The following is a 72,089-nucleotide window of genomic DNA, read 5'->3' on the forward strand; positions in this document are numbered from 1 at the left end:
TTTCTTTATGTTTCACTGTGGAGAGTTTAATTACAACGTGTTGTGGTGAGGATCTCTTTTGGTCATGTGTATTAGGGGTTCTGTGAGCTTCCTGTACTAGGATGTCTCTGTCCTTCTCCAAACCTGGGAAATTTTCTGCTAATATCTCACTAAAAAGGCCTTCTAATCCTTTCTCTCTCTCCATGCCTTCAGGAACTCCTAGAACCCGAATGTTGGGTTTTTTAATAGTATCCTGAAGATTCCCGACAATATGTTTTAGATTTCTAATTTCCTCTTCTTTTCTTTGGTCTGACTGTATCCTTTCCTGTTCTCTATCTTCTAAGTCCGATATTCTCTCTTCTGCTTCACCCATTCTGTTTGTAAGGCTCTCTAATGTGTTTTTCATTTGATCTATTGAATTCTTCACTTCAGTCACTATCACAGTTTCCTGTTGTACTAGTTGTTTCGTTTCATTTTGATTCCTCCTTAATATTTCATTTTCACGAGAGAGATTTTCTATCTTGTCCATTAAGGATTTCTGTAGTTCAAGAATTTGTTTTTGAGAACTTCTTAATGTTCTTATCAGTTTTTTGAGATCTGCTTCTTGCATTTCTTCTATGTCATCATCTTCATAATCTTGAATTGGGGTGTCTTTTTCATTTGAGGGTGTCATGGTGACTTCCTTGTTTTTATTACCTCGGTTTTTGCATTTGTTATTTGGCATATTGGAGATATTTGGTTTCTTCACTGTGGTGCTTTTTCTTGTTGTACTATGACTCTAGATTAAGTGGACTGTTTTTGATGGAGCCTTAGGGCTTGAGATGGGTGTGGCCTGAGAGCTCTGTTTGGTGTGCCAAAGGTGACACTCCCAGGTTAGGCTTGGTAAACCTCTCTCTCTCTCTCTCTTTCTTTTTTTTGATTCAAAAGGGAAGTAATTCTGCACAGCTGAACGAAGTTGGAGGTAGTTAGCAGGCAAATGGTATACCCACAGGAGCCAGAGATCGGAAGCTCTTTCCCAAGGACCACACAGGGAATCTGTTCTCCCCTCAGAGTGGGCTCAAATTCTCCTTCAGTCTCCCACTGGGTTGCCAAAGTTACGGAATTGTAGCGTCTCTGGAGAGTGCTCACGTGAATTCCGTGAGTTCTCTCCCCCACCGTCTCTTTTTTCACAGTCTCAGTTCAGTAGCACCACAAATTTACTAGGTCCTAATCTCCTGTTAATTTGCCCCGCCCAGAGTCAGGTTTTTCTGCTAGGCTCAGGGCCGGTGCAGACCTGAGGTTGCTCTGCTTATGACGTTAAAAGACACCAATTGACTGATTGGGTTAAGGAACAAAACCCATCTATTTGCTGCTTACAAGAAACACATCTTTCCAACAAAGATCCATACAGACTGAAAGTGAAAGGCTGGAAAAAGATATACCATGCCAACAGAAATGAAAAAAGAGCAGGCGTAGCCATCTTAATATCAGACAACATAAACTTTACCACAAAAACCGTTAAGAGAGACAAAGAGGGACACTACATAATGATTAAGGGATCAATTCAACAGGAAGATATAACAATTATCAATGTATATGCACGTATCTACAGGGCACCGGTTTATCTAAAAGATTTGTTAAGGGACTTAAAGGGAGACTTAGACCCCAATACAATAGTACTGGGGGACTTCAATACTCCACTCTCAGAAATAGACAGATCAATAGGACAGAAGATCAACAAGGATACAGTAGATTTAAACGACACTATAGCCCAAATGGATCTAACAGATATATACAGAACTTTCAACCCTACATCTACAGACTTCACATTCTTCTCTGCAGTACATGGAACCTTCTCTAGGATTGACCACATACTAGGCCATAAAGCAAGTCTCAGCAAATTCAAAAGAATTAGAATCATACCATGCAGCTTCTCAGACCATAAAGGGATGAAGTTGGAAATTAGCAACTCAGGAATCCCTAGAGCATATGCAAACACATGGAGATTGAACAACATGCTCCTGAATGAACAATGGGTCATAGAAGAAATCAAAAGAGAAATCAAAAACTTTCTGGAAGTAAATGAGGATAACAGCACAACATACCAAAACTTATGGGATGCAGCAAAAGCAGTGTTAAGAGGAAAGTTTATATCAATAGGTGCCTACATCAAGAAATTGGAAAGGCACCAAATAGATGAGCTTTCTATTTGTCGCTCCCCCTCTTCGTGGAGGAACGACACAGGACCCTGCGCTGTTCTTTTGTCGGCTCGGCCCTCCCCGGGTTTGCTGCTGGTTCTTCCCGGGTTGGCTACTATCCCTTCCACCTCCGTGGAAGGGCAGTTCTCCCTGGCCACATTCCCCACTTCCGCAGGGGAGCGGCACACCGCCGGCCGGCTTCCTCGGGGGCTGCACAGGTGTTCCTTCAGCTAGATGTTCCCCTTAGATGTTCCTGGTGCATGCCGTCTCTCTCCTCCTTTATAGTCCTCCTCCACAAATCCCAACTCGGCTGCCCACACGCCGAGTACGCTGCTCTCCTCCAATCAGTAGCAAGTCCTACAGTTTATTGGTTGAACTGGAGGCAGCTGTGTGGAAGCTGTTTACTTCTCTCCCAGCGCCATATTGTGGGAGAGCAGATGCACAGAATAAGTCCTAATTCCAGTAACTTAGTCCAGTCCAGATTGCTCCCCACACTATTCACCTCAAGGATCTAGAAAACCTACAGCAAACCAGACCCAAATCTAGTAGGAGAAGAGAAATAATTAAAATCAGAGAAGAAATCAACAGGATTGAATCAAGAAAAACATTCCAAAAAATCAGCCAAACGAGGAGCTGGTTTTTTGAAAAAATAAACAAAATTGACACCCCTTTGGCCCAACTAACTAAAAAAAGAAGAGAAAAGACCCAAATCAATAAAATCAGAGATGAAAAAGGAAATGTAACAACAGACACCACAGAAATAAAAAGAATCATCAGAAATTACTACAAGGACTTGTATGCCAGCAAACAGGGAAATCTATCAGAAATGGATAGATTGCTGGACACATACAACCTACCTAAATTGAACCAGGAAGACATCAAAAACCTAAACAGACCCATAACTGAGACAGAAATTGAAACAGTAATAAAGGCCCTCCCAACAAAGAAAAGCCCAGGACCAGATGGATTCACTGCTCAATTCTACCAGACATTTAAAGAACTAACTCCAATTCTTCTCAAACTATTCAGAACAATCGAAGAAGAGGGAATCCTCCCAAATTCTTTCTATGAAGCCAGCATCACCTTAATTCCTAAGCCAGAAAAAGATGCAGCACTGAAAGAGAATTACAGACCAATATCCCTGATGAACATAGATGCAAAAATCCTCAATAAAATTCTGGCCAATAGAATGCAACAACACATCAGAAAGATCATCCACCCAGACCAAGTGGGATTTATCCCTGGTATGCAGAGATGGTTTAATGTGCGCAAGACAATCAATGTGATACACCACATTAACAGACTGCAGAAGAAAAACCATATGATTATCTCAATAGATGCCGAGAAAGCATTTGATAAAATACAACACCCGTTCATGATGAAAACTCTAAGCAAACTGGGTTTGGAAGGAACATTCCTCAATACAATCAAAGCAATCTATGAAAAACCCACAGCCAACATCCTATTGAATGGGGAAAAGTTGGAAGCATTTCCACTGAGATCTGGTACCAGAAAGGGATGCCCACTCTCACCACTGCTATTCAATATAGTTCTGGAAGTTCTAGCCAGAGCTATTAGGCAAGAAAAAGAAATTAAAGGGATACAAATTGGGAAGGAAGAACTCAAACTATCCCTCTTTGCAGATGACATGATTCTTTATTTAGGGGACCCAAAGAACTCTACTAAGAGACTATTGGAACTCATAGAAGATTTTGGCAAAGTAGCAGGGTATAAAATCAATGCACAAAAATCAACAGCCTTTGTATACACAGACAATGCCATGGCTGAGGAAGAACTTCTAAGATCAATCCCATTCACAATAGCTACAAAAACAATCAAATACCTTGGAATAAACTTAACGAAGGATGTTAAAGATCTCTACGATGAAAATTACAAAACCTTAAAGAAAGAAATAGAAGAGGACACCAAGAAATGGAAAAATCTTCCATGCTCATGGATTGGAAGAATCAATATCATCAAAATGTCCATTCTCCCAAAAGCAATTTATAAATTCAATGCAATACCAATCAAGATACCGAAGACATTCTTCTCAGACCTGGAAAAAATGGTGCTGAAATTTATATGAAGGCACATGAGACCTCGAATAGCTAAAGCAATCTTGTACAACAAAAACAAAGCCGGAGGCATCACAATACCAGATTTCAGGACATACTACAGGGCAGTTGTAATCAAAACAGCATGGTACTGGTACAGAAACAGATGGATAGACCAATGGAACAGAATTGAAACACCAGAAAACAACCCAAACATCTACAGCCAACTTATATTTGATCAAGGATCTAAAACCAATTCCTGGAGCAAGGACAGTCTATTCAATAAATGGTGCTGGGAAAATTGGATTTCCACATGCAGAATCATGAAGCAAGACCCCTACCTTTCACCTTACACAAAAATCCACTCAACATGGATTAAAGACCTAAATCTACGACCTGACACCATCAAGTTACTAGAGAACATTGGAGAAACCCTTCAAGATATTGGCACAGGCAAAGAATTTCTGGAAAAGACCCGGGAGGCACAGGCAGTCAAAGCTAAAATCAACTATTGGGATTGCATCAAATTGAGAAGTTTCTGTACTGCAAAAGAAACAGTCAGGAGAGTGAAGAGACAATCGACAGAATGGGAAAAAATATTTGCAAACTATGCAACAGATAAAGGGTTAATAACCAGAATCTACAAAGAGATCAAGAAACTCCACAAAAACAAAACCAACAACCCACTTAAGAGATGGGCCAAGGACCTCAATAGACATTTTTCAAAAGAGGAAATCCAAATGGCCAACAGGCACATGAAAAAATGTTCAAGGTCATTAGCAATCAGGGAAATGCAAATCAAAACCACAATGAGGTTTCACCTCACCCCAGTTAGAATGGCTCACATGCAGAAATCTACCAACAACAGATGCTGGAGAGGATGTGGGGTAAAAGGGACACTAACCCACTGTTGGTGGGAATGCAAACTGGTCAAGCCACTATGGAAGTCAGTCTGGAGATTCCTCAGAAACCTGAAGATAACCCTACCGTTTGACCCAGCCATCCCACTCCTTGGAATTTACCCAAAGGAATTTAAATTGGCAAACAAAAAAGAGGTCTGCACCCTAATGTTTATTGCAGCTCAATTCACAATAGCTAAGACCTGGAACCAACCTAAATGCCCATCAACGGTAGACTGGATAAAGAAATTATGGGTTATGTACTCCTTAGAATACTATAGCGCAGTAAGAAACAACGAAATCCAGTCATTTGCAACAAAATGGAGGAATCTGGAACACATCATGCTGAGTGAAATAAGCCAGTCACAAAGGGACAAATACCATATGTTCTCCCTGATCGGTGACAACTGACTGAACACCAAAAAGGAAACCTGTTGAAGTGAAATGGACACTATGGGAAACGGTGACTTGATCAGCATAGCCCTGACTGTTAATGAACAACTTAATACATTATCCCTCTTAGTAGTTTTTTTGTCTGTTTTACTTAATATGACTGGTTTAATTCTGTAATTAATACACAGTTATTCTTAAGTGTTGAAAATTAACTGAAATGTGATCCCTGTTAAACATAAGAGTGGGAATAAGAGAGGGAAGAGATGTATAATTTGGGACATGCTCAAGCTGACTTGCCCCAAATGGTAGAGTTAGAAACATACCAGGGGATTCCAATTCAATCCCATCAAGGTGGCATGTACCAATGCCATCTCACTATTCCAAGTGATCAATTTCAGTTCACAATTGATCATAATGAAAGGACTGAGAGTCAAAGGGAGCACATAAACATGTCTAGTACCTGCTAACACTAACCGATAGAATAAATAAAGGGGAGAGTGATCCAACATGGGAAGCGAGATACTCAGCAGACTCATAGAATGGCGGATGTCCTAAACAGCACTCTGGCCTCAGAATCAGCCCTAAAGGCATTTGGATCTGGCTGAAAAGCCCATGAGAGTATTTCAGGCATGGAAAGCCAAGACACTCTGGCAAAAAGATCTCTGTGAGTGAGATCCCAGTGGAAAGAACAGGTCTTCAAAGAAGGAGGTACCTTTCTCTGAAGGGAGGAGAGAACCTCCACTTTGACTATGACCTTGTCTAAACAAGATAAGAGTCGGAGAACTCAGAGGGCTTCCATAGCCTTGGAAACTCATGACTGGAGCATAGGGAGATTACTGATGCCATAGACAGGAGTGTCAATTGGTAAAGTCAACAACAGGAGTCACTGTGCACTTACTCCTCATGTAGGATCTCTGTCCTTAATGTGCTGTGCATTGAGATTTAATGCTATAACGAGTACTCAAACAATATATTTCACTTTGTGTTTCTATGGGGGTGCAAACTGTTGAAATCTTTACTTAATGCATACTAAACTGATCCTCTGTTAAAAAAAAGAAAAAAGAAAAGAAAAAAGAAATTATCAACTCCCAACTTGACTCTCACTGGGATTAAACATGACAATAGGTCTGATCTGATTTCATCATCATTTAAAAAAAATCATTTATTATTTTTCACTTTATGTTTCTGTGTGGGAGCAAACTGTTGAAATCCTTACTTAATGTATACTAAGCTGATCTTCTGTATATTAAGATAATTGAAAATGAATCTTGATGTGAATGGAAGGGGAGAGGGAGTGGGAAAGGGGAGGGTTGTGGGTGGGAGGGACGGTATGGGGGGAAGCCATTGTAATCCATAAATCGTACTTTGGAAATTTATATTCATTAAATAAAAGTTAAAAAAATAATAATAATATTTACTATTCTAGATGGTAGACCAAAAAAAAGAGTTAATAGAAATGAATATTATGAAAAATCCCCATGAATTTCAAAATATTTTACATCAAAATAACGTTATCTTTTATTTCCATTTTTCCGTGAATATTTTGAAGTTATGCCATATAAGTATGTTGACAATGCCTTTACATAAAGTGGTGCTTCTATAATCATCAATTTGCCCATGAAATACTTGCTGTACAGATTAGAGTTTGTTTAAGGTAAAATATGAAGGGACTTCAAGAAATTCAAGATATATAAATACTATATTTTAACTTGATTTTCCCATGCAATTTTTGAAATTCCTTCATAATGAATAGGATATGGGCACCGTTAGAGGCATTATTCTGGGTATCACAACTTCTGAAGGTAAAACAAGAAGTACTGGTGACTGATTAGGAAAGGGGAGAGAGGCAACAGGAAATAGAGGGCAATCCCAGGATTACCAGCGTTTAAAATGCTATACAACTCTCTATGGACAAAAGGCCATGCTGAGCCAGAATAAGAAACACCTAATTGTGTGTGAAAAGTGTGTATTTTTATAGGAGAAATGAACGTCTTCTGAGTCTGGAAGGGTGACTGGAAGCTTACCAGGCAGAGAAATATAAGGAAGTTTCCTGAGAAACCAACCTGGTAATGCTAAGGGACATGATGCACGGTTTTACATTCCCATGAAATTTTAACCTTCTATTTCTCTAGTTTTTCCTGAGCTATTTTAAAATGGGGTTCAGCTGGATCTTGAATTCAAACCCGAAGCAAATAGTGAGCTATCCCAGGGACTGAGAGACCAACATTACACATTCCATATGCTCAACTTCACTACAAACGAGCAGCTTTATGATCTGACTCCCTTGAGAGTCTTCAAACAGAAATTTAATTAGAAAACATTAGAGAAACCCATCCTGGATTAACAAAGGCAGTAGTAACAGTAGGAAGACATTACCCCATTGAGAACATGGTGGATTCACTGTAGGCACTATTAAGTAAATGTGCATGTGCAGAGGTTCCCTCTGACAGCAGCATTTTGCATCATCACAAGAGGTACTGGAACATGCAGACTTGCTATAGAATGACAAATGTTTCAAAAATTAGTTTTATTCATTAAAACTTAGTGTTTGTTAGTTTCTACATTATCTCTGAAAATACATCAGATAGGGGCTGATGCTGTGGCATAGCAGATAAAGCCACCACCTGCAGTGCTGGCATCCCATGTGGGTGCCTGTTTGAGTCCCAGCTGCTGCAGTTCTGATCCAGCTCTCTGCTATGACCTGGGAAAGCAGTAAAAGATGTCCCAAGCCCTTAGGGCTCTGCACCCTTGTGGGAGAGCTGGAATAAACTCCTGGCTCTTGGCTTCGGATCGGCCCAGCTCTGGTCATTGCAGCCATCTGGGGAGTGAACCAGTGGATGGAAGACCTCTCTCTCTCTCTCTGCCTCTGCCTCTCTGTAACTGTGCCTTTCAAATGAATAAATAAATTTTTAAAAAAATAACTATAATTAAAAAAAGAAAAAAAGTTTAAAATTAAAGAAACTACATCAGATAGATTGTAAGAAATGTAGTAAAAAAGTTTTCTGGAAATCACTACTCTTCAATAATTATGGGTACTTCATCATAATTTAAATCTTGAATTATATTGTCAGTGTTCAGAGCAAATATTTATAAAGGTGACCTAAGATTTTTTTTTTTTCATTTTTAGGGGGCTGGTACAGCAATTGATAATTTGATTTACTCTTAACACTATTGATCTAATTTTCGAAGTAATATGATCTCTTCAGAGCCAAGGGTTCATTGTGCAAACACTTCTAAAATACATATACGCATGAAGGTATACTTACTATATCACAAAATGGCAATGATTTTTGTCTAACAGGAAAAAAGATAATTTGTTTGAATCATTTATGCTCATTTCTATGCTGAATTGTGGGGAGCAACTCGGACTAGACTAAGTTACTGGAATTAAGACTTATTCTATGCATCTGCTCTCCCACAATATGGCGCTGAGAAGGGAAACAGCTTCTACACAGCTGCCTCCAGTTCAACCAATAAACTGTAGGACCTGCTCCTGATTGGAGGAGAGCAGCGTACTCGGCATGTGGGTAGCAGAGTTGGGATTGGTGGAAAAGGACTATAAAGGAGGAGAGAGACAACATGCACCAGGAACATCTAAGGGGAACATCTAGCTGAAGGAACACCTGTGCAGCCCCCGAAAGAGCCGGCCGGCGGTGTGCCGCTCCCCCGCGGAAGTGGGGAAAGTGGCCAGGGGGAACCGCCCTTCCACGGAGGTGTAAGGGACGGTAGCCAACCCGGGAAGAACCAGCAGCAAACCCGGGGAGGGCCGAGCCGACAAAAGAACAGCACAGGGTCCTGTGTCGTTCCTCCACGAAGAGGGGGAGCGACACTGAATCTTTTTTTTTGTAGGTTATACTGTTGTTTGACCCTAGTCCTGAGTAGCTATTTCCAGGAGTTTTTATTTCCTAGTCATGTTTTTGTGCAGGTCTAACATGTATTTGAAGTAAAAATGTTTCTTATTCACTGGTCCATTCATGAAAACTAGGGTGTAGTGGAGAGTTAATGGAGTACTTTGTAAGACTTAGGGTAGGGGAAATGGTTCTTAAGATGAGTGATCAGAATGAAAGTAAAGAAAAAAGGAGGATGGTGTGAAGAGCAGAGGTCTCACACACACACACACACATCCTGCACATACACACACACACACCTGCACACACACACAGATACCCTGCACATACACACACACACCCCTGCACATGCACACACATACCCTGCACATGCACACACATACATCCTGCATACACACACACATACACATCTGCACATACACACACATGCACACACACCTGCACATGCACACACACATACTCTGTACATGCACACACATACACACCCTGCACATACACACACACGCACACACATCCTGCACATATACACACATGCACACAAACCCTGCACATACACACATACATACACACACCTGTACACACACGCACACACACCCTACACATACATACACACCCTGCACATACACAGACACATGCACACACATCCTGCACACACACACACACACCCTGCACATACAAACCCTGTACATACATACAAAACCTATTACTACTTAGCAGTTATAAATGACCTGTCATATTATGCAAGTATAACAGGAAGAAATTAGTATTGTGATGAAAGTACACAGGATAAGTGTTTCTCACAGATACTGAGTATAGAGTAGCAATGGTCACGGAAATTGTGAAAAGAGGACCTACAAGCAAAAACATGCAATAGAGAGAGCAGTCCATGGGAATGTCTGAGAAAGAGCTTCTAGGCAGAGAGAAGTGCAGATATGTTGTGATCCAGAAAGCACGGGAAAGTTAGAGTGCCGGTGTAGAGTGAGTGAGTACAAGAACAGTGACACAACTTGTGGGAGGCCACAAGAGCCTTGATTGTACTGAGGACTTTCGACTTACTGTGTGGTACTGGCCAACTACATATTTTGAGCACTTGAAATGTGACTAGTGTGATTGGATTTTTAATTTCACAGGTTAAATTAATTACAATTTGCATTTACATTTTATTCTTGGTTCAGTTATTGGGAAACTTTCAGGTATGCCTCAAACAACTTGGGAATGTAACTATAGATTTCAAATGTAAATTTAATCAAATCTGAACACCAATCAAGTATTCCCAATGAAGCTCAGTGTCTCAAAGTGGCAGATGTATAAAATACACACTGGATATCAAAGAGCTAGCACCAAAAGAAAAATTCCTGAAATTATCTCATTTTTATGTTAATTAAATATTGAAATGACAACATATGTAACCCAATGTTCAGCCACCAAAAAAGGAAAAAAGAGTGTTATTCAATGTGTGAGAAATGAATACCAATACACTTCTTATTGGGGTTATATATTAGAACACTTTTGGAAAGACATTTTTGTGACTACATACCAAAAAAAAAAAAAAAAAAACTAAAACATAACCTTACTTATATATCAACCAAGTGTATATGTAGAATTATATTATATTATCATACAGAAACAGATATCAAAAAAAGCATTCATGCCATATCACAACTTATCTGAAGTAAAATCAAGCAAAATATCCTCAGAGACATTAAATTAATCATGGTTTGTGCCAGGGTTGTGGCACAGTCTATTACGCCACTGCCTGCAATGCCAGCATCCTAAATGAGCACTAATTTGAGTCTCAGCTGTTCCATTTCTGATCCAGCTTCCTGCTAATGTGTCTGGGAAAGTGGCAGAAGATGCCCCTACGTACTTGCGCCCCTGTCACCCACCTGGGAGACCGTGATGGAGTTCCGGGCTCCTGGCTTCACCTTGGGCCAGCCCTGGATGTTGTTGGCCATTTTGGGAATGAAGCAGGATATGGAAGAACTCTCTTGTTCTATGTCTCTGTTTCTCTCTCTTTCTCTCTCCCCCTCTGCCTTTTAAATAAATCTTTTTAAAAATGGTATATTCATATGATGAAATGCTAGGAAATCATTACAATTATAAATGTGGGTATGTCATTATATGAGAGTAGTCAAGAATCATTATCAAATAGAGTGAACATACATGATACTATAAAAGTTTATCACATATAAGTGATAAATATAAATAGTTTCAAAGAAATGCTTATCTAGCTCAATTTCTATCTTCCTGAAAGATAGGGATTAAAGTTTTACAATGGTTCATTATGGATTATAATAATACAGGTAATTTTTTCCTACAATTCCTTACATTTTCAAATTACATACATGTTTGCAATATAAAGATTTTAAGACTGCTGCAATAATCAGTAATGTGAAAAATGAGTGTTTATTCTTATTTTTGTTGAGGGATTTTTAGGGGTATGGTTTGAGAAAAATGTATACTGAATATGTTTCAAATCATAGATCACTGTTGAAGTTTAATGGCCTCCTTTCCGTCTGGGAAATGAAATTTTAATAGGTGCCATCACTGCTAATGCTTCCATTTTTAATACTTGAGCAGGTTTTAAAACACATTTTGTTAAATAACTTTTGGATTTACATCAAGGAAGTATTAAGGACACATTTCTAGAACAATAAAACATGAGTAACTCCATGATAATGTCATATAGGTTACATTAAAAAGAAATAAAAATAACAGAAAACAAATCACAGAGTTTCACAAGAATCCCATGGTGTCATGGGTTGAACCTTAAGTGAATATAAGTTCTGTCAAGCATGAATAGATTTCATTTTATTTATGGTCCATTTTGTTAGCTATAGCTGACTGCACTAACTCCAATTTTTAGATGAATTAAATATCATTATGATTTTTTAGTAGAAAATGTAAAGGAAAATCCATTCAATGTGTGGAAAATATTATTGATATTACAAGAGGCAGAAATGAAGAGAACAGAAAAAGGACAGTAATGAGCCCTGCCTGATAATTTAGAGAGAACAAATCAATGCAGGTAGACTGGAAACAGCTGAAGGAGATTATTGAGGCCCTTACAAAAACCTACAAGGCTCCAGCACACAAAAAACTCATAACCTCTTGGGCAGAATTTTGGGGACTGAAATGATGTCTACTGGAGATGCTACAATGATTAAGACCCACTGACCCCTTTTAGAACTTGAAGTCTACATTTCTTTAGCACCATATGTGCACATGCTCATTTCCTACTCAACTTTACAGACCAAGCAATTTTACAATAGTGTAAGCCAGGTAGTAAATAAAATGCCATTTTTTATTTGCACCAAATTTCTTTTATTGTGCTGGTGATATAGGTCAAGGATCACAGATGCAATGATGACCTTCCTATAAAAGAAATACATATTTTGTATACACAAAGCTTATGCAGTGACCTCCAGCTTAACCCAAACAATGAGACAGTGATATTACTTATATTATAATGCAGCTTTCTATTTTTGTAAGCAAACAGCAATGTCCATCTTTTTTGGGAAAATCCTTTGAATTTTACTTTAGTCCTCTTAATCCCCTTTACTTTAGTGATCTTGTAATAAAAGTCACTCCTTTGAATTTCACTCCAGTGAATTATAGAAACCACACTTACAGTGAAGGACCAAATACAAAATGTTTGAATCACACTGGGGTCACGTCTTAATCTCTCACTTTACTGAATTATTTTGTAGGTTAACACATATGATAGCATGGATTACAATTGAACAAGCAAGAATGTTTCTTCTACAAAAGTAAGTAGTTCAAATTTTAGTCTTATTCTATCGTGTGTTTCTGTATATTTTTTCTATGCTGTTGAGAAGAGAGAGAGAGAAAGAAGAAAATGAGAAAGAAAACTATTCAATATCAAACATGTTTATGACATTTGGATGGAAAATGTAGAATAACTGTGGTTTAAAAAATAAATCATAGTATCGGCTGCAGTTCTGTTATGACACAATGAGATATTACAATAAACGATTGTCCCCAAAGACTGAATGAGTCATAGCACTATCTTCACAAAAGAAAGCACAATAACTTGTCCAAATGATCAAAGATTTGGGCAGCACAGACCACGAAAAGACAAGTTAGAGTCTTCTGAAAGACCAAGGAGACACTTCTGCTTTAAGCAACTAATATTAAAAATTACCACTGTCCTTGCAAGCTTCAAAATGTTGTGGATCCAATTCTGTAGCAGAACAACCTTGTTAGCTGCTTGAGGGAGTCAGGTCAGAATTCTCATCCAATCCACTATTAACTTTTGCCATCACCATGACAACTTAGTGCTGGTTAAAAGGGCTCAAAAGACCTGTTAGCAGAAAATTAAGTTAATTAGTTCTTCATTTTCCGTGTTGAAGTAGTTCCTAATCAGTTCTTTCAACTATGACCACTCAATCATAATACAGTTTTAAATAGATTGGCTGTCTCACTCAGTAGCAAATGGGAGTTCAAATGAACTCTATTCCTGTTCAGACCATTAATAACAATAAATCCACTACAATGCCAGAGACTTGATATAGATCCTTCTTGTTGAAAAGCAAAATGCATTTCACATTAATTTAAAACATATCAGAAAAATGTTTGCTCAAAAGTAGCTAAGAAGCCAATGCTATCAACACTGTATTGCTTATGCACGCACACACACACACACAGAATGTTCAGAAAGTTCAGGGAAAATGTTGTATGAAAAAACTGGACATATGTTTCTTTTTGTTTATACTTACTTGAGAGGCATAGACACAGAGAGGCAGAACAAGAGAGAGAGTTCCTATTGGCTTGTTCACTCCCCAAAATGCCTGCAATGGCCAGGGTTTGGTCAGGGTCAGAATCAGGAGCAGGGAACATCACCCACACCATCCATGTGGTTGTCAGAGACTCAATTACTTGAACAATCATTGCTACTTCCCAGGGTCTTCATACGCAGGAAGTTGGAGTTCAGTTATTGGAGCTAGGAATTGAATTCCAGTATTCCAATGTGGAACATGGATATCCTAAATCTCAGGCTAAAGTCCTGCTCCCTATGCAAGGATTTCAAAAGGTTTTTGCATAAAAATAATCAACTTGGGGCCAGAGTTATGAGATAGTTGGTTAAGCTGCAGCCTGCAACACCAGCATCTCATAAGATTACCATTTGGATCACTGGTTGCTCTACTGCAGATCAAGATGTCTGATATTGTGCCTGGGAAAGCAGTAGAAGATGGCCTGAGATCTTCGACCCCCTCCACCCTCATGGGAGGCCTAGGGAGTTCCAGTCTCCTGACTTCAGCCTGGCCCAGCCCCAGATATGTGGCCTTTTGGGTAGTAAACCAACAGATAGACGATGTCTTTTTGGGTCTCTTGCCTCTCTCTGTGTCATTCTGCCTTTCAATCACTAAATAAATCTTTAGAAAATAAACATTTAGTTACAATTTTATTTTCCATGAATTTTCGACGTACTCTTATGCATCCTCTCATTAGATTAGTTGTTTCATTTTTTAAGCATGCCAAATATATCCTCAATATCAATTTTACTGAATAATTTCACCTGGAAATAAGTAGGTTATTTTGTTCTTCCTCACTTCCTGAGAATTTCTGATATAGCCCATAAGAGAACTATCTCTTGGGGCCAGCGCCGTAGCTCACTTGGTTAATCCTCTGCCTGCGGCACTGGCATTCCATAAGGGCGCGGGGTTCTAGTCCTGCTTGCTCCTTTTCCAGTGCAGCTCTCTGCTGTGGCCAGGGAAGGCAGTGGAGGATGGCTCAAGTGCTTGGGCCCCTGCACCCGCATGGGAGACCGGGAAGAAGCACCTGGATCCTGGCTTTGGATCAGCGCAGTACAGGCCGTGGTGGCCATTTGGAGGGGGTGAACCAACGGAAGGAAGACCTTTCTCTCTGTCTCTCTCTCTCACTGTCTATAACTCTACCTGTCAAATAAATAAAAAAAAATAAGAGAACTATCTCTTACACATGAATTACTCTTCTAGATTTACCATCTCCGTTCTTTCTTTCTAAGGCAACTTTTTTAAGACAGCCAAAATCATCAGCAATCTCTTTAAAATAAAATTTTCATTCTGATCTTTCAGCACACCTTGGTACATTCTCCTCCCACTAAATTCAGTACTATTTCTCATTTCCTGCACCTCAAGAGTTTTGATCCTGAGAATAATTCTTTCCAATCGGATGGTAGCAAGAGGGTTGTACTCTGCAATGACAGCATGGTTCCACTGTCCTGGAAAGCTAATTTGTGCCCTCCACAGTTCTTTTGTGATTGGACCAAGACACAAACCCACTTAGAATATTTCAGTGAGGGGTAGGCACTGTGGCCTAGGTGATAAAGCCACCACCTGCAGTGCTGGCATCCTATATGGATGCAATTTCAAGTCCCAGCTGTTCTACTTTAATCCAGCTCTCTGCAATAGTCTGGGAAAGCAGTAGAAGATGGCCCAAGACCTTGGGCCCCTGCACTCACATGGGAGACCCAGAAGAAGCTCCTGGCTCCTGCTTGACCCACTCCAGCGGCTGCTGGCCATTTGGGGAGTGAACCAGTGGATGGAAGACCTCTCCCCCCCCCCCTCTCTCTTTCTGTATGTGTGTGTGTGTGTGTGTGCCATGTAATTTCTTCCCTGCCTCACTCTTATAGGAATATTGGTCAATACATTTAGGGCTCTACTGGGAAATGCTGAGAAATCTCTCCATCCCATTATTCTTAACCATATGTGCAAAGATCCTCCTTTGTCATATATAGGTGCAGAGATTTAGATGTGAATATTTTTAATAAGGAGTACATTTTCCAGCTTGCCACAGAGATGTATGTTATTCATGCTGTTCTCTCTATTCCATGTGGAACCACAGGTCCTCGGGTTCTGTAATAGAATCTCAGTTTTTTTATTTCTTATTTGACCCTTCTGTCCTCCACAGCTATTTCTATTCCCTCTAGTGTAAAGATGAAAGGTATAGTGGGACTACCTGAGAGTTTTTCTCTGTTTAAGGGCAAATAAGAGTGACGGACAGTCACATAGCTGATAGGTAACCAACCGCATTCCTCACTTCAGGAATCCCTGCTTGTGTCTAGAGACGCTGCATCTGGTCCAGACAGTGAATCATGGCTTGTCTAAGACCCAGTGGTGGGGAACGTGTGGCCCACCTACAGGGCCAGCAAAATCATTCGGTCTGGTCCTGCCAAGGCAACCACAGACAGGGCTTAAAATTCAATACATCTACAGCACGCTAATTTCTAACTTGGTAATTTGTATGGCCACAGATGATGTTATAAATATACAAATAGCCCTAGCCAGAGAAAAGGTCCCCACCCCGAACCCTGCCCATTTCCCATACCTTGTGCAGGTGCATTTGGTCAGCACTGCAATGATTTCCCCTGATGGCCACTGCAGGAAAGAGATGTGCTTTTTTGATAACACCCTCAAGCTCAGAATGTGAGCATGGGGAGAGGGGACACAAGAGGTCCACATAGGTGGAAGGATCTGAACTTGAGTCCTTTGGACTTGCATTGCTTTGCGTTGAGTCTCATTTTGGAAGTTTTTGGCATATGATCAAGTGACAGCAAATGAATTTCTCCTCTTTTCCTAATTAATATTAGTTTTATCAGGCATTTGAATTGAAAGATGCTATGATTTCCACTTTACATCTCCACATTTGCCAGGATATTCTGTTTCAATTTTTTTATTTTTTTTTTATTTGAGATCTTTTTTTTTTAACTTTTATTTAATGAATATAAATTTCCAAAGTACAGCTTATAGATTACAATGGCTTCCCCCCCATAACGTCCCTCCTACCCACAGCCCTCCCCTTTCCCACTCTCTCTCCCCTTCCATTCACATCAAGATTCATTTTTGATTCTCTTTATATACAGAAGATCAGTTTAGCATACATTAAGTAAAGATTTCAACAGTTTGCTCCCACACAGAAACATAAAGTGAAAAATACTGTTTGAGTACTACTTATAGCATTAAATCTCAATGTACAGCACACTAAGGACAAAGATCCTACATGAGGAGTAAGTGCACAGTGACTCCTGTTGTTGACTTAACACATTGACACTCTTGTTTATGGCGTCAGTAATCACCCTAGGCTCTTGTCATGAGCTGCCAAGGCTATGGAAGCCCCCTGAGTTCACTGACTCTGATCTTATTTAGACAAGGCCATGGTCAAAGTGGAAGTTCTCTCCTCCCTTCAGAGAAAGGTACCTCCTTCTTTGATGACCCATTCTTTCCACTGGGATCTCACTCGTGGAGATCTTTCGTTTAGGTGGTTTTTTTTTTTTTTTTTTTTTTTTTTTTTTTTTGCCAGAGTGTCTTGGCTTTCCATGCCTGAAATACTCTCATGGGCTTTTCAGCCAGATCCACATGCCTTAAGGGTTGATTCTGAGGCCAGAGTGCTGCTTAGGACATCTGCCATTCTATGGGTCTGCTGTGTATCTCACTATCTATCAGCTAGTATTTTCAGACACTATTCTTGTTTATGTGACCCCTTTGGTTCTTAGTACTATCATTATGATCAATTGTGAGCAGAAATTGATCACTGGGACTAGTGAGATGGCATTGGTACATGCCACCTTGATGGGATTGAATTGGAATCCCCTGGTATGTTTCTAACTCTACCGTTTGAGGTAAGTCAGCTTGAGCATGTCCCGAATTGCACATCTCTTCCCTCTCTTATTCCCACTCTTATATTTAACAGTGATCACTTTTCAGTTAAGTTTCAGCACTGAAGAAGAATTGTGTATTGATTACAGTATTCAACCAAAAGTATTAAGTAGAACAAACAAACAAATAAAAATACTAAGAGGGATAACATATTAAGCTGCTCATCAACAGTCAGGGTGAGGGCTGATCAAGTCACTGTTTCTCATAGTGTTCATTTCACTTTAACAGGTTTTCTTTTTGGTGCTCAGTTAGTTGTCACCTATCAGGGAGAACAAGTGGTATTTGTCACTTTGGGATTGGCTTATTTCACTCAGCATAATGTTTTCCAAATTCCTAACAGGGATCAGTTTTCAGTTAAAATTTAAACACCTAAGAATAATTGTGTGTTAATTACAGAGTTCAACCAATGGTACTAGAACAAAAAAAAATACTAAAATGGATAAAGTATTACATTGTACATCAACCTTCAGTACAAGAGCTGATCAAGTCACTGTTTCTCATAGTGTCCTTTTCACTTCAACAAGTTTCCCCTTTGGTGCTCAGTTAGTTGTCGCAGATCAGGGAGAACATATGATATTTGTCCCTTTGGGACTGGCTTAATTCACTCAGCATGATGTTTTCCAAATTCCTCCATCTTGTTGCAAATGACCGGGTTTCGTTGTTTTTGACTGTTTCAATTTTAAATAATGCATTTGCTGCTTTAAGATTAAGAGCAAACAATTATTTTTAAAAAGTGTACTGTGTGGTTCTTTATTTCACCAGTTTTAGAAATACAATATAATATAGCTTATACGAACACATGTAATTGTGATCTATGATAAAAGAGACAAAGAAATTCAGTGTTGGCACTCAAGGAATTCTAAGTTTTAACTTTTATAAACCTTATTAAAAATTAAAAGGCACTGTTCAAAAAATTGAGTACTGCCTAAACAGAAAGCTGAATTTTTAAATATTTGTATGAGGTTTGAATATTCACAAATAAATGTGGTCTTCATTGTTGTTTTCAGAAATAAAATCAAACATTCATAAAAGAAAACACAAAGTTAAATGCTACAAAGAAAACACAAAGTTAAATGCTACAAAGGAGCAAGATGAGGAGGTTCTAAAGGCTGTAACCACATCCACTCTCTTTCCCAATGTCCTCCCTAAATGGGGTCAAAAAACTCCAACTACAATGTATCATCTATTACAGAACAGGAGAATCTTATTAGTGACCTACATTGTGGCTGTGGAAATGTAAGAGCTCTTGTTTGTATAAGGCTGCAGAATCATGTCTAATCAAACATGCCTGCTTTAGTCTCTGTTGCCATTAAAACAACAAAAACCAACAACAGTCCTGTCCCTAATGGCAAAACATCAAATGGTGCTGACAAAGCAAAACTGAAAAGACTGAGGAAGCTCAGAAATTGCAAGTGAAATTCAGAAGGATTTGCATTTGCTGTGTAAGTTGGCTGATGTAGCAAATCACGTTTAATGCTGACAACTGTTAAAAATAATGATAAATGGAGACCAAAAATAAGCAGGTAAATGAAGCAAGCAAGCCAGAGTTGCTGAGATCCTAATAGATGACAAAAAGCTCTAACATGAGTTGAAATTGTTGAATGGTAGGGATTCAGATGGATGTAGGTCGACTCACAGGACTCTAAAATCTCTTGTGTTTGGATCCTCAGTGTAGATATTGTTTCCACACTTATATTTAATCTAGCTGCTTCTGCCTGAGGTTGTGACTGAGGTGGAATTAAATAAAAATAATACATTTTTGAGATAAAGAATATTTGAATTTATAAATTCATAGCCAAATCTAGTTTGAAAGGGAAATTGTTCAGTCATATTTTCAAAACAAGTTTTATAGTAAAGTTTCAAAAATAATTGACAGTTGGTAACCTTGTTTCCAACTTCACACCTGAAAATGTTTAATGTTGAGAATATGCTGAAGTTACCAGTCTTCTCATAAAGTCTTGAGAATAAAAGAGCATCCCAAGCCGTTCATACTTAACTGATTCCTGTACCCAGTGTGACCATTGACTCAAATATATATGGCATATGATGTATTCTAAGGGGGTCAAATAAATCTTTTTATGAGTAAATTCAGTATTACAAAAAGAATAGGCTATCATTTTTTGATCAGTTCTAAGTAGTCTGTGTTGCTAGGGCACTGCATAAATGATGCTTATAGAAGGGCTGACATTATGTGCAGTGGGTTAAGCTGGCAGAATATATTGAATGCCAGGTCAAATTCCAGTAATTCTGCTTCTGATCCAGCTTCCTGCTAATGCACATGGGAAGGTAGCAGAGGATGGCCCAAGTTCATGTGCCCCAGCTGTCACAGAGTCCATGGCTCCTGGCTTCAGTCTGGCCCAGCCCTGGCTATTGTGTATATTTGAGGAGTGAATCACAGGATAAAGGTGCACTCTTTCACTCTCTCTCTCCTCTGTTCGAGATTACACCTGGCTTGATCATGATACTTGATCTTATTTTCTGCAACTCTTAGATTTTTTTGGCTTCAGATTTTACTACAGAGCTCATAAATAAGCTGAAGTACTCTATTTTTAGCTTACATATATCATCCTTTTCTGTTTTCAAATTTTACAATCTATCTCACATACTGTGTAGAGTGGTGTTTACTCTCTTTTCCATGCTCCATAAGGTTACATAATATTAATTATTGGAATTTCACAAGTCTGCTACAGGTCATGTACACATACAATTTTAGTGTGTGCTTCTTACATAAATAAAAGATGACAAGCTTTCCAGTTGTTACATGTGAGTTTCTACATACGTCCATTCATTTTAACACTTAACACTTAAACATCAGTTTATTCACTAATTTGTGCTTTGTTTTAAAGTTGATTCTTGGTAGACCTTTGATAATTAATTTAGCAGCTTGTGTTTGCAGTTTTATAATATTCACTGAATATCCTTTGCTTTTCTTTGACCCATTCAAGTTTAGAATTTTAGATCTGGTGAGTCAAACATTTCATCGTTACGTGTTTTATATCTTACACAGTCAGTTAGGCTACATGTTTGAGTATTTAGTGACTCAGAAATCCAGATTGTTCCAGGATGGTAGCCACATCTTCTTAATAGATGACTTCATCATCATTCCTTAAGGATGCAAGTCAGGGGAACAGGAAGGCAATGGGTTTACAACATGGAGGGTACTCACGTCATCTCTTCTTGTATTTTATAGCCAGAATACATCACCTGGCCTTAGAAGGTCCACTATAGGGGGCCAGCGCTGCAGCGTAGCAGGTAGGGCCATTGCCTCCAGTGCCAGCATCCCATATGGGTGCTGGTTCATGTGCTGGCTACTCCGCTTCCGATCCAGCTCTCAGCTATGGCCTGTGAGAGAGTGGAAGATGGCCAAGGTTCTTGGGCCCCTACACCCGCATAAGAGACCTAGAGAAAGCTCCTGGCTCCTGGTTTCAGATGGGTGCAGCTCCAGCTATTGCAGCCAGTTGGGGAGTGAACCAATGGATGGAAGACCTCTCTCTCTCTCTTCTCTCTCTCTCCTCTCTCTCTCTATGTGTGTAACTCTTTCAAATAAATAAATAAAATATTTTGAAAAAAGAAGGTCCACTATAGCACTTCATCTGAGTAATTCTCTCTGGACAAGGCAGAGGGAACTCCATCTCTGAGCCTCCATTATGAAGGCATAAAAAGGAAAAGCTGACAAATTGTATACTATTAAAGCTCTCATCTGGACATAACACATCACAATTTTTTGGCCCAAGGAATTCACATGCTCATGCTGGCTTAACTTCAAATGGAGTGAGGCATGAGATAGACATGTCCTGTCCTTGGAAACAAAAAACTCAGAATACTCAGGGAGCATCACTATTGATTAGCACATTAATTAATAAGTAATGATTACCTAAACTGAGGAAATGGCAAGGATGAACATCAGTGAATTGTAATGTATTTGAATACACAAGCAGAACTCCCTGAATGATTCGGTAATGAAATAAATGACTCTGAAAAACCAACTGAGTTAGTGAGACTGTCAATTATACTTTGGAGGATAAGTGAGGAAAAACAGGCCTTATTCTCACTGAGGAAGGGGAGAGAATCAACTTTTTTCTTTAAACACAGAAAATAAAATTGAAATAATATGGCATATAACTCTGTAAGTATTTTTTATCCTTATTCTCACCGAAGCAAAGGGAGATCACATTTATCTTTAATTATGAAAAGTAAGGCCAAGATAATGGATTATAGGGCTTCAGACATGTTTTCAGTTCATTGCATCTGTTTTTACTAGTTTAGATATCCAAAACTCTCTCAGAACCCATAAATAAAAGGAAAAATCCAATTTCCTCAAGTACACACACAAGGAAGGAGATGTGCAAAAATGAGAAACTTTGATCCTTATGTCCAGAGCCAAACCAGTGTCTGCTGGTTGCCTAACTGGTTCAAAGTCCACTTCTCCTATGAGTCTTTTAGGAGGCTCTTGTTACTTTAAATTTTTTAACTGTCAGGTGCAATGGTGACATGTTTCATCTGGTTGTGTCAAGCACATCATTTTCTTCCTGTTCGTGATAAGGTATCAGAAAGTCTTGCTTTGGGGAAAGACTCCAAATGAAATAAAAAACAAACTTACCTTTTTTTTTTAGATTTATTTATTTATTTGAAAGGCAGAGTTACAGAGAGGCAGAGGCAGAATTATAGAGAGAGTCTTCCATCCTCTGGTTCACTCCACAAACAGCCACAACAGCCAGAGCAGGGCCAATCCGAAGCCAGGAGCCAAGAGCTTCTTCCGGGTCTCCCTCATGGGTGTAGGGGCCCAAGGACCCTCACCATCCTCCGCTGCTTTCCTAGGCCATAGCGGAGAGCTGGATTGGAAGTGAAGCAGCCAGGAGCCCATAAGGGATGCCAACACTTCAGGTGGTGGCTTTATCAGCTATGCCACAGTGCAGGCCCCTTTCTTGTTTTTTTGTTTGTTTGTTTGTTTGTTTTTTCAAACTTATCTTTTAAAAAGATTCAAATTAAGTTTGACAGGAAGTATGGTATCCTGGAACATTCAAATTGTCATTAATTTTGACAATGTTCAATTATCTCTTTTGTTGTGATTACGCAGGGACTATGGCATAGTAAACATTGCAGGATGCTAACAATTCCAAATTTATATTTCCTTTATCTCCAAACATAGAGGTGTAGAATATGTTATTTGTCATAAAATCTTAGTCCCTCACATAAATATCATAGATGTTTTCACAGTGTGAAAATTAAAACTTTTATAAATTCAAATTATTAAATCTTTATCTCAAATCTTCCTTCCTAACCTATGTCTCTCAAACAACCCTGGAGCAGACATGTGAACTTTAGAGTTCCAATTCATCACTGTGTACTTACTCCTCATGTAGGATCTCTGTCCTTAATGTGTTGTTCAATGTGAATTAATGCTATAACTAGTATTCAAATAGTATTTGGCACTTTGTGTTCTGTGTGGGGGCAAACTGATGAAATCTTTACTTAATATATACTAAATTGATCTTCTGTATATAAAGATAATTGAAAATGAATCTTGAAGTGAATGGAATGGGAGAGGGAGTGGGAGATGGGAGGGTTGCAGATGGGAAGGAAGTTATGAGAGGGAAAAAGCCATTGTAATCCATAAACTGTACTTTGGAAATTTATATTTACTAAATAAAAGTTTCTATTTCTCCATAATATTTTCTTAGCAATTTTTATCTTCTACGGGACTTTTGGACATTTTTTAACGATATTATTTTTTATTTATTTGAGAGAGAGAGAGAGAGTCGCAGATAGTGAGAGGAAGAGACAGAGAGAAAGGTCCTCCTTTTGTTGGTTCACCCTCCAAATGGCTGCAACAGCTGGAGCTGTGCCGATCCAAGGCCAGGAGCCAGGAGCTTCTTCCCAGTCTCCCACACGGGTGCTGGGGTCCAAATACTTGGGCCATCTTCTACTGCCTTCCCAGGTTATAGCAGAGAGCTGGATTGGAAGAGGAACAGCCGAGACTTGAACTGGTTCCCAAATGGGATGTGGTGCTGCAGGCGGAGAATTAACCTACTATGCCACAGTGCTGGCCCTTGGATATTTATAACACCATTTGTCAGCCATGCAAAATTATCAGCTTAAAAATTAGCCTGTTACTTATTTACTGAATTTTGAACGCTGCCTATGCTTGCCTTGGCAGGGTCTAATATTCCTCACCCCCGCTGGGGTATTCTGATAAAGTTAGTGCCACTCAGGACAGCACATAGCATAGCATCCCACAGAGCTCAGCCTCCCCCAATTGCTCCTTTAGGAAAGAATATAAATCGTATACCCAAGAAACATCTTTTTTAGCTGATTTTACCCATATTGGGCCATTGAAAACAGATTTGACTCCATCCAATTAAAGTCACTATTGAGAACAGAGAGTAGGGGTGAGTAACAAGATCCACACTAACATGGTAACTGAGAGGGCCGGCACTGTGCAACAGCGGGTTAAAGCCCTGGCCTCAAGCATCGGCATCCCAGATGGGCGCTGGTTCTAGTCTCGGCTGCTCCTCTTCTGATCCAGCTCTCTGCTGTGACCTGGGAAGGCAGTGGAAGATGGACCAAGTGCTTGGGCCCCTGCACCTGTGTGGGAGACCTGGAAGAGGCTCCTGGCCCCTGACTTCAGATCGGCGGAGCCCTGGCCATTGTGGCCATTTGGGGTGTGAACCAGCGGATGGAAGACCTCTCTCTCTATCTCTACTTCTCTCTGTAACTCTGTCCTTCAAATAAATAAAATAAATCTTAAAAAAATAGAAACAAATAAAACATGGTAACTGAGGACTGGGACAGGACTTTCACACATGCAAGTACAGGAGGTGTGTATTGGTCACTTCTGTATCTAACTACTATTTTAGATATTTAACAAAGACTTGAAGTGTGAAAGAACTGTGTCCCTTCATATTTTGCTCTGTACAGATAGGTTTAAATTACACAAAGGAAGGTCAATGGATAAAAACCATAATTACTGAGAGTATATTGGTAAACAAAACTGAAAGCTTGTCTGTCATTTTTCTATTTTTTTTTTTCTGAATGACCCTCTCTCCATTTTACTGTTGGTTGCTTTCTCCATAGCTCCCTTATTTCCATTAAAGTTTTCTTTCAGGCACAAAATAACTGTTGGCTAGTAAGGTGGTTTCAGTGAGCTAGAAAAAAATTTCATTTCAGCAAGGGTAACCTAGCCCCACTGTAAATCATTCTGGGGAATGTGGCTTGGTAACCTGAGCAAGTGCCAGGTTTCAGCTACACTGTCTCCCTTCCAGGATCCATCTGCAATGAACACTCTATGCAACCATCTAGTTTAGGAAGTGTGATTGGCTCTAAAATTCTTAGTGTCTTTTCATGAGATAATATTTACATTTTGCAAGAGAAGTTAATGTCAGATCAATGTGCAGAATATGTTTATATACATATACATATACAAATATATGCACACATATATACATATATATAATAATCCTTGATCTCTTTCAAAATGTAAATATAACACATATTACATATATTAATATACACATATATATCATACAAATGGAAATCAAACAGATAAATGCCTACATTTGCAGACAATAATATTTAATAGATGGAATATAAAATGGTTCTTCCATTAAAATTCAGAAATTATAAATATTTAACAAGTTTACAGAACATAAGGTCAACAAACAAAAGTCAGTTGAAACTATTTTTTCTATTTATGAATGTATTTAGGTAAATACACTATGCATATTTGATGCATGAAATTGGTTGAGTCTGGGCATATAATACACCAAACACCAGTGAAACTATCACCAAAATATCCCTAATAGACACATCTATCACCTCCAAAAGTTTCCTTGTGTCCTTTTGTTTGCTTTGTTTATGCAGAAAGCACACTTAGCATAACATTTACCCTTTTAACAATGTTTAAGTGTGTAAATACAGAGATCTTCCATTGACCAATTCACTCTCTAATGCCCATAATAGCCAAGACTGGGCTAATACAAAGCCAGAAGCCCAGAATCCTACCCATGTCTCCCAAGTGGGTGGCAGAGGCCTAAGCATTTGAGCTATCACCTGCTGCCTCCCAGAATAAATTATCAGGAACCTGGATGGGAAGCGTGGTATTCGGGGCTCACATTCCAATATGGAATGCAGGAGTCCCAAGTAGCAGCTTAACTCACTGTACAAAATGCCTATCCCAGTTCATATTTTTACTTAATTATCAAGAATACATACAATTCACAGGGTTGGCATTGTGGCATAGCAGGTAAAGTCATCACTTGCAAAATTTGGTATCCTATATGGGTGTCATTTGTCCCTGTTGTTACACTTCCAATCCAGCTCTCTGTTAATGGCCTGGGAAAAGCAGTAGAGGATGTTCCAAGTGTTTGGGTTGCTTTCACCCATATAGGTGATCCAGATGAAGTTTCTGGCTGCTGGCTTTGGCCTGGTCCAACACTGGCTGTTGCAGCCATCAGGGGGGTGAACCAATGGATGGAATACCTCTCTTTGTCTCTTTCTCAGTCTCTCTGTGTAATTCTGACTTTCAAAATAAGAGAATAAATATTTTTAAAAAGACAATATACAGTTCAGTATATTTTTATGAATTATATGCTATTTTATTAATTATTTAACATGAGACATACAGAAAAATAGAAATTAGAGAGGAAGAAACTATATTAAAGTGCATTTCATTAATTATGTAAAAGATATTTTCTCATAGAAACTGATGGAAATGATTTGCTTATTTATACAATTATAAAACATTTTATAAACTATATTAAAATTTTATTTCTAAGTTTGCTTCTTATATTATTGGTTTTTTCTTACCAAACAAATATTCTATTTAATTAGTACAAATTTCATAACTACAACTTTAGGAAAATAGTGATTCCTTCTCCCATACCCACCATCCCACTCCCACTCTCACCTCACCTCCTTTTCCCTCTCCCATTCCTCTTCCCATTCTCCATAAAGATTCATTTTCAATTAAATTTATACACAGAAGGTCAACTCTATACAAAATAAAGATTTCAAAAGTTTGCACACACACAAACAAAATATAAAAAAAATTGAGAACAAATTTTACACATAGTTTTCTTAGTACAACTCATTAAGGACAGAGGTCCCTCATGGCAAGTTAGTGCACATGGACTGCTGTTGTTAATTTAACAATTAACACTCTTATGTATGATGCCAATGATCACCCTAGGCTCTTGACTTGAGTTACCATGGCTATGGGAGCCTTTTGAGTCCACAATCTCCATCAGTATTTAGACAAAGCCATAAGCAAAGTGAAGTTATCTCCTCCCTTCAGAGAAAAGTACATCTTTCTTTGATGGCCCATTCTTTCCACTAGAGTCTCACTCACAAAGATGCTTCATGTAGGACAATTTTTTGCCATAGTGTCTTGGCTTTCTATGTCTGAAATGCTCTCATGAGCTTTTCAGCCAGACCAGAATGACTTACGGGCTGATTCTGAGATCAGAATGCTATTTAGAGTGATTGGCATTCCATGAGTCTGCTGTTTGGACTGCTTTCAATGTTGGAACATTCTCTCCTTTTTAATTCTATCTATTGTTATTACCAAACATTTGTACATTTGTTCTTATTTATGTGATCCCTTTAACACATAACCCCATCTATATGATCTATTTAACACTTAATATGATCACTTTAACACTTAGGATGGCATTATTACTACCCAGCTTAATGGGATTTGGAGTCCCGTTGTAAGTTTTTAGCTGTATCCTTAGAAATAAATCCCTAGGAATGTATGCAGAACTATACAGCTCCTCTTTTCATATTTCCACTCTTATTTTTCACTGGGACCTATATTCAACTGGCTTTATAGACAACTCTATTTTAAGTAAAGAGTTCATCAATGGTATTAAGAAGGAAAAAACAATTGTTCCTCAATAGTCAAGAAAAGGGCTGTTCAAATCACTGCTTCCCAAAGTGTCAATTTCACATCTACAGGTTTTCTTTTAGATGCTCTGTTAGTTATCACAGATCGTGGAGAACAAATAGTATTTGACTCTTTGGGACTGGCTTATTTCATTAAGTATGATGTTTTCCAGATTCATCCACTTTGTTGCAAATGATGAGATTTCATTTTTTACCACTGTGTAGAATTCCATAGAGTACATATCCCATTATTTCTTTATCCAGTCTTCCATTGATGAGCATTTAGGTTGATTCATGTCTTAGCTATTGTGAATTGAGCTGCAATAAACATGGGGGTGCAGATAACTTTTTATTTACTGACTTTATTTCCCTTGGGTAAATTTCCATGAGTGGGGTGGCTGGGTTGTATGGTAGGACTATATTCAGATTTCTGAGGTATCTCCAAACTGTATTCCATAGTGGTTTTACCAGTTTACATTCCCACCAACAGTGGAATAGTGTACCTTTTCCCTACATCCTCACCACATTTGTTGTTTGTTGATTTCTGTATGAAAGCCATTCTAATTGGGGTGAAGTGGAAACTCATTTTAGTTTTGATTTGCATTTCTCTGATGACTAGTGACCTTGAGCAGTAGAAGATGCTGCCTTCTAATAATTTTAACATGTAGATTAAACAACTATGGAAACTTCATATAGAAAGGTTTTAAATGCATTAGAAAATGTTGTTTTTAAATTTGAAAATATGAGTGTTTTTATAGGTAACTTACACTTGTTTTCAGCAACAAAATCACATAGTGGAAACATTTCTAAGAAGCCATATCAAAAACTTACACTCTGTGGCACAAGTATCTTACAAAAGCTCAGTAAATTGACCACACGCCGCTAAAATGCTAAATTATATTTTGAAGGGTAAGATTTTTTCTTTAATATTTGCTGGAACGTATGAAAAAATTTTTCACATAGAATTACAGTTTTTCTCTAAACTAAACTGAGTAGTTCATATTTCTAAGTTCAATTCTTAATGATTCCACTACAGAGTAACCAGCACATATCTGAGTAATAATATGCTCTTCAAGGTCGCACATCTTATTACAAGGCATTACACACTTTGTTTATGAATATTTTTTTAAAATTTTAGATTAATTCAACTAACAAACTAAAATATTTTGTGCACCACTGGCTTTTTCTTCCTAGCTATGATACTGTGTCTAAAAAATAATGCAATAAATTCAGTCCATGTATGATGTTACTTCCTCAGCTTTACTCTCCATTTTTTAAAATGCTGTCAAGGCAAACCATTCCACTCTAGTGACATTTACATGCATTTTGTTAAAAGCTTTTTAAAAATTAAATGAATAACTGCTGGAATTGTATTCAGTACAGCTCTTTGAGTGTTCATAGGAAACTAACTTATTTCATCATCTATCAAATTTCCTAAGGTAAGAATTTTTAGAAACATGTACTTCCACCTACCTGTATAGAAAATTCCCACAATAAGTAATTTGATTTATTAGTTGCTTTTTCAAATACTCAGCCATATTTTCTATGTATCCTTTTTTAATAACAGTATTTGTTGATAAAAACAGTTTGGGGTTCATGAGCATATTGTTTTTTGTGCATTACTTCAGCAAGTTTTATTGTGGAAGGAATAGCAAATGTTTCCTTGATGATACGGGATTGTTCTCTTTTAATACTGGGATTCTCAAAATGGCTACATTTAAGTTCAATGATATTTTACACAGTCATGTACTGAGCATTGCTTTTTTTAAAATCACTGAAATTATTGTGGCTATTTCTGAACCAGGTATTGGATGCTTAGTTATAAAATGTAATTTTTTATTCAAGAAAGCTTCATATGAAAGTTATTATTAGCTTCACATGATACTTAATATCTAAAAGTAAAATATTTACATAAGGTTTTGGTCATTTTAAGAACTAAAAATGCAAATCCACATGACAAACATTATCATTAAATGTGAATATTTATGAAAAACTACTTGCCAGATTAGATTACTTTATCATTGTTTTAATCTTATACACGGTAGCAGCTGAAATGTCAGGCCTGTCATTTCCTTGTTGGATTATATTTGTATTATTATTACTCTTCAATTCAAAGTCTCTTGCAAGAATATTTTACATCATTTTTCTATTCTGTGATGATAAATTTAGGTTGTACAACACAATGTCATCTGCCTTCCTGAGCGCTGGCAGCTGAGCCTATGAATCCTTTCGTATAGCAGGCAACAGACCTTTCACTCGTATCACCATAGATAAAGTACACCTGTGACAATGTGCCAGCAAGGCTGAGGACACTGATGCAACTCTGTATGTCAAATATTAACATCAGAGCATTTCTAAAACTTTCTGTACTCCAGTGAGTACAGAATGGACTAGATGCTCCTTTGTAGAGAATAGACAAGCTAAAAATTACTTTTTTCTCAGAATATTCTTTCTTGTTAAATTTAAAAATTTTTAATTTATATGAAGGGAACAAATTTCTTTTTTTCTTTTTTTTTTTTGCTTTCAAACTTTTATTTAATGAATATAAATTTCCAAAGTACAGCTTATGGATTACAATGGCTTCCCCCCATAACGTCCCTCCCACCCGCAACCCTCCCCTTTCCCACTCCCTCTCCCCTTCCATTCACATCAAGATTCATTTTCGTTTCTCTTAATATACAGAAGATCAGTTTAGCATACATTAAGTAAAGATTTCAACAGTTTGCTCCCACACAGAAACATAAAGTGAAAAATACTGTTTGAGTACTACTTATAGCATTAAATCTCAATGTACAGCACACTAAGGACAAAGATCCTACATGAGGAGTAAGTGCACAGTGACTCCTGTTGTTGACTTAACAAATTGACAATCTTGTTTATGGCGTCAGTAATCACCCTAGGCTCTTGTCATGAGCTGCCAAGGCTATGGAAGCCCCCTGAGTTCACTGACTCTGATAATTTTAGACAAGGCCATGGTCAAAGTGGAAGTTCTCTCCTCCCTTCAGAGAAAGGTACCTCCTTCTTTGATGACCCATTCTTTCCACTGGGATCTCACTCGTGGAGATCTTTAATTTAGGGTTTTTTTTTTTCCCCAGAGTGTCTTGGCTTTCCATGCCTGTAATACTCTCATGGGCTTTTCAGCCAGATCCACATGCCTTAAGGGCTGATTCTGAGGCCAGAGTGTTGTTTAGGACATCTGCCATTCTATGGGTCTGCTGTGTATCTCACTTCCCATGTTGGATCATTCTCTCCCTTTTTTATTCTATCAGCTAGTATTTGCAGACACTATTCTTGTTTCTGTGACCCCTTTGGTTCTTAGTCCTATCATTATGATCAATTGTGAACAGAAATTGATCACTGGGACTACTGAGATGGCATTGGTACATGCCACCTTGATGGGATTGAATTGGAATCCCCTGGTATGTTTCTAGATCTACCGTTTGAGGTAAGTCAGCTTGAGCATGTCCCGAATAGCACATCTCTTCCCTCTTTTATTCCCACTCTTACATTTAACAAATTTCACATAAACAGTTTTAAAAATATAATGATACTTTCCAAAGTATACTCCCTTCCTCTAACTCTCCTTCCTCTTTTTTTCTTATTTTTCTTCTACTTTTTTCAATGACATACCTTCAATTTACTTTATTATCACAGGCTTCACCCTCCATTAATGAATTCAACAAGTAAAAAGAAAAAAAATCCTCAAGTATAGACAAGGACTATAAGCAATAACCAAATCTCAGGACATCAATTTTACTCATATACATTACATTTTTTTGCACTCTGTATATTAGTTACCATAAATCGGGAAAAACATAATCTATCTTTTTGGGTCTGACTTATTTCATGAAGTAAAATGGTCTCCGTTTGCACCCAATTTTTAAAGTTTTTTACAAAAGACAGGATTTCATTCTTTTTGTGTCTGACTAGTATTCCACCATGTATGAAAATCACAACTTTTTATCTAGTCATCAGTTGATGGATATCTGGGTTTATTCCATATCTTAGCTATTGTGAGTTAAGCTGCTATAAACATGGGATACAGATAATTCTTTCATATGCTGATTTCATTTTGTTTGGATGAATTTCCAGGAATGGAATGGCTGGGTCATATGTTAGATCTGTTTTCAGATCTCTGAGGAATTTTCCAAACTGTCTTTCACAGTAACTGTACCAGTTTACATTCCCAACAATGGTAGATTAGAGTACTTTTATCACCACATTCTCACCAATATTTGTTAATTTTTGATTTTTGAATGATAGCCATTCTAACCAGTGTGAGGTGAATCATCGTGATTTTCATTTGCATTTCCATGATGGTTAGTGATCCTGAGCATTTTTCCGAGTGTCTGTTGACCATTTTTATTTCATCCTTAGGAAAATGCCTGTTCATTTCTTAACTGGATTGTTTGTTTTGTTGTTTAGGTTCTTGAGACCTTATATATTCTGGATATTAACCTTTGTAATATATATAGTTTGTAAATATTTTCTACCATTCTGTTGATTGCTTCTTTGTTGAGTGTTTCCTCTGCAGTGAAGAAACTTCTTAGCTTTATGTCATCCTATTTGTCTATTTTGCCATTATTGCCAGTGATTCTGGGGTCCTATCCAAGAAGTTCTTGCCTATTCCAATGTCTTGAAATGTTTTCCATATGCTATAATCTATTAACTTGATGTTTTCAGGTGTTAGGTTTTGATACTTGATTTACTGTCAGTTGATTGTTTATAGGTTAGGGGTTTTTTTTTTTATACTTCTGCATGCAGAGGTCCAATTTTCCAATTTTCCCAGCACCATTTCTTGAAGAGACAGTCCATTCTCCAGGAAGTGATTTTAGTTCATTTGTCAAAGATTAGTTAGTTGTAGGTACATGGATCTTTTTCTTTTTGGAAGTTTGACTATAATGTGTTATGGTGAAGATATTTTTTGCTCATGTCTATGAGTTCTATGTGCATCCAATATCTTTCTCCAGAGTAGGGAAATTTTCTGCTATTATTTCACTGAATATGTCTTCTAATCTATTCTGCCATCCCATATGTTCAGGAACACCTAAAAGATACATGTTTGGTTGTTTTATGATATCTCATAAATCTCTAATACTATTTTAAATTTTTCTGATTTCTCCTCCTCCTCTTCCTCCTCCTTCACTTCCTCCTCCTCTAAGATATTTCCAAAGATCTGTTTTCTAGCTCATATATTCTTTCTCCTACCTCATGGAACATATTGTTAAGGTTTTCTATTATATTTTTATTTGACATATTGAATTCTTCATTTTTAATATTTCAAAGTTTTATGTTTTCTTCAATAGCTCTATACCCTAGCAGAGTTTCTCATCCATGTCATGTATGAATTTCTTTAACTCATGTATTTGCTTCTCTGTGTTTTTGAGTGAACTTATGATCATAATTTGAATTTTTTCATGCATTTCATTAATCTCTTCATCTTCACATTCTAATATTGAAGTATTGTGTTCCTTTTGGGGAGTCATACCAATCTTCATTCCTGATTCCTGTATTTCTACCTTTATATTTAGGCATCTGTGGAAACACTTGCTGGTTTTCACCCCTGAGTGATTTTATCTTTGAAACATGCCTCCAAGGCTTACTGGAGTATCTGTTCCTTCAGCAGAAATCCAGAAGTGTGTGCTGTGTGGGGCCAGGGTGTTCTGGTCAGTGCTTCAAAGTGGGATAGGAGTCCGGAGTGACACCATGTTGGATGTGGTAGATCTCTTGTATGGTCAGCATGGGGAAGGGTACGATCACATCAGCTGTCATTTTCACAGACTCAGCCCCTCTCTGTCAAGGTAGACCAACTGTCCAGGGTGATCCCCAGTGTCTGACCTCTCAGCCACTCAGGTCCATGAATGGTATTTAGGATTTATATGCTTTTAGTGTGAGTGCAGAATCCTCTGTGGTAATTATCCCCCCAGCATTCTGGGAGCTCTGAGCTTCTGAAGCCAGACCTAGTGATTGACCAAAGAACCAGCCACACCCCAGGTCCTGTCATGCCATCACAGGATCCCCACAGTCACAAGGAGCAGAGGATCCACTTTCAGGCCAGTGAGCCTCCCAGCCACAGAGAGAGCCATGGCATTCCCAGAGCCAGCCACCTGCTAGAGATCAGAGGGTGCTCTGCCTTGACAATTTGAATCCAGCAGCTTGATAGAGTGAGGAGAGCCAAGTGCCTTCACGTTATGGATCCAAGTGGGTACCACTCCCACTTCAGCCCTCCAGGCCAGACAATGTCAGTTGGGACCTCAGATTTATCCCTATAATAAAAATTCTCCTGTTGCATGCAGGCCACAACAGCCTCTATTTGCCTCATTAAGATAATACTTTCTCCCTGCTGGTTACTGGACAACTTGGTGGGTGTGGGAAGAAAAGCAATGCACTCTCCCATCATGGGGTACGTTGGCACCCTACCCCTGCTATCACTTCAGGCCTACTCAGGGGACCGCAGGTTCTCTAACCTTGCTCCAAGAAGATAACATCCCTACCAGCCACCAGCTGTTGGAGTTACCAGTGGTGTTCCTCTCACTAATGTGTGGGTGTATCATCCCCACTGTTCTGTTGTTCTCACTTCTTTCTGCAGACTTTCCACTGCAAACTTATCTCCAATGGTCCATGAGAATGCAGTTCCTCCCCTCTTTTTCCGGTATCTTCCCAGGGTCAAAAATCAGCCCATCTTTTCACTATTCAGTCATCTTGGATTTTCCTCAAAGTATCCTTTGTCAAAGGAAAAGGACTGAAATAGTTCCGCATATTAGTAACATTAGCACCATCTGGGAAGATGGTTGATAAACTCACTAAAAATCGAATAATGTGGGATGACATTAAAAAAACAAAATTTCTTGGCTGGCGCCATGGCTCATTTAACTAATCTTCCGCCTGCAGCGTCGGCACCCTGGGGTTCTAGCCCTGGTCGGGGCACTGGATTCTGTCCCGGTTGCTCCTCTTCCAGTCCAGCTCTCTGCTGTGGCCCGGGAGTGCAGTAGAGGATGGCCCAAGTGCTTGGGCCCTGCATCCACATGGGAGACCAGGAGGAAGCACCTGGCTCCTGGCTTCAGATCGGCGCAGTGCACCTGCCATGGGCAGCCATTTTGGGGGTGAACCAACAGAAAGAAGACCTTTCTGTCTCTCTCACTGTCTAACTCTGCCATCCAAAAAAATAAAATAAAATAAAATTTCCTTTGTAGTATAAGGTTCAAGAATTATAATTCTGTCCATGTCCATCCATATTTCAAGTGTTAAAAGAAAAAGCAGATCCTGATTTATCTATTTGGTGAGAGTCTGATGGTTTTTAACAACCCTTGTCTGACTGTTGAGAAACAGTGCTTTTTTTTTCTTTATACTATTTGTTGAACTCTTTACTTAGTGTAGGGGTAATCTAATGATTATAAAGTTAACTGAAAATAGATCTTGGTAAAAAAAAAATAAGAATGGGAGCAGGAGAGGGAAGAGGAAGAAGGATAGGACCATGGGCGGGAGGGAGGGTAGGATGGAAAGTATCATTATGTTCCTGAATCAGTATATATGAAATACAGGAAATTTATATACCTTAAATGAATTTTTTTTTAAAAAGAATTGTTCAATTTTTCTCCAGCATATCTTCAAACCCTTTGTCTGGGCTCCCAATCATTCTGCTATTCTCATTAGATTGTCAGAGACAGTGAGAATCAAAGCTCAGGATCCTTAGTTTCTTATATATATATTCACAATGGGCTCACTAAGGAGATACTGGATTGCCACTCTTTATTGAATTGATGCGGGGTAGAATAGAGTGACAAAAGATTTTCCATAAATTCCAGATACTAACTCCTTTATAAAAGTGTCTTAAATATTGGCAGATACTGTCAATATCTTTCACAGAGCTTTGGAAATGAATAAAAACCTCACAGCAATCCAGGGAACACTTATTTAAGAAAAATAGCTAAATTTCAGTAGAAACAGTTAAGTGTGTGGCATTTTAAATTATCTTGGTTACAATACCCACCAGCACCGTGGCAGCCTTGAAAGTAGGAGTTTTATTTTCAGTATTGGCACCGGAGAGAGGAAGTTGTAATGATTTATTTTAATCTCTCCAGTGGCAAGGTTCAAGACCCATTCAAAAGGTCTATTTTTTCTTATCCAGTATAAGCTGACCCAGCACTAAACCCACAACCATGGCAACATTACTAACAAACATTTGAAGTCAAATATTTTAGTTGCTGATATTCACGACAGTGGGTAAAAGCATGAGTGAAAAAAAATAATTAGAGTTACCAAATGTTTAGCAGGAAATTTTGAGAAATGAGATGCTTTTTGGAGAAAGGGCTTTGAAAAGCACCAATATAACTTTGGAATCTAGACGACAATGTCATGTGCAAACCTATATTCATACTGAAAAATCATACAAGGTGACCCTCAATACTCACTTTGTTTTCCACAGACAAGAAGTGAGAGCTAAGACAGAGCCATAAACTTGAAATTGTCCATTTCAAATTTGTGCAGAGTGAAAAGAACCCAAAGTCAAGGAAAATGTAATAACGACATCTTGCAAGTAAAGATACTTATAATAAATAGTTGTAAACTGTCAAAGGATACCAGACCTCAATTCTGGAGTTTAAATTATGAAAACCAAAATAAGCACTCAGTAGAGGTTCTCAATCACAATTTTATTAGACAGCAAAAATAATTTGTTAATTTAAAGATGGGTCCATTAATACCATTCAGTATGGAGAATAAAGTATAAAAAAGAATGCAGAAAAGTGAATAGAACTTAAGAGATCTATGGAACATATTCAAACATGCTAACATATGCATAGGGAGGTCACACAAGAAAAAAAGAAAGAGAATTGTAATAAAAATATTTAAAAAGGAAATGCCAAATAAAGTTTTCCCATATTTGAAGAAAATAAATTATGTAGAAATCCAGGAAGGTCAATGAATTACAAGTACTATAAATTCAAAGAGATCTATCCACAATATAATAAAACTGATGAAAGACAAAGAGTCTTGAAAGCAGCTATCCTTATCATGAGCAAGGGACCCTCAATAAGATGAAAAATTCCTTATTCATTAGAAACATTGTAGGTCTGAAAGTAATGGGCTTGCATATTCAAAGTGTTAAAAGAAAAAGCAATCAGCCAAAAATTTTATGTCCAAAAATATCCTTCAAAAATCCAATAGAAATTAAGACAATCACAGATCCCTCAAGAAAGGCAGAGAAATTAAACTTTTTCAGATAAACAAAAATTGTAAAGAAATCAACAGTTATGTTATATTTGACATGCCTTACAAGAAATGCAAAAATGGAACTCCATTGCTTGAATAGGACACAGAACAGTAACTTGTATCCATAAACTAAGTATTAAAAATATTATAAATTATTGTATTATATACTATTGATGAATTGAAACTGATCCAAACTAAATTGCTTAAAGTTTCACATTAAAAGCAATTTTAATAATTTTTAAAAGCCCAAATAATAAAGAAGCAGGAAGAGAATTCTAAACTGACAGATAAGAAAATATAATTTTAACACAAGTAAGATATTATTGGAGGAATGAGAAATAACAATAACCATGACATAAGAACAGTCAAATATCAGAAGCCCTTTATTATCAGAAATTGCTTCAGATATAAATAGATTAAACCCTCAAACTGAAAGTTAAAGATTATTAAAATACACAATCTAATAGAAATTAGCTACAAGCTACCCACAAGAGACTTATTGAACTAATTGAGAAACAAGTAATTTAAAAATAAAAGGATAAAAAATTGCATATAAACAGTAACACAAAGAGAGTTGAAATTTCTATACTGATATGAGGCAAAATAGACTTTTTTTTTTTTTTTTTTTTGACAGGCAGAGTGGACAGTGAGAGAGAGAGACAGAGAGAAAGGTCTTCCTTTGCCATTGGTTCACCCTCCAATGGCCGCCGTGGCCAGCACGCTGCAGCCGGTGCACCCCGCTGATCCGAAGCCAGGAGCCAGGTACTTCTCCTGGTCTCCCATGGGGTGCAGGGCCCAAGCACTTGGGCCATCCTCCACTGTACTCCCTGGACACAGCAGAGAGCTGGCCTGGAAGAGGGGCAACCGGGACAGAATCCGGCGCCCCGACTGGGACTAGAACCCAGTGTGCTGGCGCCGCTAGGTGGAGGATTAGCCTAGTGAGCTGTGGCACCGGCTGCAAAATAGACTTTCAAACAAAATATGTCACTAGGGAAAACATAACATAACATTATGATATAACATAATCAGAAAAGTGTCAATTCGTGAGAAATATTCTGAAAGGAAATACAAAAGGTCACAATTATATGCAAATTAAATAACACTCTCAAACCAATGAATTAAAGAAGATATCACAAAAGTAAATTAAGCACTTATTTATTTGTTTGCAAATCCAAATTACACAGAGAGAGGAAGAGAGAAAGCAAGTAAGAAAGAGAGAGATCTGCTATCCTCTGGTTCACTCCCCAGGTGGGTGCTTTGGCCAGGGTTGGACCAACTGAAGCCAGGAGCCAGGAGCCAGGAGCTTCATCCAGGTTTCCCACATGGATGGTAGGGGCCCAAACAGATGGTCCATCTTTTGGCTGCTTTTCTCACACCAATAGCAAGGAACCAGATCAGAAGTGGAGCAGCTGGGACATGAACTGGCATCCATATAGGATGCAGGTGTCTCAAGTGGTGGCTTTATCCACTACACCACAGCATTGACCCCCAGAAAGGCAATTTAAAAATACCTTGGGATGAATGAGATCAGAAAGAAAACATACTAAGCTTCATGCTGCAGCACAAACAGTGCCCAAAAGAAAATTTAAAAATACCTTAAATAAGATTCAAAGCCAATAACCTAATTTTCCATCATAACATGAGCAGAAAAAAAAGAGCAATTATAACTCAAAGCAAGAAGAAATATGGAAATAAAAAGGTTACAAATATAATACAGATACAAAAATATACTAAAGGTTAAAGAGATAAATGTGTCAGAGAAAAGAAAAATAATAAGAGAAATTCAACAAATTAAAAGTTTGTCTTTGAAAGTTAAAACAAAAATGATGAACCTTTAGCTAAACCAAACAAGACAAAATGACCAAAATTACTAAAATGAAGAATGAAAGCAGGGACATTATTACATATTGTGGTGAATCTTAAAAGAAAGTAATAGCATACTAAGAAAAATTGAATGCTATCAAATTAGATAACTTAAATGCAACTGATGAATTCCCAAGACACATGAGCTACTGAAATGAGTCAAGAATAAATCAGAATCTCGATAAACCCATAAAAAAATAAAGAGATTCAATCAGTAACCATCACTTCCCAAAGAGAAAAATGCAGTTCTGTAGGGCCAGAGTGTGGTACAATGGGCTAAGCCACATTTTGCAATGCCATCATCTCATATCTAAGCTCCAGTTCAAGACTCGGCTACTCCGCTTCACATCCAGTTACTGAATAATGTGTCTGGGAAGGCAGTGGAAGATGGCTCAAATATTTGGGTCCCTGACACCCATTTGGCAGACCTGAATAGAATCTCAAAACACCTGACTTCAGCCTGGCCCTGCCCCAGATGTTGGAGAATGACCCAGTGGGTGGAAGATTCTCTCTCTCTCTCTCTTTCTCTCTTCCTCTCTCTCTCTTTTAAATAAATAAAATAAATATTTTAAAAAGAAACAAAGAAAAATACAGTTCTATTTTATTTCATTAGTGAATTTATAAAAACACTGAAGATGACTAAACACAAATCTTTCTCAAACTCTGAAAAAAAAGAGAAGAGATAGAATGCTTCCAAGAAAATATTAACAGAATTATGCACCACGATCAGGTGGGACTTATGCAAAAATTAAAAGGGTGGTTCAATATAGGCAAATCAACCAATGTAATAAATTCTGTTAATAGGATAAAGTGAAAAGCACACGACCATTTCAATGACACAGACAAAGGCTTTGGCAAAAAGCAATGCAAACCAATGCCAAAAGCACTGAACACACTAGGATTAGAAGGGAGATAAAAGGCATCTAGGGAAAATCCACAGCAAAAATCATGCATAATGGTGAAAACCTGAAAGTATTACTCTATGACAAGGAACATCAAAGTATCTACACTGACTGCTTCCATTCAGCATTATACTGAAAGTTCTACCCAGGACAATTAGGGGAGAAAAAAGAACTAAATGCATCCAGATTGGAAAGGAAAACAAACTATTTGTATAAATGACATGATCTTATATAAAGACATTTCTAGAGAACTTACAAAAATAGATTTATAAGGGCTAACACTGTGGCATAGTAGACTGGGGGTAGGCATCCCATATGGGTGCCGGTTCTAGTCCTGCTGCTCCTCTTCTGATCCAGTTTTCTGCTGTGGCCTGGTGGGGGGCAGCAGAGAATGACCCAGGTGCTTGGGAACCCACACCCTTAGGGGAGACCCAGAAGAAGCTCCTTGCTCCTGACTTTGGGTCAGCTCAGCTCTGACCTTTGCAGCCATTTGGGGAGTGAACCAACAGATGGAAGACCTTTCTCTCTTTCTTTCCCTCTTTCCTGCTGTAACTCTACTTCCAAAATAAATAAATAATCTTTTTAAAAATTTTAAAAATAAATTTATAGTTAGTGGACGATTTCCTAAAAATAGGAGAAATCCAAATGTAGAAAATCAGTTGTATTTCCATATACTCCAATGAAAATCCAAATACATATGATTAAAGTAAATGTAAGACCTGAACACTATAAAATGTTGTTGAAAGACCTAAATGAGTGGAAATGCATTCCACATGCATGGATTACGAAGCTTAATATTGGTAAGATGGAAATGTCCCCTAAGATTCGATGCAATCCCATAAAAGTTCCATCATGTCTTGGTTTCAGAAAGAAATGAGCTGATTCTAAAATTCATATGGAAAACAAGGGATACAAATAGCCCAAATGGTTGTGAATTAGAAGAATATTGAAGAACTCACATTTTATTGTTTCAGACTTAAGTCAAGACTACAGCAAATGAAACAGTAACATATTGAGATAAGCCCTGAGGAACAAATCAAAGAAATAGAACTTATTGTTTTAGAAATAAAGCTATAAATGTTCAAGTTATTTTAGATGCCAAGAATATTCAATGGCAGAATAGTAGTCTCTAACAACTGTAACTGGGGCAACAGGATATCCACAGTAAAAATAATAAATCTGGAACTTTATATCACATCATACAACAGAAATTAACTCACACTAAAACACTTAAATATATGACATAAAGTTATAAAAAATATTAGAAATAGGGGCCAGTGCTGTGGCGTAGTGGGTAAAGCCCTGGACCAAATTGCTGGCATCCCATAGGGGCACTGGTTCAAGTTCCAGCTGCTTTGCTTCCAATTCTGCTCTCTGCTATGGCCTGGGAAAGCGGTGGAAGTTGGCCAAGGTCCTTGGGCCCCTGTACCTGCATGGAAGACCCGGAAAAACCTCCTGGCTCCTGGCTTCAGATCAGAGCAGCTCTAGCCCTTGCAGCCCATTGGGGAGTAAATCTTTCTCTCCCTCAAATCTCCCTCTCCCTCTCCCTCTCCCTCTCCCTCTCCCTCTCCCTCTCCCTCTCCCTCTCTGCCTCTCCTTCCCTCTTTGTGTAACTCTTTCAAATAAATAATAAATCTTAAAAAAAATAGAAACAAAGTAGATATTCTTGAATTTGGATTAGACAACACTTTTCAAAGTAGGATGCCATCATTTTTAAGTGGTTAACAAAAATATGATATTTCATACAATATAATATTACTTGTCCACAGAAAGGAATGAAGAAAGTAGTGATAAATGCAAGAATACGGAAAAATATATTCTATGGAAAAGAAATTAGAATAAAAGGATTACATATTTAGATTCCATTTGTTAAATGTTTAGAGTATATATATTCACAGAGTCAGAAAGTAGATTAGTTATTGCCAGGAAATAAAATGATGGATTCTTTGGGAGAATCAAGTTGTTTTTCTTTTCTTTCTTTTTTGGGGGGGGGGGTAGCGTTACAAGGATTTTGGAGCACTTAACAGTAACAATTGCACAAAACCAGAATATGCTGAACAACCGAATCATACCCTTTAAAGTGCTGGGAATTTTTTTAAGTCTTATCTTCCCTGTTAGAATGCCAACTCCCCTGAAATGCATTCTCACAGTCTCTCTTGAACTACACTGTAACAATGAAAGATGCTCCTAGGTGTGCTGGCCCATTAAGTCGCACTAATGCAAATACAATTAATCAGTTGCCTAGGAGTAAGATAACCCTATGACAGTTTCTGTGATGATAGAGATATGAAGAATGTGATTAGCTCTGGATACATAATCAATTAATCTCAACACAAGGAAGAAATAATATAAATGGGGCAATTAAGAAATATAAAGTGCTACAGAGAGAATGCTTTAGAGTGGATGGTGCATTGAAAAGACCTTGAAGTCTGAGCATGAAATAAGGAAGGAAGGACATGGACAGTGGAGACAACAACATAAACAAGTGTGGAAGAATGAAGCAATGTAATTAAAACATATGATATAAATAATACCTACTGAAGTGAGGCAGGACCTGCATCTTCTCAGAATGCACGATGAATTTATGGGAGAAGGATTAATACACCATTCATTTATATTTATTATTGTCATTAGTATTATCATCATAATTATTATGTTAAGCAAAGAATTCGGAGTGCCTTACCAATGGTTCTATTTCTTGTTTCCATGTCGCATTTGCCTCAGGGGTGTGTTGGGGAATGACACTTTGCTCTCAATGACTGTTCAAGGAAATGAGGACCTTTTTGGATTGAATAAACTTACTTTTGTGCTGTAGCCCCATTACTTTGATAAATACGATTCTCATTAGTTTTCAACAGAAATACATTCATGTTCAATATAAAAAAAATTACAGACAGCTGGGCTTTTACCTCATGCTCAACTCAACATTGACAAGAGTGCATACTATTCAACAGGAAAAGCAAATTCAGTGCCTGCCTGGCTCAGCTCACTTTTTTTTCCCTCTTTCCACCCCCTAGCTGTCTAAGTTTCCAGAAAATTATTTATCTTCAAGTTCAGAATGAAACCAAATGACCGAACACCTTAAAAGTTACTCAACAGAGTTAGTTTCCTTAAATCATGATATTCAAGAAGATTGAAGAAAATGGAAATGATATGTTTCTACATGTGGATGATAAGAATAACTCAACAATATGCAAGCCTAGAATATAATACAATATAAGGCATAGATAGGAATCCATTTCATGGTCATTTTGAGCACTGACAGCAAAATGAAATAAGGGATTGACAGAATAAATGGAAAGGAGAAAATAAAAGTTGGAGATACAGAACAGGTAGTTTAGTAAATGATAGAAGTAGGGACAACACAGATGAAGCAGTCAAGTTTACAAAGCAGTCCTTTGGGAAAAATGGTGATACCATTGTGTGAAAGAAAGATGACAGAATCAAAGGCAGATTTCAGAAGACAATAATTTTGATTCTAAGCATGCTTAATTTGAGATGTCAGTGGGACATCTATTTGTAGATAAGCAGCGAGCAGTTATTAAATTGGATCTTTTTGTTAGAAAATGAATTTGAAATAGCAACTTTAAATGAGACATACCAATGTAGAAGCAACATTTAAGTCTACTATAGTGGATTAGGACTTTTATGAAAACAATGTAGTTTAAAAAGTGACCTGTTTCAGGCCGGCACTGTGGCTTACTTGGTTAATCCTTTACCTGCGGTGCCAGCACCCGGGGTTCTAGTCCCGGTTGGGGTGCCAGGTACTAGTCCCGGTTGCTCCTCTTCCAGTCCAGCTCTTTGCTGTGGCCCGGGAGGGCAGAGGAAGATGGCCCAAGTGCTTGGGCCCTGCACCCGCATGGGAGACCAGGAGGAAGCACCTGGCTCCTGGCTTCGGATCAGCGCAGCTCCAGCTGTAGCAGCCATTAGGGGAGTGAACCAACGGAAGGAAGACATTTCTCTCTGTCTTTCTCTCACTGTCTACAATTCTCTCTCTGTCTCTCTCTCACTGTCTAATTCTGCCTGAAAAAAAAAATGTGTCCTGTTTCTATTTCTAAATCACCTTTATATATACAGCATAAATAATTTAAACAATAAAAGATGAGTCCCAGAAGCACTGAAACCATTCCAGGCCAACTTCTACATAGTATTTTGCTTCATCCATCGTCACTATCATTCCTACTCCGTTTTGTTGTGGATCCAAGGTAGTGGATCTGTATATAATTTACAAAATTTTACTGGGAGTTTGCCTTTTTGTATTTGCAACATAGAGTGCCTTAGTGATTTATTTCAAGAAATTAGTTCTAACTTTCCTTAACAGTAGTTCCTTCTTCAATGTATTATTCCTTCCTCTCTCTCACTCTCTCCATCTCCTTCTTCCCCACTCTCCCTCTCTTTCTCTCTCTTCTTCTCCATCTCTCCCTCTTTCTGTAGTGTCATTCATTCTCTTACTGATCATTCTTTCTTGAACTCATATCAAACAAGCTTTTGTTTCCAACATGCAGTCAAATCTATTCCTGTCAAGGTCATAATGTTTGCATATTGTTAAGACAAAAGGCTAATTCTTAAATGCTCATCTTTCTCGAATTTCATGAAATATTGATATAGTTTACCCTGGCAAATTTCCTTTGCTTGGAATCTGGAAAAGACTTTGCTTCCCATCTCATGACCTGTTTTCAAAAGTTTTCATGGATCCTCTTTTTCCCAACTGGTATTCACCTTGGGGGCATCTTCTCTCCTCTTCTCTTCTGCATCTGCAACCAATCTTGGGTTATTCCATCCAGACAAATAACTTTAAATACCATTTGTAAAATGATAACTCCCATTTTTACAGTTACGCTCCAAATTCATCTATAATCCAAGACTTTCACCCAACATTCCATTGAATATTCCCATTTATGTGTCTAAATACATCTGAATTCAAATAAATCTGAAACTGAGCCCTTGATTCTTTTCAACACTATACACAAATATAGTACAGTGTGTGAATCTATGTGAGCAGACGCCACAAACATGTACCTAGTTTCTCAGATTAGAAACATTGGAATCATCACTCTTACTGCTATTTTCTCTCACATTCCTCATGTATGTCATTATAGAACTTCAGCAGCACATTCAAATTGTATCCAAAATCGAATCTTTTTAGCATATTTATTACTCTGGTCTTGGCCTAGTTCTTCATAATAATTAACATGGATTACTGATACCATATTCCATGTGGTCTCAGTTTTTTTTTTTTCTGTTTTTTTTTTTTAATTCAATTTGAGTGTAGTTACTAGTTCGTACCAGATTAGATTACAAAAATGCCAAAACAGCCACCTTAATTCATGCTTCTAATAAGTGTGTTGATATGATCTTCCCTGTTGTCAGCATTTCCACTGTCTACAAAATGTGTGGTCTTTGTCTTCATTCCAGCTCAGGGAGAAGATAACTTGAAAGACCAACAATATAGATCTCACAAATCATATCCACTATGCAGATTATATTGTATTTCCAAAGAGAATGGGCAATCAGAGTGTTATCTGTCAAGGCAGCTTGCTTCTTATTGATTTTGCCATAGCCACACTTGTAAATTAGCTCATTAACTGACGTCAGATTCAGATACCCGTCAAGCAATACATGGCTTCACAATCCTCAGCAAGTTAATTGAAGCCTTGCTTAACAAAGGTGCCATTGGAGATCTGATGAAGGGGAAGGAGCAGCAACACTTTTTGAACTTTGGGGCTCACACCATTGATACCTCTGAACCTCATGATAAATGCTAATTTGTGTTTTCCAGGACATAGAAGTTTCTGGCTTTACTCGATATCCTTGCCTGTGGATTTCAGTTCTGTACATTAGCCTATATTTCTTGTGGTAGTACTTTTGTTTTCGATAGATAAGCTTCCTCCTCACCTTGGAAGCATCTTTTGGGCAAATTTCTTTCTTAGGCACTTGATTTTCAGCTCTGTGAAATCCCTCTGCTTTTTCTTAAGTTTCTGGCACAGCAGGAAACTTCTCTTCGGAACCCTCCAGGATTCCAGTCATAGAGCAGTCTACTGTCAGTTCTCTTACTTTTTCTACACTACACACACACACTCACACCACTGACTACACAATAACCAAATAGACCCTTCTAAAATGCCTCCTCTGATGACCAGGTCTCTACCTTAAAAAATCTTTCCATAGCATTTCACATAAAAGCAAAGAACTTACTATGGCTTCAGGGCTCATAATCCAAAATTAATTTTCAACAATTTCCTACCACCATTATCACTAGTTTTCCAATTAGGGAAGCTAAAGCCTTTTTTTAAAAAAAAAGATTTATTTATTTATTTGAAAGGCAGAGCTACAGAGAAAGAGAGAGGCAAAGACAGAGAGAGAAAAATCTTCATCTGCTTATTCACTCCCCAAATAGCCGTAATGGCCAGAGCTGGGATGATCTGAAGCCAAGAGCCTGGAGCTTCTTCCAGATTTCCCATGTGGGTGTAGAGGTTCAAGGGTCACCTTCCATTGTTTTCCCAGGTGCATTCACAGGGAGCCATATCAGAAAAGGAGCAGCCAAGAGTTGAACCAATGCCAATACGAGATGTTGGAACCACAGGCAGCAGCTTTACCCACTATACCACAATGCCAGCACCAGTACATTCTTATTTTAAGCCCATTTGTCCTGCTGCCCAACACCTGCACCAACACTGACTGTGTTCCTATTTCCATTCAGGTCCCATATCAGGTTTTGACACCAGAAGCAGCCTTCTTAGAATACCACGTGGACCCTGTCTCCTTACCATGGTTGTCTGTCTTCAGAGCACATATCAATACCTGATGTTTTACAATGGATTATTATTGCCTGCCTTTCACTGTATAAGCATAACACAGGCTGATAATATCTGATTTTGATCAACAATTTAGCACTCATGCCCAAAATAATATTAGCCACAGAGTGAGCATTCAAATATTTTTTAGGGAAATGAGTGGACAAGAGAGGATTATCAACAGTGTGGATTGATTTAAAAGACAAAATGAGAGTGGGTGTTTGGCCTGATGGTTAAGACGCTAGTTAGGATGCCCAATATCAGAGTCCCAGAGACGGAGTCCCAGTTTCACTGCCATTTCCAGTTCTGCTAATAGTGAGCCCTCTGAAAGGCAGCAGGTGATGGCTCTAATAGCTGGATCCCTGCCACCCACATGGAAATTCCAGATTGAATTCCTAGCTCCTGGCTGCAGCGCTGCCCAGCCATAGCCATTGTGAGCATTTTGGGAGATAACTGGAAGAAGGAAGGTCTTGGTAAGTCTGTGTGTCTCTTGCTGTTTCTCTGCCTCTCAAGTAACACATTTTTTTTAAAAGGTGAAATGAAAAGGCCACTTTATTTGTTTGACAAAAGTGCCTTTAGGGAAGGCAGAAAACTAACAGGGGAAGGAATGAACATATTTAAGGTATTTTTGTGAACATGTTCCCCAGAATACTTGAAGGAATAGTTTGGTATTGATGATCATAAATAAACTCTTGGGGGAGAATGACAGTAAAATGGCACAGTCTTATCTGTGATGCGATCTACACCCCGACACCATCCTCAGCTCTAGCCCCCACCACCATTGCTGGGAGCCAGGTGACCCCCATGTCCCAACCACTGGTGTCAGCTCCACCCCCATCCTAATGGGATTCCCTTCTCCTGCTTCCCTGCCCCCCTCCCCGGCAAAGTGTTAAGAGGACCTGTTCCTGAACACAACACGTGGCTCTCTTTCTCTCCATCTCCTGATCTCTCTCAATCTCTCTCTGTCTCTCTCTCTCTCTCTCTCTCATACTCTCCTTCTCCCTCTTTTCCTTCTTCTCACCTTCCCTCGTCTATTGGGTTTCCCCCAATAAACCCTTCATCTAAAAAAAAAAAAAAGAAACTACTAGGGGTAGGATTAAAATATAAAATATAATTTGAGGGATTGGCATTCTGCCACAACAGGTGCCTGTGATGCTGGCATACTATATGAATGTCTTTTTCTTCTTGGCTCCTCCAGTTCTGATCCAGCACCCTACCAATGTGCCTGGGAAAGCAATGGAAGATGAGCTGAATGCTTGGGACTCTGACACCTTTGTAAGAGATCCAGATGCAGTTCTTTGCTTCAGCCTGGCCCAGCCCTGGTGGTTGAGGGTTTGGGGGAGTGAACCAGTGGGTGGAAGAACCCTGTCTCTGTCTCTCTGTCTCTGTCTCTCTCTGAGTGTGTGTGTGTGTGTGTGTGTGTGTGTACCTCTCTTCCTGTAAATCTGGCTTTCAAATAAATAAGTAAATCTTTAAATATATATATAATTAGGAAAATAAATAAATTTTTATTTAGTTTGTTAAAATTTCTAATTAGTATGTTTCTTGTCATATTACTTCTATAACAATAGTACATTAAAGCTCAATGTAAACAAATATTTACTTGTATATTTCACATCCAAAGCAGCACATTTTTCAAAGGGAAATATAACTATAAGTCTTTCTTTAGTTTTAAGTTTGGATATAAAAGATAGAAAGTTAAAATTTAGGTCCTCAATAACATGTTATGAAGTAATCCTTGCCCTTCGACTACTAGAGATATTTAGCTTGTTTTTCTTTAATGAAAAGGAGAGAATATTCACCAGTGAGAGTTGAGTGGCTCCTTGAAAACATCTGTTACCTCAGAGGAGCAGAACGAATATTAGAATTTGATAAATTAGTTGCACAGAAGTTTAGTATGCATGAGAAAGGTACAGATTGCTAGGAGCATATAAACAATACTAACGTGAATAAGTAAATTTATTCTTATACCTAAGCCTTTTTCTATTATTTTATGACCAATTTTTTGACAATAAAAGGAATCTAACTCTATGCTTTTATGCAAAACTAACTTTTTTATAAACTGCAGTTCTGCCCATTCTGGGTGAATACCAATAACTTTTTTTTTTTTTTTTTTTTTTTTTCTGCTACAGAAAGTAGTCATTGAATTCATAAATATCTATCTGTCCTGGGAAGCAAAAATGACAGGAGGCATGTAATAACTTTGCCTAGATTTTAATCCTTATAAAAGTCATCATTATATTTCTGTGAGCCTTTAAATCTCATCACCGTCACTGCTCAGGTCTAGAACACTGGAAACGCGGTATATGTAAGGCAATGAGGTCAGCTGAGAGACATTTTAAGTCTCCTTCAAAGACAAGTTTGTGGCTGCACTATTTTGTATCTTCAAGCAAATCATTTTTTTTGTTGTTGTTGCTGATCAGGTGCTTCCGATTACATTATTAAGAGATCATGTTACAGCACATACTTGTCATTTTGGGGCAAAGGAAGCAAATAACACTGTAATTCAACACAGCCTGACAGGTTGTAGATCAAAGACTGGTTGTTGGCAATTTTTGTAATTAAGAAGATATCTATAAACATGAGGCTTGCGATACTTAATTAGGATTCAGGTCAGACCACCTTCTCCTAGTGCATATAGAAATATGTTGCTTACTTGTAAGTGAATACACATGACTTTGGCAACTTAGTTCTTGCATGAAACAAAATATGCTGACTGGTCTTTTAAAACTTGATTGTATTTTAATAATTTCAGTTGGTTAGATCATAATGTTCATGAGATTCAGGAACTTCACATAAACCAGTTAGTTTCCCTCTAACCTATGATCTCAGACAATATGCCTATCCTTGCATGTAACTACGGATACTTTCAATTGGATCAAGAATTAGGCAACAAATTTACACTACTTTAGTGAAGACTCACTGCTATGAGTAGATTAAAAAAATTCATTATGGAAAATAAATCTGTGCTCCTAACCCAGATAAACTTCTCCTATTGCTTTGTCATGTTTTGCCCCTTTGGTTTTCACGTAATATGCAAATGGGATCTGAGAGAACATTGTGAAATGCTGTGTCAGATGAGAACTTATTTTTTTCCCTGTGTGTTGCTCAGTTAAAATGAATATGTTGGAGTAAGCTTAGAGAAAGCAATATCACAGTTCCTAGTTTATTCATCTGGAAAATATAGTACCAACGTTATCCTGAGGTGTGCTGTACAAGACAGTTTTCACCTTCTTTTATGACACTTCCACATGCTGAAGGGATATACCCAACATCAATAATTATCCAAAGTAATTTTATCAGATATTATATTTACATATATATAGGTTTATGATAGTGGGAGGAAATAATCTATAATACATCTGTTTCATTTGTGTTTATTAAATAAAACATAGCCATAGAATATGACCTCAAAAAGTTGGTTTATGAATCTGCATGGAAGATTTAGTTGATGAGAAGGTAAACAGCAGCTTTAGATTACTTTGAGTTTAGCATAGGGAAGGGAACGTAGAAGTTGGGAAATAAGATTGAGGAGGTGAGAAAATCCAGAAAGAGTATGGCAACAATGCTGTACAGTTTGTAAATCATCTCAAAACCATTTGTAAAACAAAGTAATAAAGTAGCAAATCTCAAAAAAATAGCATACAATATCAACAATGAACTAGGTCACATGATATCTTCCCTGAACTTTAAAATACAAGTAAGAAAGAAAAAAGACATTAGCAGGCACCAACTGGGCATTGTGTTAGCATCTGTGTGGGCAAGAGAAGAAAGCAGCAGCATTATACACAAAAAACAGGAGCCAAAGAACCTGGTGGCAGCCAGCAAGGCTACATGGGAAAGAACATCAGGTCAAACTAAGAACAGCAGTTTAACCAGAGGGAAGTAGGACAATCAGGAATCAATCCAGTTCTCATATGCGACACCAGCATCTGTGGTGGCAGCTTAGCCCACTGTGCCACAACACCAGCCTTGAGACTTGCTTTGTGATCTACCATATGATTTATCCTGAAAAATGTTCTATGCACTGTACAGAAGAGTGTGTTTTCTGCAGCTGTTGGTTGGAAATTCTGTATGTGTTAGATCTAGGATACTACTTCTGCAGTTTCTTTATTTTCCCTCTACATGATCTATCCATTTCTGAAAGTGAGGTGCTAAATCCCCTTGGTGTTATTGCATTGGAGCCTATCACTTACTTTTTAAGATCAATTATTAATTAATTATTAATTATTTTCTTTATGTATTTGGGCACTCCAGTATTGGGTTCATATGCATTTACAAGTGTTACTTCTTTTTGCGGTATTAAGATATTTCTGTAATAACCTTCATTGTCTTTTTTAAATGCTTTTGATTTAAAATATATTTTGTCTGGCGGAAGAATGGCAACTCCTACTTTTATTGCATTCCATTTTCAAGAAATATCTGTCTGTCCTTTTACTTTCGATCCGTGTGTGTCTCTAAAAGTGAAGTGAGCTTCTAGTGAACAGCAAACAGGTAGTTCTATCTTAAATCTATTTGGTCACTCTTCTGTCTTTCAGATAGATATTTTTGTCTCTTTATATTTAAGGTAATTATTGATATGTAAGGTCTTAGAACTTCCATTTTAATACTTGTTTTGTATTTTTATTGCAGCTCCTTTCTTTGTCTCTTAATATCCTCATTGTGATTAATTGATTTTCTCTAGTGGGGTACTTTCATTTATTGGTGATTACTTTTGGTAAGTCTGTTATAGTTTCTCACTCTGTGCTTACCATGAGGCTTATAAAAAATCCTCTTTTGGCTATAACAAACTATCTCAAAACAACACTGACTATAAATTAAGGAAAGAGACAAACAGATAAGAAATTCTAACAAAGAAATCTACATTTGTGCTCAACTCTTCTCCTGATTTTGAAAAAAAATTTTCAAAAAAATTTTGAAAGTTTTCAAAAGACTTATTCACTTATTTGGAAGAGTAACAGAGAAAAGAGAGAGAGAGAGAGAGAGAGAGAGAGAGAGAGAGAGATCTTCTATCAACTGTTTCACTCCCCACATGACTGCAGTGGCCCTGGCTGGGCTCATATGGGATGCAGGTATTGCAGGAGGTGGCTTTCCCTGATATGCCACAACACCAGCCCCCACGTTTTGAATTTTTGATGTTATCATTGACTTTTTTCTATATTTCCTGAGTTTTGTTCTTCATAGTAAAGATAAAGTTTACACACAATATTTACAATATTAGAGCATCTGTATTTACTCTGATATTCTCTTCTTCCTTCTCAGCATATTTTTCAATTTGATGACCTCAGTGTAGCACTTCTGTAACAGAACTCTGATGGTGATGCATTCTCTCAGGTTGTGTTTTTCTGGGAAGGGCTATCTCTTCCTAGTTTTGGAAGGGTAGCTTTGCTGGAAGCAGTATTCTTGACTGGCATTTATTTTTTCCTTCAGTGCTGTAAAAGACTCATTCCCTCCTTCTTCCACCCTGAAAGGTTTCTGCTGAGAATTCTGCAGCCAGGTCATCCAGGATCCCTTTATGTGTTACTTGCTTCTTTTCTAGTTTTAACAATTACTCTTTATCTTTAAACTTGGTAAGCTTGACTATGCATCTCGGGAAGGACTTAGTTGAGTTAAATCTCACCAGTGACCTCTTACTTTCCTATAACTGGGTAGCTGGATAATTTTTTTATTAGTCTCTCTTTGAATATGCTTTATCTCCTTTGATATACTCAAGTCCCTCCCTCTTGAATCCTAAGAACTTGATTTTTGATATTTCCATGCTATTCCATATTTCTTATAAGCTTTCTTCATCGCTCTGGATCTTTTTTTTTTTCTTTTTTCTCATCCAGCTGTGCGTTTTCTTTTTTTTTTTTTTTTAAAGATTATTCATTTATTTGGAAGTCAGAGTTACACAGAGAGAGAAGGAGAGGCAGAGAAAGAGAGAGGTCTTCCATCCACTGGTACACTCCCAAATTGGTCACAATGGCCGAAGCTCTGCCAATCTGAAGTCATTAGCCAGGAGCTTCTTCTGGGTCTCCCACATGGGTGTAGGGGCCCTAGGACTTGGGCCATCCTCTACTGCTTTCCCAGGCCTTAGCAGAGAGCTGGATCAGAAGTGGAGCAGCTGGGTTTTGAACTGGCACCCTTATGGGATGCTGGCACTGCAGGTGGCATCTTTACCCGCTATACCACATTGCCAGTCCCAGCTGTGCATTTTCAAATAGCCTGTGTTCAAGCCTATCTATCCTGCTACTGTTACCTTCTATCATGTTTTTAAGTTCGGTGTGACTTTGCTTATGAATATCACAAGTTGAGGCACTGCAGCCTCACATGGCTCCCGCAGCTCTTGCGAGGGTGACTTGCTCTACGTCTGTGGTTGTGCACATGGGTGTCTCAGGGGGAGGTGGCCGTAAACGCCAGTAATCAGTCGCCATCTTGGTTCTGCTCCTCAGGTGCCCTTGATACCTGCTAAGGAAAAACTCTTCCTTGCAAGATTTAAGCAGAACAGACCCTGCCGTTCGAACTCTTCATCGTGGTAAGACGCATCTTAGGGTACTGTCGTGAATGCTTTGCTCATATTTTCCAGATGCATTGCCAGTTTTCCTTTATTATAGCTCCTTTTCCTTACATAGGTTAAAAAAAGAGAAAAGACAAAATCACTGCTTTTGTAAAATGTAGATACATCAAATGAGTTAATCATGGTACAAAATATCCCTGATTAAAAGCTAAGCATATCTTGGTAAAATTCTCGATGAATACATAAACCATGGGGGTCACTAAACATCATTCAACCAGTTATTGATAAGATGTAAATATCTAACTTTAAAAATTGAAATTTGGGGCCAGCGTCGCGGCTCAATAGGCTAATCCTCCGCCTTGCGGCGCCGGCACACCAGGTTCTAGTCCTGGTCGGGGAGCCGGATTCTGTCCCCATCACTCCTCTTCCTGTCCAGCTCTCTGCTGTGGCCCCGGGGTGCAGGGGAGGATGGCCCAAGTCCTCGGGCCCTGTACCCACATGGGAGACCAGGAGAAGCACCTGGCTCCTGACTTCGGATCAGCGCGGTGCGCTGGCCACAGCAGCCACTGGGGGGCTGACCCAACAGAAAAAGGAAGACCTTTCTCTCTCTCTCTCTCTCACTGTCCACTCTGCCTGTCAAAAAAAAAAAAAAAAGAAAGAAAGAAAGAAAGAAATTTGGAGTGAGCATCATGTAATGGGTTAAGTTGCTGCCTTTGATGCCTGCATCCCATATGGGTGCTTTTTGGAGTCCCAGCTGCTGCACTTCTGACACAGCACCCTGCTGATGCACCTCGGAAAGTTGTGGAGGATAGCTCAAGTCCTTGGGCCCCTGAGCCCATGTGAGAAACTTGGAAGAAGCTCCTGGGTCCTGGCTTTGACCTGGCCCTCATGGCCATTCTGGAAGTGACTCAGTAGATGTAAGATTTCTGTCTGTCTATATCTCTCTGTCTCTCTTGGTAACTCTGACTTTCAAATAAATAAAATCTTGAAGAAAAACTCAAAATTTAATTTTAATTTTTATCATGGGAAAACTTAGAGCCAAGTAGTCATTTTTTGTTTATTAGCTTCCAATACCATTTCCTATCTAAAACATACACATAGATATTAGTTTTCTTTCCCAGGTAGCATTAGGGTTATAGCCGCTATCCCTAGGTTATTAAAAGTAAACAAAACAAAGGTCAATAAAGGTTGGCAAACATCAACTTTCTTTTTATACTTCAACACTAAGGCCTGGTACCACAACACGGGTAGAGGTTTCAGCTGATGTCTGCATACTCGTCAGCATTCTTGACCACATCCAAAGTTCCAAACTTCACCACCTCAAAACAATTAATTAAGGGCATAAATGAAAATTGGATGAAAACAAATCAAAATACATGTCATAAGCTATTTGAAACATTGAACAAAACAAGGAAGAGAAAACACACAAACAAAAACTACCAGGCAAGGTTGTTAAAATCACCAGAGCTATTTAGAAGATAATACAGTAGAATGGTACCCTTAATTGCCAGCCTTTGATTTTTTAATTGTAATTGAATGTTCTCTTGCAGTTGATCACCATACCTGGGATATAAAAGATAGGAAGAATTGGGAAGAATCATCCAGGCCCCACCCTAAAATGACAGATTGATTTAGCAGGTTTCAGCTGACTGTACCAGGTTGTACAACTTACAAAGTAGAAAGCCTCCCTTAATCTCCCTGGATACTCAACCTATGTTTCAAATCTATTAGAATGTCAATTTTTCTGATGTCTCATAGGCATAACTCTGGTAGCAATGTAATCTAGGTTCAATTGTGTCTTCAGTGGGGACGCTGTAACTTCTGATTGATGACATTTAGAGATGCTACAGGATTGTTGCCACAATTTTGTAGCTAAAAACAATATTGTATTGGATATACACCTCCAGTGATTTCATCCTGAATTATTTGTTTTTCTATGAAATAAATGTGATCAGGATTCTATTTTGAAAAATAATAATGATTTTTCATTACTGCATTTCTCTTTGACCTTCACCTAAGACACACACATTCTGGGCTCCATTAAGTTTCTCTAAGAACACTTAAAATAAAAAACAATAATATTTTGCTTTGTGCATTCAGAATAGAATTTCGTAGGGAGACAATTGTCCTGCAAGCAAGGTCGTTTTCTTGTGAGAATATTTTCCAAGTCTTTCTATTATATTCAATACATTAAGGGATAAGTCCGATGGCACAGTTCCCTAGTGAGTAGCAGTGGGCTGGGGTCATAAACCCACACACCCTCTTGATGTAATGTAAGAGAAAGCTAATAGGTAGGTGGAAGGCAGGAAAATGGAAGACAACACAGTCTATCATTTCTGTGATATTCAGGTATGGTACAGAGGGGATTAAATAGGCAGAGGTGGGAGGGTAGTTTTATCCCGCATGCCTGTTGGCTTGGAAAGGGAGATGTAGCAATTAAGTAACTGAGGGAAAAGAATGACTCTTAACCTTGCTCTCTATTTGGAGCCAGCATATGATGCTGTCATCATCAACTTGGGGCCAGAGGTTCAGGTTTAGGTTGAAGATACAATAAGTTCTTTGTCTTCCTCACCTTTCTACAGCTAAACCACAGGTCAAGCAAATGCCCTCCAGCTGATTGCACTCTGATCCAACAGATCAGGGCAAGTCTTGCAAACCCGAGATTTAGTTTCAACACACTGGTAAAAATAAAAAGATTGACTGAAATATTTTTAATATCTTCTACACCTTTAAAATCTGATGTGTTTACTTAAAAATTCTGTGAGCTTAGTTTGGTGTTTAAAAAGATGTTTCTGCTATTAGCCAGTATATTTCTTTTTGTCCTATACTTGTAGTTTTCTTTTAACAAATGAAGGGCATTAGCTGGATGTATTGAACTGCGGCTTCATGTTTTTTAAAAAAGATTTATTATTCACGTAATTGAAACAATTACAGAGAAGGGGAAGGAGGGGAGGGGGAAGAAAGAGAGAGATCTTCCTTTAACTGGTTCACATCCCAGACGGCCACAAGGGTCACAGCTGGCCCAGGCAGGCACTAGAAGCTTCTTCCAGGTCTTCCACAGGGTGGCAGGGGCCCAAGCACTTGGCCCTGTTCCTTTATTTTTACTAGACACTTAGCCGAGAAATGGATTGGAAGTGAAGCAATCAGGATGTGAACTAGTGTCCAAGAGGGGTACCAGCATTGCAGGTGGCAGCTTTACCCATTATGACACAACAATGACCCCTGAAGCTTCATTTTTAAAAGAAGATTTATGAATGCTAGGACTCACAATTTTAGAAATGAAGCAAACAACACTTCTTCAAGAATCTTATAAAGTACAATAATAGATATGGATCAACAAATAAGTTTCAGAGAAAATAAAATAGGGTCTGAGTAAATATTATATAGATTAAGAAGAATGTTATAAATGTGCATGTCTAAATATATTTATGTCTTACCATGAGCAATGATTTTTCTCTAAATGACATCTTTCCATCTAGAGGAAAATTTATCTCATAAGGATTTTTGACTATTTTTTGGGGGGATAAGATTGAGTTTCTATCTTCTCTTAATAATATTACTCTTAACATTTACATCTATTGTATTTTTTAGCTAGAACAGCAACTTTCTTTATTAAATTTTTGCATGATTTAGTTGCCATAAGGCTACCTCCTAATCTGCTAAAAATAAGTGATATGTTTCACAAGAACCTGCAAAGCCCCTCTGTAAATAATCTGATTTTCATCTAATGTTGTACTTGCATAAGTGCTTGGCTTAGTGCCGTCACTGCAGCAAATGACTTACTTGATGGCGACACACATGGTCTTGATGGACATCTCCAAGCTCTACCTCTACTTTGAAGATGCACTTCTCACCCTAACTGCTTCTGTCCTTCTCCTGGTCCTTGGACTTTCAAGGAGAAGAAAAAGACATAGCTTTTCTCTGTGGCTGCAGCTATCTGACTCAGACTTACTTAAAATAGCACTGCTATCCACCAATTGTCCTAGCTACAGCAAACACTGATAGAAACACACTTCACTGAAGGAACTGAAGTCTAATTAAGATAAATGTATAGACAAAGGAAATGAAAATGTTATGGAAGAGATAAAGTAGGATTTAAATAGGAAGATCAAGGTTACAATCTATCAGGTGATTGTCATCAAACTTATTATACTAACAAGATGAAAAAAGAGAAACCATCAGATAAATGAAATGGTACATATTGTTTGGGGGAAAAATTGCATGATGAGGACAATATTTGGATGACCACAAAAACACAGCATATGGTAGAAAGTATTCAGAAAAAAGATACTTAGCTTATAAACAGCAAACTGATTAAGTCAAGGAAAGTCATGAGAGTAAAACAGCTAATTCAGTCATTTGAATGAGTCAGAGCAATTACAGAACAAAATACTTGTTGTTGACAAAAATAAAAATATTATCACCCCATTATCCAGGTTGACTGGCTGCATTAATCTAATTCATTGGGTTGATTAATCACTTAGCTTTCTTTTTGTCAGTTCAGCCTTGATGTCCTAAAGCCTTAAGCCCTGTGGGGTATATTTTCGTCTCATACTATTCAAACTGAATATTTAAATCAATTAATCATGGAATGCTCACTTATTGTGCTCCATGTAACAGTGTCACAAATAATATCATTTGTGATTAAAATCTATTTTTCACATAAATCAGTATACTAAAGCTTAACATAATTATTTCTCCAAAAATAAGTAGCTCAATAAACAGTGACATATTTATTAAGCATCAACTAACTAAATGGTACCTTTTTATTTAGGTAACAACCTTTTTCAGAAACAAACAGTTCAATTCAATTTAATTAATGTCTGTTTAGCCAGATATCCTGCATAAACCAACTTCAATTTATCCAGCCTTTAGGAACCATCGTCTAATATTCAAATTGGCTCCATCATATTTTCTCAGAGGAAGCCAAGATTTGCTCCTCCTCATATTTGAGAAGCTCCAATAAATGCATTTGTGTTTGAGGAAGACTGGAACTTACTCCTTTCCTTTCTAATAATTATCTGTCTACTGTCAAGTCTGGTTTAGACACTGCCTCTCTACCGTACTGTTACATAGTAAAGGACAACACAAACTTTTCGCTTAGTTGTCCAATGAAATTCTCAGACCTGACCGTTACTTTTAGCAAAAATTCACCAAAATCTTAGAGATACCAAAAAGGCAAATAAATGGAAAATGTAGATAAAAAAGAACAGATAGAGCCCTCTGGCTATACCTATGTATGTTCTCTCACTAGGTGGAGGTGACTCTCAACCCTCAGCTACTATCATTTCAAGATTAGCCCCTCACCCATTCTGGAGTTTCTAGGGAAAAAGCAAAGCTTTCTTCTATTTTTGTATTCTTTCATTATCTTTGTTCCTTTAAAAGTAAACCATCTCAAAGATGCTACTCCAACTAAAAGAAAATAAACCTCATTATTACACAGCAATATTTGGCTGCTCAACACCATCAAATGTTCTCTTCCAGACTAGGATATTGGCCTTTTCATTAGAAAATTTTAAAGAAAAAAATATATGAAAGGTATTCGCCTCATTCCTAAAGTATTTTTGATAGGAAACTTTTACTTAATTTCAATTTTTTGCAATGAACAGGTATTATTTTTATAAATAGAGAAAGTGAATACCGAGGGAGGGAAAGAGGACTCGCTTCTGCTGGTTCGCACCTCAGATTTCTACAATAGCCCTGGGACAGGAGGCAAAGCCCAGAGCTAGGAAACCAATTCAGATCTTATGTACAGGTGCCAGAAATCCAGCATCTTGAATCACCACCACTGACTCCCAGGGTCTGTATTAGCAGGAAGATGGAGTCAGGAGCTCAGCCAGATACTGAATCCAAGTATCCCACTAAACCAGAAAACCACCTCCACAATTCAAGCTTGAATAATAACTTCTAATTCCATGTTACATAAATCTCAGAGGCAATATGAATGGTAAAACACAAAGTGCACTTTTTTTCTTTTTGTCTCTGGTTTATTTAGCAACTCTTAGCATTGGAAGATAAAGTCTGTTCAGATGCGAAGAGTATTAGCTAATAACTGGCCTGTGAATGAGTGTCTAGGGATTAATAACATCTTAGCCGAATGCCATGCAGTGTCGAATCACAAAATACCTCCTATTTAAAGTAATCTCAAATCTTTGGCACAGGGAATGCTCTGTGCTCCAATGCTTTGGCACTCACGAAGTGCTCTATTCTTTCAACACAAAGGCTGTCATGTTCTTTATGTTTTAAAAATGATTATTTATTATAAAAATAATTCAAAACAATTTTAGCGTATATAAAAAGATTAAACTCTACCTGTGATGTGGAGGGATAGGATGATGTTTAAGCCAGGTAAGTTCCAGGACATGTTTGATAAGAGCCTAGGAATATTGTTATTTATTATTGTAGATATATAAATAGAAAATAAAAAGTAAAGACCTCCAAAAGGATATGGGCACATTTTATAGGTTCCAAAATGGCAAACCAAAACAGAAGAATATTTTAAAAATTTTAACAATCTGGTGGAGGGAGCCAAGATGGCGGAATAGTGAGGGCGCGCACCGATAGTCCGGGAAAATTTAGTTTAATAAAAGGGGAGTTACGGTAGCCGCAGAAAAAAAGAACCAGGAAAAAATTGCACGGGAATCGTGAATCGGAGGACCTACTGGGAGAACAAGGTCGCCCACCGCGCGGAAGCCAAGTCGCGGGACCCAGCCGCAGAAGCCCCAGGGTCGGCACGCCAGTGCTCCAAGGGGAGTGCACGCCACACAGACAACAGCGGGGAGACTTGGGACGCTCAGGGCTCCGAGTCCACACATCGGCGCTGGAAGGGGAGGTGAGCTCAATAACCCGAGACATTGGTGGGGAAACGGGGGTCAGAATCTAGAGGGGGGCCGGAAAGTGCAGCAAACTCACTACCGGAAAGAAGGAAAAAAAAAAGCTTCGGGGTTTCTCTTCCCCCTAACCTTGCAAAGGTTACAAGGCTGCAAGGCTTGAAGAGACAAAGAGCAGGCCTCCTCTCTGGATTTACATATCAATCGGGGAGAGCTAAGGAACTGAGTCACTACAATTCAGTAGCCTAGGCAACCCAGTGGGAGTCCAGAGGAGCCAAAGACTGGAAGCTAAATACCATCAATTCTGCACAGCCATGCCCTGCGGTGTTACTTACCCCCTGAATAAATAAAATAAATAAATAAATAAAAAGAGAGAGATTTACCACGCATAACCTGAGGGTGTCACCTTTGCACACCCTTAACCAGGAAGAACCAGGCAGAGCTCTCAGGCCGCACCCATCTCAAGCCTCCAAGGCTCCTCCAACAGCAGGCAGTCCGCTTAACACGGACACAGTATAAAAAAAAAAAAAAAAACGCACAGTGACGCAAGAAGAATTAACTATGCCGAGTAACAAACACAGAAATAGAGGGAGCAAGATCAACGATGACACTATGATGCCTCCAAATAAGCAAAACACCCCAAGCCAAGAGTATGAAGATGATGAGATAGAAGAAATGCAAGATACGGATTTCAAAAAATTTATGATAAGAACATTTAGAAGTTTTCAAAAGCAAATCCTTGAACTACAGAAATCCTTAATGGACAAGATTGAAAATCTCTCTCGTGAAAACGAAATTTTAAGGAAGAGTCAAAATGAAACTCAGAAACTAGTAGAACAGGAAAGTGTAATAGTGAAGAGAAATCAAAATGAAATGAAGAGCTCAATAGATCAAATGACAAACACATTAGAAAGCCTTAAAAACAGAATGGGTGAAGCAGAAGAGAGAATATCGGACTTAGAAGATAGAGCACAGGAAAACATACAGTCAAACCAAAGAAAAGAAGAGGAAATTAGAAACCTAAAAAATATTGTTGGGAATCTACAGGATACTATTAAAAAAACCAACATTCGAGTTCTAGGAGTTCCTGAAGGCATGGAGAGAGAGAAAGGATTGGAAGGCCTTTTTAGTGAGATACTAGCAGAGAACTTTCCAGGTTTGGAGAAGGACAGAGATATCCTAGTACAGGAAGCTCATAGAACCCCCAATAAACATGACCAAAAGAGATCCTCACCACGACACGTGGTAATTAAACTTACCACAGTGAAACATAAAGAAAAGATCCTAAAATGTGCAAGAGAGAAACGTCAGATTACTCTCAGAGGATCTCCAATCAGACTCACAGCTGACTTCTCATCAGAAACCCTACAAGCTAGGAGGGAATGGCGAGACATAGCACAGGTGCTAAGAGAGAAAAATTGCCAGCCCAGAATATTATATCCTGCCAAGCTCTCATTTGTGAATGAAGGTGAAATAAAGACCTTTCATAGCAAACAGAAATTGAAAGACTTTGTGGCCACTCGTCCGGCCCTGCAAAAGATACTTAAAGATGTGCTACACTCAGAAACACAGAAACACGGCCATCAATATGAAAGAAGGGAAAGGAAGAACACCTACCAGTAAAAGAGCATGGGAAGCTCAAAGCATAGACTAGAAAATATTTCCGGGAAAATGGCAGGGCAAAGTCACTACGTATCAATAGTCACATTGAACATTAATGGTCTGAATTCTTCAGTTAAAAGACACCGTTTGGCTAACTGGCTCACAGAACACAACCCAACTATTTGTTGCCTACAAGAAACACATCTCTCTAACAAAGAGGCATGCAGACTGAAAGTGAAAGGTTGGAAAAAGATATTCCATGCCAACAGAAACCAAAAAAAAGCAGGTGTAGCCATATTAATATCAGACAAAATAAACTTTAATACAAAAACTGTTAAGAGAGACAAAGAGGGACACTATATAATGATTAAGGGTTCAATTCAACAGGAAGATGTAACTATTATAAATGTATATGCACCTAATTACAGGGCACCGGTCTATTTAAAAGATATGCTAAGGGACTTAAAGGGAGATTTAGATTCCAATACAATAATACTGGGGGACTTCAATACTCCACTATCAGAAATAGACAGATCATCCGGACAGAAGATCAACAAGGAAACAGCAGATTTAATTGACACTATTGCCCAAATGGATCTAACAGATATCTACAGAACTTTCAACCCCACATCTACAGACTTCACATTCTTCTCAGCAGCGCATGGAACCTTCTCTAGGATTGATCACATACTAGGCCATAAAGCAAGTCTCAGCAAATTTAAAAGAATTAAAATCATACCATGCAGCTTCTCAGACCACAGCGGGATGAAGCTGGAAATTAGCAACTCAGGAAACCCCAGAAAGTATGCAAACACATGGAGACTGAACAACATGCTCCTGAATGAACACTGGGTCATTCAAGAAATCAAAAGAGAAATCAAAAACTTTCTGGAAGTAAATGAAGACAACAACACAACATATCAAAACTTATGGGATACAGCAAAAGCAGTATTGAGAGGCAAATTTATAGCAATAGGTGCCTATACCAAGAAATTGGAAAGGTACCAAATAAATGAGCTTTCAGCACACCTCAAGGACCTAGAAAAACTGCAGCAAACCAAACCCAAATCTAGTAGGAGAAAAGAAATAATTAAAACCAGAGAAGAAATTAACAGGATTGAATCCAAAAAAACATTACAAAAAATCAGCCAAGCGAGAAGCTGGTTTTTTGAAAAAATAAACAAAATTGACACCCCATTGGCCCAACTAACTAAAAAAAGAAGAGAAAAGACCCAAATCAATAAAATCAGAGATGAAAAAGGAAACATAACAACAGACACCACAGAAATAAAAAGAATCTTCAGAAATTACTACAAGGACCTGTATGCCAGCAAACAGGAAAACCTATCAGAAATGGATAGATTCCTGGACACATGTAATCTACCAAAATTGAACCATGAAGACATCGAAAACCTAAATAGACCCATAACTGAAACAGAAATTGAAACAGTAATAAAGGCCCTCCCAACAAAGAAAAGCCCAGGACCAGATGGATTCACTGCTGAATTCTACCAGACATTTAAAGAAGAACTAATCCCATTTCTTCTCAAACTATTCAGAACAATCGAAAAAGAGGGAATCCTCCCAAATTCTTTCTATGAAGCCAGCATCACCTTAATCCCTAAGCCAGAGAAAGATGCAGCACTGAAAGAAAATTACAGACCAATATCCCTGATGAACATAGACGCAAAAATCCTCAATAAAATTCTGGCCAATAGAATACAACAACACATCAGGAAAATCATACACCCAGACCAAGTGGGATTCATCCCTGGTATGCAGGGATGGTTCAACATTCGCAAATCAATCAATGTGATTCACCACATTAACAGACTGCAGAAGAAAAACCATATGATTATCTCAATTGATGCAGAGAAAGCATTTGATAAAATTCAACACCCTTTCATGATGAAAACTCTAAGCAAATTGGGTATAGAAGGAACATTCCTCAATATAATCAAAGCAATTTATAAAAAACCCACAGCCAGCATCCTATTGAATGGGGAAAAGTTGGAAGCATTTCCACTGAAATCTGGCACCAGGCAGGGATGCCCACTCTCACCACTGCTATTTAACATAGTTCTGGAAGTTTTAGCCAGAGCCATCAGACAAGAAAAAGAAATCAAAGGAATACAAATCAAGAAGGAAGAAGTCAAACTATCCCTCTTTGCAGACGATATGATTCTGTACTTAGAGGATCCAAAGAACTCTACTAAGAGACTATTGGAACTCATAGAGGAGTTTGGCAAAGTGGCAGGATATAAAATCAATGCACAAAAATCAACAGCCTTTGTATACACAGGCAATGCCATGGCTGAGGAAGAACTTCTAAGATCAATCCCATTCACAATAGCTACAAAAACAATCAAATACCTTGGAATAAACTTAACCAAGGACGTTAAAGATCTCTACGATGAAAATTACAAAACCTTAAAGAAAGAAATAGAAGAGGATACCAAAAAATGGAAAAATCTTCCATGCTCATGGATTGGAAGAATCAACATCATCAAAATGTCCATTCTCCCAAAAGCAATTTATAGATTCAATGCAATCCCAATCAAGATACCAAAGACATTCTTCGCAGATCTAGAAAAAATGATGCTGAAATTCATATGGAGGCACAAGAGACCTCGAATAGCTAAAGCAATCTTGTACAACAAAAACAAAGCCGGAGGCATCACAATACCAGACTTCAGGACATACTACAGGGCAGTTGTAATCAAAACAGCATGGTACTGGTACAGAAACAGATGGATAGACCAATGGAACAGAATTGAAACACCAGAAATCAATCCAAACATCTACAGCCAACTTATATTTGATCAAGGATCTAAAACTAATTCCTGGAGCAAGGACAGTCTATTCAATAAATGGTGCTGGGAAAACTGGATTTCCACGTGCAGAAGCATGAAGCAAGACCCCTACCTTACACCTTACACAAAAATCCACTCAATGTGGATTAAAGACCTAAATCTACGTCCTGACACCATGAAGTTATTAGAGAACATTGGAGAAACCCTTCAAGATATTGGCACAGGCAAAGAATTTCTGGAAAAGACCCGGGAGGCACAGACAGTCAAAGCCAAAATCAACTATTGGGATTGCATCAAATTGAGAAGTTTCTGTACTGCAAAAGAAACAGTCAGGAGAGTGAAGAGACAACCGACAGAATGGGAAAAAATATTTGCAAACTATGCAACAGATAAAGGGTTAATAACCAGAATCTACAAAGAGATCAAGAAACTCCACAAAAACAAAACCAACAACCCACTTAAGAGATGGGCCAAGGACTTCAATAGACATTTTTCAAAAGAGGAAATCCAAATGGCCAACAGGCACATGAAAAAATGTTCAAGGTCACTAGCAATCAGGGAAATGCAAATCAAAAGCACAATGAGGTTTCACCTCACCCCGGTTAGAATGGCTCACATACAGAAATCTACCAACAACAGATGCTGGCGAGGATGTGGGGAAAAAGGGACACTAACCCACTGTTGGTGGGAATGCAAACTGGTCAAGCCACTATGGAAATCAGTATGGAGATTCCTCAGAAACCTGAATATAACCCTACCGTTCGACCCAGCCATCCCACTCCTTGGAATTTACCCAAAGGAGTTTAAATTGATAAACAAAAAAGCGGTCTGCACCCTAATGTTTATTGCAGCACAATTCACAATAGCCAAGACCTGGAACCAACCTAAATGCCCATCAACGGTAGACTGGATAAAGAAATTATGGGATATGTATTCTTTAGAGTACTATACCGCAGTAAGAAACAACGAAATCCAGTCATTTGCAACAAAATGGAGGAATCTGGAACACATCATGCTGAGTGAAGTAAGCCAGTCCCAAAGGGACAAATACCATATGTTCTCCCTGATCGGTGACAACTGACTGAACACCTAAGGGGAAACCTCCTGAAGTGAAGTGGACACTATGAGAAATGGTGACTTGATCAGCATAGCCCTGACTGCTGATGGACAACTTAATACATTATCCCTCATAGTATTTTTTTTTTGTCTGTTCTACTTGATATGACTGGTTTAATTCTGTAATTATCACACAGTTATTCTTGAGTGTTGAAAATTAACTGAAATGTGATCCCTGTTGAACGTAAGAGTGGGAATAAGAGAGGGAAGAGATGTGTAATTTGGGGCATGCTCAGGCTGACTTGCCCCAATTGGTAGAGTTGGAAACATACCAGGGGATTCCAATTCAATCCCATCAAGGTGGCATGTGCCAATGCCATCTCGCTATTCCAGGTGATCAATTTCAGTTCACAATTGATCATAATGAAAGGACTGAGAGTCAAGGGGAGCACATGGGCAAGTCTAGTATCTGCTGACACCAACCGATAGAATGGATAAAGGGGAGGGTGGTCCAGCATGGGAAGTGAGATGCTCAGCAGACTCATAGAATGGCGGATGTCCTAAATAGCACTCTGGCCTCAGAATCAGCCCTACAGGCACTCGGATCTGGCTGAAAAGCCCATGAGAGTATTTCAGGCATGGAAAGCCAAGACACTCTGGCAAAAGATCTCTGTGAGTGAGATCCCAGTGGAAAGAACAGGTCTTCAAAGAGGGAGGTGCCTTTCTCTGAAGGGAGGAGAGAACCTCCACTTTGACTATGACCGTGTCCAAACAAGATAAGAGTCGGAGAACTCAGGGGGCTTCCATAGCCTTGGAAACTCATAACTGGTGCATAGGGAGATTACTGATGCCATAAACAGGAGTGTCAATTTGTGAAGTCAACTGCAGGAGTCACTGTGCACTTACTCCTCATGTAGGATCTCTGTCCTTAACGTGCTGTACACTGAGGCTTAATGCTATAACGAGTACTCAAACAGTATATTTCACTTTGTGTTTCTATGGGGGTGCAAACGATTGAAATCTTTACTTAATGTACACTAAACTGATCTTCTGTGAAAAAAAAAAAAATATCAATTCCCAAAAAAAAAAAAAAAAAAAAATTTTAACAATCTAAAAAAATGCAAAAAAAGGAGAAAAAGCAAATAAATGGCAAGCCAGTATGAAGAAACACCCTATCAATTTTACTTTGACAAGAGATAAACATTCTAATCTGTTTTCCTGTCAAATGGACACAAAGTAAATAATCTTTTTTTTCTGTTAAGAAAATATTAGGCAAACTACTAATGGAGAAAAAATTAGATGAGCCTATTAGATATTGCTTGATTTTTTTTTTTTTTAGTTTTGAGATAACATTTTTAATTCACATTACAGTCAAAGGTTTAATGCCCCAGCAAATGAAAAGTTTAAGAAGTCAAAAAGCAAATAGGCTGTACTTTAGTAGGGATGTATGTAGGGGCTATAAACAATAATCAAATGGAGCTATAACCATTTCAGCCACATAAAATTGCTTTTAAAAAAAGATTTATGCATTTATTTGGAAAGCTGAGCTAGGGAGGGAGCGAGAGACAGAGAAAGAGAGAGAGAGAGAAAGAGAGAAAGTAAGTCTTCCATCCACTGGAATGGCCATCCCCAGATGGCTACAATGGCCAGAGCTGTGCCAATCTGAAGCCAGGAGCCAGGAGCTTCTTCCAGGTCTCCCACGTGGGTGCAGGGTCCAAAGAACTTTGGCCATCTTCTACTGCTTTCCCAGGCCATAGCAGAGAGCTGGATGACAAGTGGAGCAGCTGGGACTAGAACCGACATCCATTTGGGATACTGGCACTGCAGGCTAAAGCCACTACACCACAACACTGGCTGCCATACAATACCTTTTAAAGTAATCATAGATCATTAAAACTATGACAGTATAACATTTTTAACCATTGGTTTGACAAAGGTATAAAACAAAGACTAACGTAAATATATTTGTAGCAATACTGATCCACACAGTCATCTCTTTATTTTTCCTTTTTAAGTTGTACTTCACACACATAAGGAAGAATATACCATATTTGTCTGTGTCCAGCTTATTTCATTCAACATGATGTTCTCCAGTTGCATTCATTTTGTTGCACATGGTAGAGTTCCTTTTTTGCAGCTGGATAATTTTCTATTGTGTATGCATACCACATTTTCTTTATCTGTTCTGATGATGGATACCTTTGTTGCTTCCATATTTTGACTATTGTGAACACTACTGCTATAAACATCTGGTGCAGGTATCCCTGATATAACATGCTCATGTTTCTAGGGTACATATTCAGAAATAAGACTGTTGAATCACATTGAAAGTCTGTTTCTACTTATCTAAGAAATCTCCATGCTCTTCCACAGTAGCTGCACTAATTTACAATCCCACCAACAGAGTATAAATGTTCCCCTTTCTCCACATGCTGGCCAGGGTTTGTTTTCTGTGTCTTGTGGATTTTAACCATCCTGACTGGGGTGAGAGGGTAACTCATTGTGGGTTTTTTTCCATTTACTTATTTTTAATTTTATTTAGGTTATACAAGTTTTATGTATTTCTTTTTTTTCATTTTTTAAACTTTTATTTAGTAAATATAAGGAACATAGTGACATTTCCCCCACTTCTCTCCCTCCCAAGCTCAACCCTTCTTCCTTCTCCCTCTTACACTGGCACTCTTAATTTTTACAAAGATCTATTTTGAGTTTACTTAATGATCATAAAGTTAGCCTTATATTAAGTAAAAGACTTCAATAAATAGAATGAAAGATTTCTACCATGAAAATTGTAAAGGCTTGATGAAAGAAAACATCAAGGACATAAAATATGGAAAGATTCCATGCTCAAGGACTGGAAGAATCAGTATCATGAAAATGTCCCCACTACTTAAGTAATCTGCAAAGTGCAATCCCCATCAAAATACCAATGACATTCTTTACACTATTGGAAAAAACAATTCTAAAAATCATATTACAGAACCAGAAAGTCAAATAGACCCAGAAAGTCAAAGCAATCCTTGTGTGGGGTGGTTGGGGAAAATCAAGTTGGAGGCATGGCTTCAAGTTATACTATTAAGTTACAGTAACTAATTTGTCCCTAAATATTTGATATTTTTGTGGCTATTGTCAATGAGATTACTTTCTTTATTTCTCTTTCAGTGAATTCATTATTAGCATATAAAAAGCTATTTTATATATATTTTGGTATATGTTTATATATGTTTCGGTATATTTGTATATTTATTTGTATATTTGGTATATTTATTTTGGTATATTTATTTTATAGCCTGTAACTTTACTGAATTGGTCTATCAGTTCTAGGAGCATTTTGGTAGAATGTTTAGGTTTTGCCATGTACAACATTATTTCACCTGCAAATATTGATATTTTGACTTCTCTTTTTCCAATTTTAATGTCATTTTTTTCTTTCTCCTCCCTAATTGTTCTTGCTAAAACTTCCAGTACTATTTTAAATAAGAGTGGTAAAGTGGGCATCCTTGTCTTTTTCCAGATCTGAGGGAAATTGTTTTCGGGTTTTCCTTATTCAGTATGATATTGGCTGTTGGTGTTGATACATAGCTTTCATAATTTTGAAGAATGTTCTTTCTATAACCCAATTTTAGAAGAGTTTTATCACAAAGAGTGCTGAACCTTATCAAATGCATTCTCTGCACCTATTGAGGTGACCATATGGTTTTTGTTCTTCATTCTGTTGATATGATTTATGATGTTTATTGATTTGCAAATGTTGAACCACACTTGAATCCCTGGAATAAATCCCACTTGATTGTGATGTATAATCTTTTTGATGTGGTTTTGAGTTCAGTTTTCTAGTATTCTGTTGAGAATCTTTGCATCAATGTTCATTAAAGATGTAAGCCCGTAGTTTTGTTTTCATGTTGTGTCTTTAGTTTTGGTATCAAAGTTATGCTGGAGTCATAAAAAGAGAATGGCACAGTTCCATTCTATTCAATATTTTAGAATATTTTGAGAAATATTGGAATGAATTACTCTTTAAATGTTTTCTAGCATGTAGTTGTAAAGCCATCGTGTCCTGGACTTTTCCTTGATTAGTACATCAATCTTACTGCTTGTCATGATTCTGTTTAGATTGTATCTTCTTCATTTAATCTTTTTTTAAAGATTTATTTACTTATTTGAAATTCAGACCAGAGAGAAGAAGACACAGAGAAGGAGAGACACACACACACACACACACAGAGGTCTTCCATCTGCTTGTTCGATCCCTAGTTGGCCACAAAGGCAGAGCTGCACCCATCCAAAGTCAGGAACCAGGAACTTCTTCCGGATCTCCTACCTGGGTGCAGGGACCCAAGGACTTGGGCTATCTTCTACTGATTTCCCAGGCCATAGCAAAAAGCTTAATTGGAGTGGAGCAGCCGGGACTCGAATGGGCACCCATATGGGATACGGCACTGCAGACAGCCGCTTTACCCTCTATGCCACAGTGATGGCTCCCTTTTAATCTTCATAGGTTCTATGTACCTAGGAATGTATTCATTTCTTTGAGGTTTTCTAGTTTATTACCATATAGTTTTTCATATAATTTCTTATGATTCTTTGTAATTCACTGGTCAGTTTTAATGTCTCCTTTTTCATCTCTAATTTTATTTGAGATTTTTCCATCTTTTTTCTTTGTTAGTCTGGAGGTTTACCTATTTTGTGTATCTTTTAAAGACAGCTTTTTGTTTTGTTGATTTTTTGCATTTTTTTAGTTTGATTTTATTTATTTCTGATCTGAGCCTTATTTCTCAACTCCTGAATTTAGATTTGCTTTGTTCTTGCTTTTCTTAGTTTTCAAGGTACATCATTACAGCCCTCTTTTTTTTTTTTTTTTTTTTTAAGATTGATTTGTCTGAAAGAGAGAGAGACAGAGAAAGTGGTGGAAGGAGAAGTCTTTCATCCCTTGCTTCACTCCCCAAATGGCCACAATGACTGGAGGTAGGCCAGGCTGAAGCTAGGAGTTTCCTTTGGGTCTCCCACAGGTGTTCAGGGTCCCAAGGACTTGGGTAATCCTCCGCTGCTTTCCCAGGTGCATTAGCAGGGATCTGGACCACAACTGGGCATTCAAGACTAGAACAGACACCCATTTGCGATGCTGTCACTGCAGGCCATAGCTTAACTTACTGTACCACAGAGCTGGCCCCAGACATTTTGCTCACTCTATTTCTAATGCAAGCAGTTAATGCAATAAATTTCCCTCTTAATACTACTTTTGCTGTATTCCACAGATTTTGACATGTTGTATTTTCATTTTCAATTATTTCAATACAGTTTTTTTTAAATTTCCTTAATTTCTTCAATGACCCATTGACCATTCATTAGCCTGTTCTTTAGTTTCTGTGTATTTATGAATGTTCTATTTTTCTTGTTGATTTCTAGTTTTATTCCTTTATGGACTGAAAACATGTGGCATGATTTAAAGCTTACTAAATGTACTGAAACTTGATTAGTGGCCTAATATATGGTCTGTCATAGAAAATGTTCCATGTGCTGAAAAGAATAAGTATTCTGTAGGTGTTGGGTGAAATGTCCTATAAATATCTGTTGGGTCTATTTGCTCAATAGTATGTTTCAGCTCTGATGTATCTTCACTGATTTTCAACCTAAATAACCTGTCCATTGGTGAGAGTGGGGTGTTGAAGTCTCCCACTATAATTGTATTGGAGTTTATTTCTCCTGTTAGATTTAATAGTATTTGGTGTATATATCTGGTGGTGTTCTGGTGAGTGTGTGTATATTTGGTATTGTTACATCTTCTTGCTGAATCAAATCTTTTATCAAAATAATAGGTCCTTCTTTGTCTCATTTTATAGCTTTTTTTTTATTTGAAGTCTGTCTTACCTCATATGAGTATAGCTACCCCTGGTCATTTTTAGTTTCCATTTGCCTGGTTTATGCTTTTCAAGCCCTTCACTTTCAGTCTATTTGTACCTTTGCTTGGAGCAATGTCAGCATGTAGTGTGGTCTTGGTGTTTTATCCATTTCATTAACCTAAGTATTTTGGATGGGGAGTTTAATCCTTTATTCAAGGTTAGTGTTACTAGGTAAGAATTAACATCTGCTGTTTTGTTGTTTAGATACTGAATATATCTGCTCTGTTAGTGAATTTGATGGTGGAACCTATTTTCATGATGTTTACTTCTAATGAAAAATTCTCTTAAGAATTTATTGTAAGACTTGTCTAATGGTGGTGAATTCTCTTGGTTTCTGCTTGTCTGGAATCTACCCTTTTTATCCTTCTCTTTGCAAATATAGCTTCACTGGATATCATATTCTTGGTTGGAAAGTTTTGTTTTTTTTAAACCTTGACTATAACACTCCACATATTTTGGCCTTGAGGTTTTTGCTGAGAAGTCTGATGTTAGTATAAATGGTTTTTCCATTTATATGTAATTCATTCCTTTTCTCTAATTGTTTTTATGATTCATTCTTCATCCTTAGATTTTGACAATTTGACTGCAGTATCCCTTGGAGATCTTTTTTTTGGTTGAGCCTACTTGGGGTCCTTTGAGCTTATTGTATATGGATTTATGTGTCTCTTTCAAGACCTGGAAAATGTTCAAGTATTATATTGTCTCAATGTCTCTTTTCTTATCTTATTTTACAG

At 38.1% G+C, this 72,089-nt stretch overlaps 1 pseudogene; it reads right to left on the reverse strand.

Annotated features, from left to right (window-relative positions):
- Window positions 1-45,184: 45,184 nt before the first annotated feature.
- LOC108176914 (large ribosomal subunit protein uL30 pseudogene) lies at window positions 45,185-45,891 on the reverse strand (annotated as a pseudogene).
- Window positions 45,892-72,089: the final 26,198 nt, after the last annotated feature.

This window comes from Oryctolagus cuniculus, chromosome 3 (genome assembly GCF_964237555.1).
Source record: "Oryctolagus cuniculus chromosome 3, mOryCun1.1, whole genome shotgun sequence".
In the NCBI taxonomy this organism is placed as follows: domain Eukaryota; kingdom Metazoa; phylum Chordata; class Mammalia; order Lagomorpha; family Leporidae; genus Oryctolagus; species Oryctolagus cuniculus.